The following is a 72089-nucleotide window of genomic DNA, read 5'->3' as shown; positions in this document are numbered from 1 at the left end:
TGGCCTCCTGAGTAGCTGAGATTACAGGCACATGCCACCGTGCCCAGTGAATTTTTGTATTTTTAGTAGAGATGTGTTTCACCATGTGGGCCAGGCTGGTCTCAAACATCTGACCTCGTGATCTGCCTACCTCGGCCTCCCAAAGTGCTGGAATTTCAAGTGTGAGCCACCACACCTGGACTGAAAGGTATTTCTTAAATAGTAAGACTTGAAAGTCAAAATCACTCCTTGATCCATGGGGATTAAGAATGAATGAAGAATGGATGTTGTGTTAGCGGGCATGAAAACATTACTCACCTTGTACATATGTATCAGAACCCTTGGGTGAACAGGTTCATTCTCAATGAGAAGTAATATTTTGAAAGGAATCTTTTTTTTTTTTTCCAAACAGTAGGTCTCAGCAGTGGACTTATACTACTTAATAAACTGTGCTATAAACAGATGTGCTGTCATCCAGGTTTTGTTGTTCTATTTATGGAGCACAGACAGTAGACTTAGCATAATTCTTAAGATCCCTAGGATTTTCTGAGCATTGGCTTCAATTTAAGGTCTCCAGCTACATTAGTTCCTAACAAGAGGGTCAGCCTGTCCTTAGAAGATTTGAAGCCAGTCATTGACTTCTCCTCTCTAACTATGAAAGTTCTAGATGGCGTCTTCTTCCAATAGAAGGCTTCTCATCTGCATTGAAAATCTGTTGTTTAGTGTAGCCCCCTTCATCAGTGATCTTAGCTAGGTCTTCTGGATAACTTGCTGCAGCTTCTCCATCAGCACTTGCTGCTTCATCTTGCACTTTTATGTTGTGGAAACAGCTTTTTTCTTTAAACCTCATGAACCAACCGGCCCAACGAACAAATAAAAAAAATTCACATGTACTCTCAAGGCATGTGCACAATGTAATAAATTTAAAAAAAAACAAAAAACAGATCACTAATCACAGAACATGTGAGAGATGGGAAAGTTCTTCAAAGTTTATATCTTAGACTACATTATAAGGAGAGGAGTTACAATCTCTTGCTCTATGGCCATTATCCGCTATTAGCATAAACAGATACCCATGTATATATATTCTCTAAATCAGCTATGTCTTAAATCAGCTACCTTGACTTGCTCCAGCATGTCTGAACAGAACTGGGCAAGCACCAAACCTTGGTGCATGCTGTTCCTTCTGACTAGCTTCCTCTCCTTCCTTGCCTTCTTCCTTGTCTTCTTTCCCCTTATCTATTCAGGAAATTTCCAAGTTTTTAGCCAATCGGGTCAAACATAGAATGTGAGGTCCCGTTCTGGCCAATGGAAACTGGACACAGCAGTAGGGCGATTGTGTCAGGTTATGAAAGTTACAAACTTTGTTCAGGGGTGCTCTTGTGGCAAGACTGCCAGCGAGTTGCATCCTTCCTGCAGGAAATAAACTAGCCTTGCTGAGTTATTCATTGTCTCAGTGTGAATTTTTCCTGATGTTATAAACCTGTTTCCAACAGATCACCATAACAGATATAAAAATAACGAAAAAAGTTTGAAATATTTTGAGAATTACCAAAATGTGACACAAAGACACAAAGTGAAACCGTGCTATTGGAAAAATGGCACTGATAGACTTTTCAAAGCAAAGTTGCTGCAAACCTTGAATTTGTAAAAAAACACAATGTCTGCACAGCACATTAAAGCTAAGTGCGATATAACAAGCTATGCTGGCATTGGCATAAAATGTGGAATCAATTTATCTGAATTTTGTTTTGTATTTGAGTTTTAATTTCATTTCTCCTTTGTATAGGAATGTAAATCTTTATCCTAATAAGACAAGCATTACTATTATCTTCTCAGGAGACAAATGCAGCATTCTTTTGTTTACAATCTGAAACTCACAGTGACAAAATGGATCTTCGTATTTTGTATGTTTATTACATCTGTTGACACTATGCAGCATAATACACAATGTCAGTTCTGATTTAAAATGCTATTGTTTTTCAACTTTTCTTCATGAGTATGTTAATATACTCCTTTTTATAGATGAGAGAAATAATTTTTTACTTATAAACATATGAAACACATCTTATGTAAATTGAATTAGACATAGAAATATAAAAAATATCATACCACATTATAAATTGTTAGAATATAGCTCCACTGCCAGAAAGGGAAACAAATATTTAATAAATTAATAATTCTTGACTAGCATGGTGGCTCACGACTGCAATCTCAGCACTTTGGGTAGCTGAGGTGGGCTGATCACTGGAGGTCACGGGTTTGAGGCCAGCCTGGCCAACATGGTGAACCCCCATCTCCACTAAAAATACAAAAATTAGGAGGTGTGATGGCATATTGGGGTCCGGCACATCTGCCGGGGGGCTACCGACCTGTGGGAGTCCCCAAGACTGCCAACGTAGATGTCTCATTCAACCTGAGGGAGAAAGTGCGTGGAAGTGAAAGAATAAAGGAAAGCGGAGTCTGGAGGGCTGGCTTAGGCTATGTCCAAGCAGCAATTTCATTTTTGCAATACGTTTCTTTATATACTTTTCTGAAGTCAAAGTTGTTTACACCAGATCAAAGTACTTAAGTTACAGTAAGCAAGTTACACCCACTAAGTTATGCCCAGGAAGTAAGTTAAGTCCAGTAAGTAGATTACGCCCAGTTAGTAGGTTACTTCCAGTAAGTAGGTTACACCCAATAGGTCAAGGTAAGTAAGTTACAGTCACGCCCAGTAAGTTATGGTAAGTAAGTTACAGTTACACCCAGTAAGTTACGATAAGTAAGTTACCAAGTGTAAATACTTAAGTTAATATTTTACAATGAAGGTGACAAGGGTCCAAAATGAACACAATCAGGCAATAAACCATAAGGAGCCGAAAGTGGACACATTGCTTCCCAAGTCCTCATATCCATAAAGTAATGTCTGTTAATTATTTAGAATAACATAGTCCCTCTCTTGGTTCCTGCTTTCCCTCAACTTGACTTCCCCAACTGGAGATCTGTGTCCGGGCTCAAGCTCACTGTATTGCGAGGCCCATTTCCTAAGGGCCTCACACGGGAGCGATCCCCACAATGGCAGATGCCTATAATCCCAGCTACTTGGGACACTGAGGGAGGAGAATCAGTTGAGCCCGAGGGGGAAATTGCAGGGAGTTGAGATCATGCCACTGCACTCCGGCCTGGGTGACAGAGCAAGACTCCATCTCAAAAAGAAAAACAAACAAATTCTCTGTTGAAGGAAGAAATCTGTTGTTGGACCAGTTACTAGTTTAAGTGGCTATCTACTTAATTCAGTACAGTATTTTCTATTGCAATTAAAGGAAGGCAAAAACTTGCTGGCTGCGGTGGCTCATGTCTGTAATCTCAGCAATTTGGGAGGCCAAGGCAGGCAGATCACTTGAGGTCAGGAGTTCAAGACCAGCCCAGCCAAGTAGGTGAAATCTCCCTCTCTACTAAAAATACAAAAATTAGCTGAGTGCAGAGGCCTGTGCCTGTCATCCCAGCTACTCCGGAGGCTGAGGCAGGAGAATCATTTGAACCCTGTAGACAGAAGTTTCGGTGAGCCGAGATCGTGCTACTGCATTCCAGCCTGGGCAACAGAGCAAGACTCCATCTTAAAACACACACACACACACACACACACACACACACACAAAGAAAAAGAAAAAAAAGAAGGAAGGCAAGAACCTATTGTATTCTCTCTTATAAGAAAGGCTGTTAACATTTGCTCACAATGTAAAGGGCTTTCACCACAGAAGCAACTGTAATGTTATGATCAAAGGCCTGTTTTACAAACATAACTTACACAAATATTGAAGGCTTGCACAATGGGAAACATAAATAAGAGTGACACACAACCTGCCGTAAAGAAGTTTATAATCTAGCATGGAGATGACACATGCAAGTAATGGCAACATAACAGCTGCAGGAGGGGCAGAAACAAGCAGAGGGCTGCAAAAGTTCAGAAGAGATGTAATGACACTCACCATGTATTATTATTTATGTGCCATGACAATGGTTATTACTAATACTAGTCTTCCAATACTATTTGAGTATTAACTCGAAGATATACATTAGATACTTTTTTTTTTTGAGACAGAACCTTGCTCTGTTGCCCAAGCTGGAGTGCACTGGCACCATCTTGGCCTACTGCAAACTCCCTTTCTCAGGTTCAAGCGATTTCCTGTCTCAGCCTCCCAAGTAGCTGGGATTACAGATGTGTGACACCATGCCCAACTAATTTTTTGTATTTTTAGTAGAGATGGGGTTTTGCCATGTTGTCCAAGCTGGTCTCGAACTCCTGACCTCAAGTGATCCACCCACCTTGGCCTCCCAAAATGCTGGGATTATAGGCATGAGCCATTGCATCTGGCCCAAATTGGGTATTTACTCTGTGCTGGGCACTGTTCTTAGCACAATGCATGTAAGCTGCTAAACTCTTTGGATCTGCATAACAATGCCATCAGGCTTGGAAAATTTCAGGAATTTGCCAAAGGTCATATAACTAGTAAGTTAAAGAACTAGGTTAAGACCAGGCACGGTGGCTCACGCCTCTAATTCCAGCACTTTGAGAGGCTGAGGCGGGTGGATCACGAGGTCGGGAGTTTGAGACCAGCCTGACCAACATGGAGAAACCCCATCTCTACTAAATATACAAAAATTTCCTGGGTGTGGTATCGCACGCCTGTAATCCTAACTATTTGGGAGGCTGAGGCATGACAATTGCCTGAACCGGGAAGTGGAGGTTGCAGTGAGCCATGACCATGCCGTTGCACTCCAGCCTAGGTGACAGTGTGAAACTCCATCTCAAAAAAAAAGAACTAGGTTGAACCCAAGTCTGAATTCAAAATTCATACACTGTGGCTGGGTGTGGTGGCTCACACCTGTAATCCCAGCACTGTGGGAGGCTGAGGCAGGAGGATCACTTGAGCCCCGGAGTTTGAGACTGGGAAACATAGTGAGACCCCTCCACTCCAATCTCTACTAAAAAGAAAACTAGTCGAGCATGGTGGCTCATGCCTGTGGTCCCAGCTACTTGGGAGGCTAAGGTAGGAGGATCACTTGAGCCTGACTCTTTGAGGCTGCAGTTGAGTGATTGCACCACTGCACTCCAGCCTGGGCAACAGAGCAAGACTCTGTGTGCAAAAAAAAAAAAGTCCATGCTCTCTGAAGCGGCTTCACTATGCCAGTAACTCACTGTTTTGGTTATCTATTTTTGGGAAGCAAATCTCCTGAAAACAGTATATTAAGACAACGATTTATTACTTCTCCTGTCAGTGGGTTTGCTGGCCAGTCCTTCTGCTGGTATGGTCTGGGTCACTCATGCTGCTGCAGTCGTCGGAACCTTCTATAATAGAAGATTTCTCCCTTTCACAGAAGCACAGTTCCCACCCCATTGCACTGCTTTTCTAATGTAGTTACATTGTCATTTTAGCTAGCTCAATTAAGTATCTGCACTACTATGGCTATGAAAATTGTGTTAAGCACCAAACCATGTCGTTTTATGCATTCCTGCTATATTTTGAAAAATGGCATTCTTTGTTTTACAATTCAAAAAGAAAAGAACTTACACTGGCCCTTTGGAAATGTAGGTATTCCATTTGCGGATTGTTTACTCAAAGACCAGGAATTAAAGAGAGCTTTTTTTTCTTCAGATAATCACAGGGATGAGAAATTCAAAATAAAAAGAGAGAGAGGTGTTTTCTTTTGTTTTTTGAGACCGAGTGTCAGTCAGTCTGTCACCCAGGCTGGAGTGCAGTGGTGTGATCTCAGCCCACTGCAACCTCTACATCTTGGGTCCAGGCGATTCTCCTGCCTCAGCCTCCTGGGTAGCTGGGACTACAGGCGCACCACCATGCCCAGCTAATTTTTTGTATTTTGAAGAGACGCGGTTTCACCATGTTGGCCAGGCTGGTCTCGAGCTTTTGACCTCAGGTGATCTGCCCACATTGGCTTCCCAAAGTACTGGGATTACAGGCAGGCGGAGTTTGCAGTAAGCGGAGATGGCACCACTGCACTCCAGCCTAGGGGCAGAGTAAGACTGTGTCAAAAAATAAAATACATGTTTTGATAGTTGTGTGAACCCAAAAGTATCTTAGATGGGTCTCAATCGATTTAGAAAGTTTATTTTGACAAGGTTAAGAACACACCCATGAAACAGCCTTAGCAGGACCCGATGACATGTGCGCAAGGTGGCCGGGGTACAGCTCACTTTCATACATTTTAGGGAGACATTGAAACTGCCATTTCAAAATGGTGACTGAGATGGTGAAAGAGACAATCTTGGTTCTAACCCTTCACCTGTCTTGTTCCTTCCTAGGCATAGCTGAATTAACTGTGGGAAGAACTTTGTTTATACTTTAAAACAAAGATGATCAAAGACCTTTCCCAAAACAAACCTTCTTGCCTGGGGACTAGGCTGCCTTTGTAGGACTAACAAATTAGCCACAAGATTAGAAATTCTGGTTTAGGAGTCAGGAAGCTGGAGGCTACAAGATTCTGATCCTCCCTAAACTGCTTCTAAGATCAGTGCTACATATATTTGTGTTATAGTGAGCCCCAAGTTTCTCTTCAAAGAATCAGTATGTCAGTATGTTCAGCTCTCTTATTCTTTAATTCTCTATTGTAAAACTTCCCTGCTATTCCAGTAAACAACCTTCCTCACCGGTTCTAATCAGTAGTTCACATCTGTTCCCCCAGCCCCCCCCCATCCTGACTCATCCTGGTCACCTGCTCCAGTCACCTTCTTTGACCTAGGTCACCCCTGGTTACTTGCTCTGACCTGCCTGTAACTATCCTTCCCACCAAAGCACCCACCCTGCCACTCCACCTGGGACCCCTCTCTCTTAAAATAGCCAATCAGGATTATTCTAGCTTGTGTGGTCTAACCCTAGCCAATAGAGGAACAACACAGCAGTAGGGACGACCCCATCAGGCTTAAGTACCCCTTCCCCCGCTTGTCCAAGCATGCGGTCATCATTGCTCCATCCTTACGCCGCATCCTTTACTTCTAGAAGTAAACTGCCTTGCTGAGAGAATTTATCTTTGAGTGCTACTTTTGTGGCATCAAAATTTTACTTATAACAATTTGCAGACCCTACAATTGATGCAGCAGCTGGCACCACCCAGGTCTATAAAATGGCTCATCTGATCTTGTGGCCCCCACCCAGGAACTGACTAAGCACAAGAGGACAGCTTCAACTTCCCAGGATTTCATCTCCTGTCTAACCAATCAGCACTCCTGACTCACTGGCTTTCCTCCCAACCTATCGAATTGTCCTTAAAACCTCTGCTCCCTGAATGCTCAGAGAGACTGATTTGAATAATAATAAAACTCCATTCGCCCACACAGCTGGCTCTGTGTGAATTACTCTTTCTCTACAATTCCCCTGTCTTGATAAATCTGCTCTAAGGTAGTGGGCAAGGTGAACCCTCTGGGGTGTTACAGCATGAGACATCAGTCAATACATGTAAAATGTACTTTGGCTCAATCTGGAAAGGTGGGACAACTTGAAGGTGGGGTGCTTCCAGCTCATAGGTAGATTTTTAAATTTTCTGATTGATAGTAGGTTAAGAGTTATCAGTAGACAGGAATGTCTGGGTTACCATAGGGAGTTTGAGGACCAAGGCTTTATCAGGCAGATGAAGCCTTCCAGTAGCAGGCTTCAGAGAGAAAAGATTGTAAATGTTTCTTTCTTTCTTTTTTTTTTTTTGAGATGGAGTCTTGCTCTGTTGCCCTGGCTGGAGTACAGTGGTGTAATCTCAGCTCACTGCAACCTCTTCCTCCCGAGTTCAAGTGATTCTCCTGCCCCAGCCACCCAAGTACCTGGGATTACAGGCATCCACCACCATACCCGGCTAATTTTTGTATTTTTAGTAGAGATGAGGTTTCACCATGTTGGCCAGGCTGGTCTTGAACTCTTGACCTTGTGTTCCACCCACCTCAGCCTCCCAAAGTGCTGGGATTACAGGCTGAGCCACTGCACCTGGTCTGATTATAAATGTTTCTTATCAGATTATAAATGTTTCTTATCAGACCTAAGGTCTGTGTTGATGTTAATGCTGGTTGGCTTTTCCTGAGTTCCAAAAGGGAGGAAAGATATAATGAGTAATATGTGACCTGCACTTTCATTATCATCTGAACTACTTTTTCAGGTTAACTTTGGCCCTGTCTGAGATGAGGGGTCCATTCAGATTGTCAGAGGTGTGTGAACCATAGCAACTCCATCTTGAATAGGAGCTGGGTAAAGTAAGGCTGAGACCTACTGGGCTGCATTCCCAGACAGTTAAGGCATTATAGGTTACAGGATGAGAGAGGAGGTCAGCACAAAATACAGGTCATAAAGACCTTGCTGGTAAAACAGGTTGCAATGAAGCTGGCCAAAACCCACCAAAACCAAAATGGCGATGACAGTGACCTCTGGTCGTTCTCACTGCTAAACTTCCACCAGTGCCGTGGCAGTTTACAAATGCCATGGCAACATCAGGAAGTTACCCTATATGGTCTATAAAGGGGAGGCATAAATAATCCACCCCTTGTTTAGTATATCATCAAGAAATAAGGCCAAGAGCAGTGGCTCACGCCTGTATTCCCAGTACTTTGGGAGGCAGGCAGATCACCTGAACTCAGGAGTTAGAGACCAGCTTGGCAACATGGTAAACGCTGTGTCTATTAAAAATACAACAACAACAACAAAAATTAGTTGATGTGGTGGCTGCGCCTGTAATCCCAGCTACTCAGGAGGCTGAGGTGGGAGAATAGATTAAAACCAGGAGGCAGAGGTTGTAGTGAGCTGAGATCACACCACTGCACTCCAGCCTGGGCAATACAGCGAGGCTCTGTCTCAAAGAAAATTAGCTAGGTGTGGTGGCATACACCTGTAATCCCAGCTACTTGGGAGGCCAAGGCACAAGACTCACTTGAACTCGGGAGGCAGAGGTTGCAGTGCGTGCCACTGCACTCCAGCCTCGGCGACAGAGCAAGACTTGGTCAAAAAAAAAAAAAGGAAAAGAAAATAATTAACCATAAAAATGGGCAAGCAGCAGCCCTTGGGCTGCTTTGTCTATGTAGTAGCCATTCTTTTATCCCTTCACTTTCTTAATAAAAAGAGTGCCCTGAATTCTTTCTTGTGTGAGATCCAAGAACCCTCCCTTGGGGTCTGGAACAAGACTCCTCTCCTGTAACAAGATGGTTTGGGGGCCTTATTTTTTTTTTAATTTTTTATGTTTTTTGAGACAGAGTCTTGCCCTGTTGCCCAGGCTGGAGTACAGTGGTGCGATCTCATCTCACTGTGACCTCTGCCTCCTGGGTTCAAGAGATTCTGCTGCCTCAGCCTCCTGAATACAGCTGGGATTACAGGCGTGTGCCATCACGCCTTGCTAAGTTTTGTATTTTTAGTAGAGACAGGATTTCACCATGTTGGTGAGGCTGGTCTCAAACTCCTGATCTCATGATCCACCCGCCTCGGCCTCCCAAAGTGCTGGGATTACAGGCGTAAGCCACTGCACCCGGCCTGTGGGCCTTATAATTTTATTTTTGGTTTATATTTGTTAATACTGTGATGAAAGACTGTTAAATGGAGTGGGAAAATCTGGATCTTAACGTGAGGGGGAGGCTGCCAAAAGATACCTTGTCATGTGCTCATTCTCCTCCTTCCCCTGCCAACCACTGGCATGGGGTCAGCTCACCTACACACACCCCGGCCCCCTTCCCCTAGCTCTGCCTTGCACTCATGTTCTAAACGTGTACATCTCTGGAAAAACACATTGTACAATTTAACCAGTTCCTTGCTGCTAACATCATCAAGTTAACAGTGTCGTTGGGCTGGCTAATATCTCACATTGTTTCCAAGCTACCGAGTACATTTGTTAAATTTGCGTTTTTTTCTGGTTATTGTGTTATATTGAATCCACAATTCACAGAAATGGGTCAATGACTCACAAGTGGTTTATTGAAAGGTAGTGATGAAAATCATGATGTACAGGCTCCAGCTTAAAATAATGGCATCGATATAGTCAACAGGGCTTCAGTCTGATTTATACTATGAGTCTGTAAATGCTCATACAAGAGAATCTGCTTTTGATGATTTCTGACAAGTAGCTGAAAAAGAAAAGTGTGAATTGGAAGAATAAGATCTAAAAATTAGATTTTTATTGGATCTCTGATCTACTTAAACCCCCATGCAGGGTTTAGTCTGTTATGTAAGTTTGTTAAATACTGGAATGAAGGCACTGAAACTTCTGCCATTTCAAATCAAACAGAGTGACCTTTCTGGTAAATGTATTGTGCTTACTCAAAACGAACATAAAATAACGCTTCCCATTATGCAAATTACTAATTTTATGACTAACAATAGAGAGGAGACCCACCTAATGAGGTGTGATTCAAAGTTGCCCTTCTTGCGGCAAACACAAATATAAATTATGCTACTTCTGAATGCTTGTAAAATCAAACTCAAAATTGATGATATACATTTTGCTCAAAGAAAAAGCAAAATTGGCTATTGGCAAAAATCATGTCATGCGCTAGGTTGATATTTTGCTTTACAGTGAGCTGAAACCAGTGAAGTGCCAAGTATGACTCAGCACTTAGCAAACATGTCGCACAGACACAAAGAGAAAGGGCTGGATGACAGCTTGTTCTGATTATAAGTGAGAAATGAAATTACAGGAGAAGAGATGTTTTCTTCACTAGTGGTTATTTTATGAGGCATGATGTAACCTGCTGAAATGAGAGGTGTACCTGGGGCAATATGTTGATTGGTCTTTAAGTACAAACTCCTTATTCATAGAGCAGGTTCAACTTGACGCCAATCTACACCCAGCTGTGTTCTGTTAAATACAGTGAGTTCCAATTTATCTTCAAAGAATCAGTATGTCAGTATGTTCAGTTTCCTTGTGTTTTTTTTTTGTCCTCCATTTTAAAGTTTAACTTCCTCGTTCTCTTCGTCTCTTTGCCCCTAGTTTCAGTAAACAACCTTCCCGCCAGCTCTAATCGGTAGTTCACATCTGTCCCTCTGGTTACCTGCATCTATTCCTCTCACTAAAACCGCATGTCCCCCTCATGTGTCCCCCTCCTAACCCACATATTTAGAGCCCTGACTCATCCTGGTCACCTGCTCCGTCCTGAGTCACCCCTGGTCACCTGCTCTGACCTGAGTCACCTTTAGTCACCTGTTCTGTAACTGTCTTTCCCACAAAAACTGCTCACCCTGCCACTCTGACTCATACCTCTGCTCTCTTTAAAATAGTCAATTGAAATTAGCTTGGACTGTGTGGTCCAATCCTAGCCAATAGGGGAACACCACAGCAGTAGGGGCTACCTGTGTCAGGGATAAGAACCCCTTCCCCTCCCTTTTTTAGGAGTGCCCTCGCCATTGCTCTATCAGTGAGGTGCAACCTTCTATAGAAGTAAATTGCCTTGCTGAGAAAATTTATATTCAAGCGCTATTTCTTTTTCAGCACCAAAAGTTTATTCCTAACCATTCCTAGAAAACAACCCACAGGAAACAAACCAACCTCCTGACTTTGAATGTTGCAAAAAAAGTAAAAACTGCAAATAATTAACTCGTGGTTTTTCAGCATCATGTGTGAAAAAAATGAGCATTATGTAGAAAGACAGAAGTGTGATTTTCCATACAGAAGAATGTGCCCTGGTAAGAAATAAAGTACCCAGAGTTTAGGAGATGTGGACTGAATTTTTTTTTTTTAATTCTTTGATACATTGGTAATGCCAGTAAAATGCCTTTATTTTTTTATTTTTTTTTTTATTTTGAGACAGGGTCTCTCTCTGTCGCCCAGCCTGGACTGCAGTGGTGTGATCTCAGTTCACTGCAACCTCTGCCTCCTGGGTTCAAGCGATTCTCATGCTTCAGCCTCCCGGGTAGCTAGGACAACAGGTGAACCACCATACCCAGCTAATTTTTTGTATTTTGTAGAGACAGGGTTTCACATGTTGGCCAGGCTGATCTGGAACTCCTGACCTCAGGTGATCCATCCACCTTGGCCTCCCAAAGTGTTGGGATTACAGGTGTGAGCCACTGCGCCCAGCCAGTAAGTTCCTATTTTACATTTTCCTTTCTTTTTTTTTTTAACTTATCATTCTTCGAGTAATCTTTTTTTTTTTTTTTTTTTTTTTTTAAGGCAATGTCTCACTCTGTTGCCCAGGCTGGAGTGCAGTGGTGTGAACTCAGCTCACTGCAACCTCTGCCTTCCAGGTTTAAGCAATTCTCGTGCCTCAGACTCCTGGGTAGGGGGAATTACAGGTGTGTGCCACCACTCCCAGCTAATTTTTGTATTTTTAGTAGAGATGGGATTTTGCAATATTGGCCAAGCTGGTCTTGAACTCTTGACCTCATGTGATCCACCTGCCTGGGCCTCCCAAAGTGCTGGGATTACTGGTGTGAGCCATGGCGCCTCGCCTGGATCCCCTTCTAAGTGAGACAAAGGCATTCAGATTACATAGGTCTTTAGGCAAATTTCCTGTCTAACGTTTATTCTTCCAAGTGGAGATGACAAGGGCTTCAATAGCAACAACAACAAGAAAACAATTTGCGGAAGGGTTCAAATCCAGAGGAAGTGAACTGGCTGCCAGTTCTGGGTAGGGCATTATCTAATTTAGCTCCTGGCCCTGCAGATACTTCCTGGGCCTGCAGGGAGCTGTCTTTGGAGCTTTTCCTTGGCTGGCTGCTGAGGTCATGTTTAGCAATTCCAAAGCTTTCTTAGCTCAGAAGAGCGAATTCAAAAATCCAAAAAACTCCTGTCTGGGAATCAGGTTAATGTAATTGAAAACCACCACTATTAAATGTTTTTCATTGTTTCTCATAAAAGCCAAGGTTGGCTGGGCGTGGTGGCTCACATCTGTAATACCAGCAATTTGGGAGGCCAAGGTACAAGGATCACTTGAGGCCAGGAGATTGCAACCAGCCTGGGCAAGATAGTGAGACACCCATCTCTTAAAAAAAAAAAAAAAAAGTCTATAGACACAATCAGGAGTGAATAATTTTTTTTTGAGAGGGAGTTTCGCTGTTGTTACCCAGGCTGGAGTGCAATGGCATGATCTCAGCTCACCACAACCTCCACCTTCTGGGTTCAAGCAATTCTCCTGCCTCACCCTCCCGAGTAGCTGGGACTACAGGCGTGCACCACCATGCCCAGCTAATTTTTGTATTTTTAGTAGAGACGGGGTTTCACCTTGTTGACCAGGATGGTCTCGACCTCTTGACCTCGTGATCCACCCACCTCGGCCTCCGAAAGTGCTGGGATTATAGGCATGAGTCACCGCGCCCAGCCTTTTTTTTTTTTTTTTTGAGACAGAGTCTCGCTCTGTCACCCAGGCTGGAGTACAGGGGCATGATCTCAGCTCACTGCAACCTCCACCTCCTGGCTTCTGGTGATTCTCCTGCCTTAGCTTCTAGAGTAGCTGCGATTACAGGTGCCAGCACCACCAGACCTGGCTAATTTTTGCATTTTTAGTAGATACAGAGTTTTGTCATGTTGGTCAGGCTGGTTTTGAACTCCTGACCTCAGGTGATCCACCTGCCTCGGCCTCCCCAGGTGCTGGAATTAAAGGTGTGAGTCACTGCACCCGGCCAAAAAATGATTAATTTGGGGATTCTAATGGATCATCCAATGGTGATTAGGGCAGAGCAAATTGCTGTAAAGACTGGTCTTCTTTACTTGCTTGTTTTTAATGGCCTATGTTCTGGATGTTTTCTCATTAAATGTAGTAGGGTCTCAAAACTTCTGCAAGGGGTCAGGCACGGTGGCTCATGCCTGTAATCCCAGCACTTTGGGAGGCCGAGGCGAGCGGATCACCTGAGGTCGGGAGTTCAAGACCAGCCTGACCAACATGGAGAAACTCCATCTCTAATAAAAATACAAAATTAGCCAGGCATAGTGGCGCATGCCTATAATCCTAGCTACTCAGGGGGTAAGGCAGGAGAATTGCTCGAACCTGGGAGGCAGAGGTTGCGGTGAGCCGAAATTGCACCATTGCGCTCCAGCCTGGGCAATAAGAGAGAAACTTCGTCTCAAACAAAAGAAAACAAAACTTCTGCAAGAGAGATACTCTCAAAGTACCCTCAAGGAACAGATAGATCCACTTCCACTCATCCAAGAACTGTCAGAATGCGGTAGATATTTTGGAGTGAGAAATGTTATTTTGAAATCTGCTTAAGGGCAGGAAGAGTTACATCAGGGAATGGGGCTGTTGGCAGCCTTCCCGTCTCCTGACATACTCAGGGCTGACTGCTCTGGCCACATGTCTACTTTTTAGTCCCCTGAGGAAGTGTGTTGAGTTATATAAAAATCAGCCAGAAAACATAAAGCCACAGAAAGAGTTTTCCTGGAACCCACCGATGACCTTTGGAAAGCCTGTGATCAGACAGGTGCTGGGACCAATATTGCCTATAACTTTAAGGATTTGTATCTGAGTGAGGGTTATTTCCACCATCTCTGACTCATGTAAACATTTTTCGCCTCTGTGTACTCGTTAACAGTAGCCTGTTTACCGATCTGAGCACAGATTCCTTTTGTTAAATAATTGGATGACATTATTATTAACCCCGTCTTCTGCCTTCTGTGCTTCTCTTTGAAAAATGAATTCTCTCTCATGCTCTGGTGTTTTCTGGTTACAATAACACACAATGGCTTTTGGTCTTTTTTTTTTTTTTTGGTCTTGGGTCATTTAGAATCCTCCTTTTTTGGAAGGAAGGATGAGGCAGTGTGAGTTTAATTTCTCTGCCAGTACTATCTACTCCTGAGAACCAGGACAATTCGGCTTTGTGTTTTGTTGCATTTATTTCCTCGGGCGCCTGTCTTCTTCAACCACCATTCTCCAGTGCAGGTTATTCTCTTTTCTATCCTAGAATATTGTAACTTGAAAAATAGTTAGATAATATTATTAGCAATGCTATGTGTGTGGTTCACAAGAATCATTATGTTAACATTAACATTAGAGATATAAATGATCAGTATAATTTGACATTCCTGTCTTTTGCATATAGGAAAACGTAATAAATATTGTTGAGTAAGTTAATTCAGTAGCTAAATTATTCTTTATTCAATTGGAACTTGTAGAAATAGTTCATTGACTGGAGAGTGGAGTACTTGCTATTCATGTCTACTTTGCTCCTCCACCCTTCCCAGACTTCTGCCCTTGCTGACAGTAACTCAAAATGTGACACAATTTGGATTTTTTTTGCTTAGGCAATACTTTTTTTTTTTGAGATGGAGTATCGCTCTTGTCACTCAGGCTGGAGTGCAATGGCATGGTCTTGGCTCACTGCAACTTCCACCTCCCGGGTTCAAACAATTGTCCTGCCTCTGCCTCTCAAGCAGCTGGGACTACAAGCCTGCACCACCACTCCTGGATAATTTTTGCATTTTTAGTAGAGATGGGGTTTCACCATGTTGGTCAGTCTGGTCTTGAACTCCTGACCTCAGGTAATGCATCTGCCTTGGCCTCCCAAAGTGCTGGGATTATAGGCGTAAGCCACCTCGCCTGGCTGGCACTGATTTTTCTCTATAATTTTTTTTTTTTTTTTGAGAGACAAGGTCTTGCTGTGTTTCCCAGGCTGGTCTCAAATGCTTGGGCTCAAGTGATCCTCCTGCCTCTACCTCCCAACGTACTAGGATTATAAGCATGAGTCGCTGTGCCCAGTGTTGGCATTGATTTTTAAGTGAGATTATTGAGGCAAGAGACACAGGCATCTTTAAGACTGTATATTCATGTTACTAAAATTTGTACCTGTTTACACTCTAGTGTACTAGTATATACAGTGTGAATTTTACCACACTTTCCTCAATAGCAACTGATTATCTCAGTCCTTTATTAATTAATTAATTAATTAATTTACTTGAGATGGAGTTTCACTCTGTTGCCCAGGCTGGAGTGCAGTAGCACGATCTCGGCTCACTGCAACCTCCGCCTCCCAGGTTCAAACAATTCTCCCTGCTTTCACCTCGAGAGTGGCTGGGATTACAGACACCTACTACCACGCCAGGTAATTTTTGAATTTTTTTTAGGGGAAACTGGGTTTCACCATGTTGGTCAGGCCGGTCTCGAACTCCTCACCTCATGTGATCCACCCACCTTCGCCTCCCAAAGTGCTAGGATTACAGGCGTGAGCCACTGTGCCAGGCCTAATTATCTCAGTCTTTTGAAGGGTCACTTGGGACATTTAAAATCAGGTAAACGTGGGGTGAGTGGGCCGCACTGTTTTGGATTAGGGTGGAACAAGTTCATTTACAAAATAAGTTTTGCACAAGCTTTCTCCCTCCTGGAATGCTGATATGGTTTGGGGGGAGTCAATTTATTTACGTGGTGGCCAAGGTGTCTTCTGGGAATTAATAATTACTAGTCCTCCTTACCCCTTCAAGAAACACTTGTGGAGGCAGGGCACAGTGGCTCATGCCGGTAATCCCAACACTTCTTGAGGCCAAGGTGGGTGGATCACCTGAGGTCAGGAGTTTGAGACCAGCCTGGCCAACATGGTGAAACCCCAGTCTCTGCTAAAAGTATAAAAATTAGCTGGGCATGGTGGCACACACCTGTAATCCCAGCTACTCGGGAGGCTGAGGCAGGAGAACTGCTTGAACCTGGGAGGCAAACTGCAGTGAGCTGAGACTGCGCCACTGAATTCCAGCCTGGGCAACAGAGTGAGACTCCATCTCAAAAACAAACAAACAAACAACAGTTGTGGAGATTTGAATTATGAATATTTATAGTGGTAGATGAGGGTGACACTGATGAAAGCCCATTTGGAGTCTTGAAATGAGGTTATCAGAAAAGTTAGGAGAAATGCAAGTAATGGGTAAGCCTTGACACCGAATAAGAAGAAGTGTTAAAAGCCCTCAATTCCAGAGACAGAGAAAGCTTGGGGAGAGAGAGAGAGAGCTGCAAAGTTCTTTCAATTTAGTCCAGCACAGGAAGACTACTTACAAATAGCATTTTGTTTGATTTTTTTTTTTTTGAGATGTAATCTCTTTCTGTCACCCAGGCTGGAGTGCAGTGGCACGATCTCGGCTCGCTGCAACCTTGGCCTCCTGAGTTCAAGTGATTCTCCTGTTTCAGCCTCCCGAGTAACCAGGACTACAGGCACGCACCACCACGCCTGGTTAATTTTTGTATTTTTAGTAGAGATGGGGTTTCACTATGTTGGCCAGGCTTGTCTCGAACTCCTGACCTCAGGTGATCCGCCCACCTCGGCCTCCCAAAGTGTTGGGATTACAGGCATGAGCCACCACACCTGGCTAATTTTTATATTTTTAGTTGAGACGGGGTTTCTCCATGTTGGCCAGGCTGGTCTCAAACTCCTGACCTCAGGTGATCCACCCACCTTGGCCTCCCAAAGTGCTCAGATTACAGGCATGAGCCACTGAGCCTGGCCCCTTGTTTGATTTTCCTAGCAGTTCTATGGGTTGAGGTTCTTGCTTCTGTATGTGTGACCTTCTCCAACCCTTCGCTTGAACTTCTGGTTAGTACCTGGGAAATCCCTAAACACAGAGAGAACAGAAAGGAGCTGAGGCACTGTGTTAGTCTGTTTGTGCTGCCATAAAAAAAATATTATAGGCAGTTGGCTTAAACAACAGACATTTGGCCAGGTGTGGTGGCTCATGCCTATAATCCTAGCACTTTGGGAGGCCGAGGCAGGTGGATCACCTGAGGTCAGGAGTTCGAGACCAGCCTGGCCAACATGGTAAAACCCTGTCTCTGAAAAGATACAAAAATTAGCTGGGTATGGTTACATGCTCCTGTAGTCCCAGCTACTGGAAAGGTTGAGGTAGGAGAATTGCTTGAACTACATGGAGAAAGGGAGAGCTCTCTGGTAGATGAGGGTGGCACTGATGAGGTGGCACTTACTCTCCTTGTAAGGGCACCAGTCCTATTGGATTAGGATCCCACCTTTATGATCTCATTTAACATTAATTACGTCCTAAAGGGCCCCATCTCTATTGGTGGGTAGGGCTTCACATATACATTTTGAGGGGACACAATTTAGTACATAACAGAAACCTTAGGAGAGTAGCTTGGATCTCTAGAGTTCTTGCTAATACTAGTGCTTTGAGCAGGGAGGTAGAGAATACCAGAACTGACTGTGGAATATTATATACACAATTGGGAGTTGGAGGCCGGGTGCGGTGGCTCACACCTGTAATCCCAGCACTCTGGGAGGCCGAGGTGGGCAGATCAGCTGAGGTCGGGAGTTCGAGAACAGCCTGACCAACATGGAGAAACCTTGTCTCTACTAAAAATACAAAATTAGCTGGACATGGTGGTGCATGCTTGTAATCTCAGCTACTTGGGAGGCTGAGGCAAGAGAATTTCTTGAACCTGGGAGGTGGAGGTTGCAGTGAGCCGAGATTGCACCACTGCACTCCAGCCTGGGCAAAAGAGTGAGACTCTGTTTCAAAAAGAAAAGAAAAAAGAAAAAAGAATTGGGAGTTGGAGCTGGGCACAGTGGCTCATGCCTGTAATCCTAGCACTTTGGGAGGCTGAGATGGGCGGATTGCCTGAGCTCAGGAGTTCGAGATCAGCCTGAGCAACATGGTGAAACATTGTCTCTACTAAAAACACAAAAAATTAGCTGAGCATGGTGGTAGGTGCCTGTAATCCCAGCTACTTGGGAGGCTGAGCCAGAAGAATCACTTGAACCCAGGAGGCAGGTTGCAATGAGCTGAGATTGTGCCATTGCACTCCAGCCTGGGTGACAGAGTGAGAGACTCTGTCTCAAAAACAGCAACAGCAACAAAAAAAGAGAATTGGGAGTTGGAAGTGAGTTTAGACATCTAATCCTTATTTTGTAATTAAGGGAGGCCAAAAGAGCTCAAAAGAGTTGTCTTAATTAAATTTGAGACTTCATTCATTTTACTGCCAATAGATTATTGATTATGTATGTCAGCCCTTATGCCCTTTACATTTCTTTTCCAACACTAATTACAACCTATATTTATCTGTTTACTTTGTTGCTGTATGCGATGGCTTATATTAGGTACCAGTTTGATTGGATTGAAGAATGCCTAGATAGTTGATAAAGTAGTGCTTCTGAGTATATCTGTGAGGGTGCTGCCAGAGGAGATTGACATTTGAAGTCTGTGGGCTGGAAGAGGAAGACCCACCCTCAATCTGGGTGGGCACCATCCAATGGGCTGCCAGCATGACTAGAGGTCAGGAGATTGAGACCATCCTGGCCAACATAGTGAAACCTGTAATCCCAGCACTTTGGGAGGCCGAGGCGAGTGGATCACTTGAGGCCAGGAATTCAAGACCAGCCTGGCCAACATGGTGAAACCGTGTCTCTAATAAAAATACAAAATTAGCTGGCGTGGTAGCGGGTGCCTGTAATTCCAGCTACTCAAGAGGCTGAGGCAGGAGAATCGCTTGAACCTGGGAGGCGGAGGTTGCAGTGAGCCAAGACCATGCCATTGTACTCCAGCCTGGGGGACAGGGCAAGACTCTATCTCAAAAAAAAAAAAAAAAAAAAAAAAAAAGGAAATGCACAATAAACATTTGGTGAATGAATAAATGACTGAATAATAAAAGCTGACCTTTAATGAATATTGGTTATCAGCCATGTTAAAAACTCTACATACTTGCTTTTATTATCTTATCTTCATTTCATCTTTTTAAGTTTTGAGAGGAGGAACTTGAAACTCAGAAAGACTAACACCTGTCAACTGAAAATGATGATATTTACAAATTTGGAAAGGAGAGTTTTATTTTTCATAAAGAGTTGCAGCTTGTGGGGTAGCCATTCTGATAGATTGGGAAGCATAGTCTCCAGCCAGGAGCCAGAAACAGACACTTTGAGGGAGGGGCAAAAGGAACAGGAATTTATTCTGAATGGGGTGGTCAAATATACATATTTAATAAACTATAGGATGGGTATTGAATATGTATGAGAGAAACCTGTGCATGCGCAATTGATCTTTAACCCTCCCTGTGGGACCCATGTACAAAAAATGGAGGTGTTAGCATTATCTGAGGTAGGAGTTTTTGGCCCTTACCTTAAAAGGTGAAGCGGAACACAGGAAAACCCTTACTGTGCATTGTCCATAGACTGGCCAGAGCCACTCCATGGTAAGTGATATATTTTTTTTGAGATGGAGTTTCAGTCTTATCACCCAGGCTGGTGTGCAACGGCGCAATCTCAGCTCACTGCAACCTCTGCCTACCGGGTTCAAGCAATTCTTCTGCCTCAGCCTCCTGAGCAGCTGGGACTACAGGCACCTACCACCACGCCTGGTTAATTTTTGTATTTTTAGGAGAGATGGGGTTTCACCATGTTGGCCAGGCTTGTCTCAAACTCCTGACCTCAGGCGATCTGCTCACCTTGGCCTGCTCACCATGCCCAGCCCATGGTAAGTGATCTCTTATCAGGTGAAAAAGGAGGAGCAGCAGCAGGTGGTTGGTTGATATCAGTCAATAGTGGAGTCCTTTGAAAGGGCTGATTTCTGTTCAGCCTTTAGGGAAGAACGCCTAACTGTGGTTACCCAGGGTGGGGGTATAATGAGTGATAGCTGATCTCTTATCCCATTATGGCTAAGAACTCAGCTTTCAAGTTTACCCTGCAGTCCCCTTGGCCGAAGGATGGTCAGTTCAGTCAGTTGTGGTGCTTGGAATTTTATTTTTAGTTTACACACCTTTTCTAAAGACAAAGCTAGGAAGGACAGAACTGGAATTCTGTTTTTTGGTTTTTTTTTTTTCAGATGGAGTCTCACTCTGTTGCAGGCTGGAGTGCAGTGGCACAATCTCGGCTTATTGCAACCTCCGCTTCCTGGGTTCAAGCGATTCTCCTGCCTCAGCCTCTGGAGTAGCTTGGACTACCAGTATGTGCCACCACGCCCGGCTGATTTTGTATTTTTAGTAGAGATGGGGCTTCACCATGTTGTTCAGGCTGGTCTCGAACACCTGACTTTGTGACTGACCTGCCTCGCCCTCCCAAAGTGCTGGGATTACAGGCGTGAACCACCATGCCTGGCCTAGAGCTAGAATTTGAACTTCCCAAAGTTCATTCAAATGCTTAGTTAAAATGCTGAACTACCCACTTGAAATTCAACACAATGTAGGTAGGGAGGTCTTTGGGTGAAATAGAGAAAAACTGTGTAGAATTTACTTTTTAAGATGCATCTTAAAACATGTCTGGGCTGGGTGTGGTGGATCATGCCTGTAATCCCTGCACTTTGGGAGGCTGAGGAGGGCAGACTGCTTGAGCTCACGAGTTCAAGCCCAGCCTGGGAAACATAGCAAATTCCCATCTCTACAAAAAATACAAATTATTATCCAGGTGTGGTGGCATGCAACTGTAGTCACAGCTACCTGGGGAGGCTTGAGGCAGGAGAATCCCTTGAGCCCAGGAAGTTGAGGCCACAGTGAGCCTTCTTCTTCATGCCACTACACTCCAGCCTGGGTGATAAACACCTTGTCTCAAAAAAGAAATAAAAGAGGCATGTCTGGGTGTTGCCAGGAAGATAGGAGCCACTGTTTTCAGATAGAGGAAAGAGCATGAGCCAAGCTATGGAGGTTGGAAAAAACAATGTGCATTCAGAAAACTTAGTAATTTCAGTAGGCCTAGAAGACAAGGAATCTTAAAGCAAGCTGTAGCAGTAGACCAGATGGCTAATTTGGGTCCAAAATATGAAGAGGTCTTTTTTTTTAACTTTTATTTATTTTTATTTTTTTTATTTTATACATCAAAACCACAATCAGAAGAAATTATGAAGAGTTCTATATGCCAAGTGTAAAACAAAAATAAAATTCTAAATCCCTAGCCAACTAAATGGACCACTCCTCTTGGCCAAGGGCATTCCAAAGTTAACCTGAAAAAACAGTTCAGGACATGCCTTGTGATACACTCCTCCCTCTGGAACTCAGGGACAACTGACCAGCATTAACATTAAAACAGATCTTAAGACTAACCAAACAGACTCTCTGTAGCAATAAGACACCAAATTCCAACCTGACTCTAGTATAGCATCACATGACTGATAGGAGGCCCTAAAAGAATTGAAGCATTTAGGCCAGGCATGGTGGCTCACGCCTGTGATCCCAGCACTTTGGGAGGCCGTGGCAGGTGGATCATGAGGTCAGGAGTTTGAAACTCTGACCAACATGGTGAAACCCCATCTCTAATAAAAATACAAAAAGTAGCCAGGCGCAGAAGTGCATGCCTGTAGTCCCAGCTACTCAGGAGGCTGAGGCGGAAGAATCGCTTGAACCCAGGAGGTGGAGGTTGCAGTGAGCCAAGATCATGTCACTGCACTCCAGCCTGGGTGACAGAGTGAGACTCCGTCTCAAACAAACAAACAAAAAACAAGAAACTGGGCTGGGAATAGTGGCTCACACCTGTAATCCAAGCACTTTGGAGGCCAAGGCAGGCGGATCACCTGAGGTTGGGAGTTCAGGACCAGCCTGACCAACATGGTGAAACCTGGTTTTTAAAAAAAAAAAAACACAAGAAACTGAAGTATTTTATCCTAAAATATATCTTTGACATATTTTGAAATAGTCCTATAAAGCTGTCTCTTGTGAGGAAAGTCTACATTCTAGAGCATCCCCTTCCCTTTCCAGGTCTTTTCTCTGATCCGGGAGAGATTATCTAAGAGTCTGGCACTTTTAAAAGTCTGATAAGGGGCTGGGCACAGTGGCTAATGCCTGTAATCCCAGCATTTTGGAAGGCTGAGGTGAGCAGATCACAAGGTCAGGAGTTTGAGACCAGTCTGGCCAACATAATGAAACCCTGTTGTAGAGAAAATACAAAAATTTTTTTTAAAAAATACAAAAAATTAGCCGGTATGGTGGTGTGTGCCTGTAATCCCAGCTACTCGGGAGGCTGAGGCAGGAGAATTGCATGAACCCAAGAGGCGGAGGTTGCAGTGAGCCAAGATTTTGCCATTGCACTCCAGCCTGGGTGACAGTGTGAGACGCCATCTCAAAAAAAATAAAAGTCTGATAAGAAACATTTACAATCTGTTCTCTCTGAAGCCTGCTACCTGGAAGCTTCATCTGCGTAATAAGGACCTTGGTCTCAGCAACCGCTTATCAACCTAGACATTCCCTTCTATTGATTCCAGGTTTTTAAGATAATAACTTTTTCAACCAATTGCCAATTAGAACATCTTTGAATCCCCCTATGACCTGGAAGCTCCCTCCCTCCTCACCCTTCGAGCTGACCCTCCTTTCCAGATCAAACCAATGTACATAGAGAAAGGAAAATATCTTGGGCCCCCCAAATCACTAAGAAAAACTCAAGGTGGAAACTGCTTAGGGCTTTGGCTTGGAATAAACCTCTTCAAATATTTTACAGAGTTTGACTCTTTTCCTCAACACAGGGATCAGCAAACCAAGGCTTGTAGGCCAAATTTGCCCCACTCCCATTTTTGTGGAGTCTTGGTAGAGAATTGTTTTTACATCTTTAGGGAATTGTTGGGGAAAAAAAGAATATGCGACAAACACCATAGGTGGCTAGCAAACCCTTAGTATCTGGCGCTTTACAACAAAGTTTTCCACCCACTGCAGTGTGCCAGGAGTTTAGGCTTTATTTTGTAAATGCTTTATCTTGTAAGGGGCTATTGTTTCCAGGTATTCAGTTAGGGAAAGGATGTCTACCTGTGAGAGAAAAGGAAAGGGAAAGGATATGGCAAGCCTGAATTTTGTCTTGTTCCTTTGGGTAACTTCAAAGAAGTGGGAGTTGTTTTGGAGTGGGTGAATGTGTAGATGATTCTGGTGTAGACATCTAGTAGGCTATGACAGGTGTAGCCAAGGTGGGGAGGTAAGATGGTTCAGGGTGTGGGAAATATTCTGGTCGTTCTGTCCGCTTTTTGTTTTTCTCAATTCTCACTAAATTGTTTTCAACAATTGAGGTTTCCACAGATGAAACCTTGAGGAAAGCTAGAGATCAGGAAGGGATGATCGGGCATCATGATAGCCTGATTATGGATTAAAGAGAACATACCCTCTCTTTCAAATAAATTACTCATAAACGTTTGGAATTATGTTGTGGTGTAGTCATAGAGAAGATGCCAGTGTTCACAAAGTATTTATTAGGCCAGGTGCGGTGGCTCATGCCTGTAATCCCAGCACTTAAGGAGGCCGAGGCAGGTGGATCACCTGAGATTGGGAGTTGGAGACCAGCCTGATCAACATGGTGAAACCCCATCTCTACTAAAAATACAAAAATTAGCCAGGTGTGGTGGCAGTCGCCTGTAATCTCAGCTGCTCGGGAAGCTGAGGCAGGAGAATTGCTTGACCCCGGGAGGTGGACGTGGTGTCTCACACCTGAAATCCCAGCACTTAAGGAGGCCGAGGCAGGCGGATCATCTGAGGTTGGGAGTTTGAGACCAGCCTGGTCAACATGGCGAAACCCCATCTCCACCAAAAAATACAAAAATTAGCTGGGCATGGTGGTGCACACCTGTAGTTCCAGCTACTCGGGAGGCTGAGGCAAGAGAATTGCTTGAACCCAGGAGGTGGAGGTTGCAGAGAGCCAAGATCATGCCTCTGCACTCCAGCCTGGGTGACAGAGCAAGATTCTGTCTTAAAAAAAAAAAAAAGTATTAATGCTGACTGAAAAAAAATTACACTATTTAAAGTGGGAAATTTTTTTAAAAACACTCTTTTGAACACATCCTGAGGGTTATAGTGCTTTGTAAAGTTTGTGTATACAATTAACACATTAAACCACTCATCACTGAGCCAACAAAATGACAGCTTTTTCACTAAAGGGAAAGAAAAACTCCACACTAGAAAAATATGTTATACAGGCCGGGCGCGGTGGCTCATGCTTATAATCCCAGAACTATGGGAGGCTGAGGCAGGTGGATCACCTGAGGTCAGGAGTTTGAGACCAGCTTGACCAACATGGCAAAACCTCGTCTCTACTAAAAATACAAAAATTAGACAGGCATAGTGGTGGGTGCCTATAAACCCAGCTACTTGGGAGGCTGAGGCAGGAGAATCACTTGAACCCAGGAGGCAGAGGTGGCATTGAGATCACGCCACTGCACTCCAGCCTGGGCCACAGAGCAAGACTCTGTCTCAAAAAAAAAAAAGAAAGAAAGAAAGAAAGAAAAATACATTATACAGCCAACTTCCTTAAGGTAATGACAAGGACATATTACCCCAAGATAGAAGGGAAAATCACTAAAAACTTCTTTCTCAGCCCTCTAAGACTTTACAGAAATGATTGCCTTTTAATTCATTTGTGGATACGTTCTGGAAACATTTTAGATAAAAAGGTCTATTCTTTGGTGTGGTCAAAAAAACAAAATTACAACAAATTTAAAGATCATAATTGGCTTTAATTTGTGATTCTACAATCACTTTTCATTATATAAAGTGAAATTAGTGTTCTGATGGGCTGAGCAGAGGAGGTTGGCTTTATAAACAGAACCTGGCTGAGGAAAGCAGATACAGAGAACAAAATACAGATCTGTAGTTTGAAAGTTACTTTCCTCGTAAACATTAAAGCAGAGGGGACTTCCTTATGCTGGTTAAAACTGGCCTGTTTGGGGATTTGGCTATTATCTCTCTCTCTCTCCTGATTTCTTGGAAGGTCAGATAAACAACTTAGTTTTGGCTTGGTGGTATGGAACTTCCACATGAGTGACTTTATTTTGGTTTGGTCTGTTGGTCCAAGTGCAGGAGTTCAGTTCAAACCAAAGGCCTCATATAAACTTTATTCTATTTTCATTTATATTTATTTATTTATTTTAAGACAAGGTGTCTCGGTGTCACCCAGGCTAAAGTACAGTGGCACAATCAGAGATCACTGCAGCCTCAACCTCCTGGGCTCAAGTGATCCTCTACCTCAGCCTCCTAGTGCAGCTGGGACTACAGGCACCTGCCACCATGCCTGGACAATATTTTTATTTTTTGTAGAAATGGGGTCTCACTGTGTTGCCCAGGCTGGTTTCAAATTCCTTGACTCAAGCAATTGTTTTACGTCAGCCTCCCAAAGTGCTAGGATTGCAGGCGTGAGCCACTGCACTGGCATATACATTTTATTTAACAGCATTTTAAGAGTAATGTTTCTTAAAAAATTTTTCTTCCTCATTTCTCCTTAGCCATTTGATTCTAAATACCATTTACTTGATAGGTAAGTGGCTTCTTTCTGTAGTTGGCAGATATTGCTAGAAATATTGTAACCACCCAAGGGGTTCACCTTGTGTGCTGCCTACACAGAGCCAATTCATCAAGACAGGGGAATTGCAATAGAGAAAGAGTAATTCACACAGAGCTGGCCGTGTGGGAGACCAGAGTTTTATTATTACTCAAATCAGTCTCCCAGAGCAGTCAGGGAGCAGAGTTTTTAAGGATAATTTGGTGGGTAGGGGGAAGCAAGTGAGCCAGGAGTGCTGATCGGTCAGAGATGAAATCATAAGAAGTTGAAGTTGTCTTTTCGCACTCATAAGGAGTCGAAGTTGTCTTCTCGCACTGAGTCAATCAGGGTGGGGGCCACAAGATCAGTTGAGCCAGTGTATCAATCTGGGTGGTGTTAGCTGCTCCATCAAGTGCAGGGTCTGCAAAATATTTCCAGCACTGACCTTGGGAGTAGTTTAGGGAGGGTCAGAATCTTGTAGCCTCAGCTGCACGACTCCTAAACCATAATTTCTAATCTTGTGGCTAATGTTAGTCCTACAAAGGCAATCCAGTCCCCAGGCAAAAAGGACATCTGCTTTGGGAAAGGGCTGCTGTCATCTTTTTTATTTTTATTTTTTGAGGTAGAGTCTCACTCTGTCACTCAGGCTGGACTGCAGTGGTGCGATCTTGGCTGACTGCAACCTCTGCCTCCCACGTTCAGGCGAGTCTCCTGCCTCAGCCTCCCAAGCAGCTGGGATTACAGGCGCACACCACTATGTCTGGCTAATTTTTTTATTTTTAGTCCAGACAGGATTTCTCCATGTTGGCCAGGCTGGTCTTGAACTGCTGACCTCAAATAACCTGCCTGCCTCGGCCTCCCAATGTGCTGGGATTACAGACGTGAGCCACTGAGCCTGGCCGAGATTCTTTACAGATGAAAATTTGTCACTTGAAATTGGGAGTTCAAGACCAGCCTGACCAACATGGAGAAACCCTGTCTCTATTAAAAACAAAATTAGCAGGGCATGGCGGCGCATGCCTGTAATCCTGGCTACTCAGGAGGCTGAGGATAGAGAATTGCTTGGACCTGGGCGGGGGAGGTGCGGTGAGCTATTATGCCACTGCACGCCAGTCGGGGCAACAAGAGCAAAACTCCATCTCAAAATAAAAAATATATATCTATTAACATAGCTAGATATTTTTCTTCCAAACCCTCCTAATTAACTGAATAGGAAATTTGTGTCATCTATTGTCTCTAAGGGCAGCCACTACTATAAGACTTCAAAAGAAATTTGGTCTCCGTAGTCTTTATCTTAACCTGAACATTCCCTTTCTATGAATTCCAGGTCTTTAGATAAACTCAACTAATTGTCAACCAGAAAATCATTTATAGCCTGGAAGCCCCTGCTTTAAGTTGTCCCACCTTTCTGGACCAAACCAATGTATTTATTTATTTCTGTTTTTTTTGGTTTTTTGTTTTTTTTTTGAGACAGAGTCTCTGTCACCCAGGCTGGAGTGCAATGGGGTGATCTCGGCTTGCTGCCACCTCCGCCTCCGGATTCAAGCAATTCTCTGGCCTCAGCCTCCCAAGTAGCTGGGACCACAGTCATGCGCCACCATGCTTGGCTAATTTTTGTATTTTTAGAAGAGAAGAGGTTTCGCCATGTTGTCCAGCCTCGTCTTGAACTCCTGACCTCAGGTGAGCTGCCTATCTTAGCCTCCTAAAGTGCTGAGATTATAGACGTGAGCCACCATGCCCTGCCTCCAATGTATTTCTTAAATGTATTTGATTGATGTCTCATGTTTCTCTAAAATGTATAAAACTAAGCTGGGGCCCATGTTTTCAGGACCTCTTGAGGGCTCTGTCATGGGTCATGGTCACGCATATTTGGCTAAGAATAAAACTCTTCAAATATTTTACAGAGTCTGACTCTTTTTGTTGACACACATAAACATACAGTAAGTCCTCACTTAACTTTCACAATAAACCTATCATTTCTATTTAGTGAATTGAGAGTAAATTTTTTTTTTTTTTTGAGACGGAGTTTCCCTCTTGTTACCCAGGCTGGAGTGCAATGGCGCGATCTCAGCTCACTGCAACCTCTGCCTCCTGGGATCAGGCAATTCTCCTGCCTCAGCCTCCCGAGTAGCTGGGATTACAGGCACGAGCCACCATGCCCAGCTAAGTTTTTGTATTTTTAGTAGAGATGGGGTTTCACCATGTTGACCAGGATGGTCTTGATGTCTTGACTTCGTGATCCACCTGCCTCGGCCTCCCAATGTGCTGGGATTACAGGCGTGAGCCACCATGCTTGGCTAATTTTTGTATTTTTAGTAGAAACGGGGTTTCTCCACATTGGTTAGGCTGGTCTCGAACTCCCAACATCTGGTGATCCACCCACCTCAACCTCCCAAAGTGCTGGGATTACAGGCATGAGCCACTGCACCTGTCGAGAGTAAATCATAGACCTATGCAATCAATTCAAAAAGTTTTCACCAACGCTCTGAAATAATCACTTCAATCACTTTTGGGGTCTGATTTAAAATCTTGAAGGAGGCATATTTCTTGGTCCCATTCTCAATTTAGGTGTGCATTTGAGGAGGTATAGGGTGAGTGTAGGTTTGGTTACACTAAGGTTTTAAAATTTTTGTATAGTCATTAGCCATTATGTCTGGATAAAATGTTGTTTCTTGGGATCGGGAACACAATGAACTTAATTGCCTTAGAACGGACACATTATTTCAATGTGTCTGTATTCATCGGACCACCCTGTTTTATATTGTCTAAATTTTCTAATATCCTCACCCTGAGATACTTCAGTCTCCTATTTGTTATTATTATTATTATTATTTTTCTTTGAGAGAGAGTCTCGCTCTGTTGCCCAGGATGGAGTGCAGTGGGCATGATCTTGGCTCACTGCAACGTGTGCCTCCCAGGTTCAAGGCATTCTCCTGCCTCAGCCTCCTGAGTAATCGAGATTACAGACACCCGCCACCATGCCCGGCTAATTTTTGTGTTAGAGACAGGGTTTCACCATGTTGGTCAGGGTGCTCTTGAACTGACCTCAAGTGATTCCCCCGCCTTGGCCTCCCAAAGTGCTGGGACTATAGGCTGACCCACCATGCCTGGCTCTCATTTATTATTATTATTATTAATTTCGAGATGGAGTTTTGCTCTTGGCACCCAGGCTGGAGTACAATGGCACTATCTTGGCTCACTGCAACCTCTGCCTCCCGAGTTCCAGCGATTCTCCTGCCTCAGTGTCCCGATTAGCTGGGATTACAGGTGCCCGCCACCACACCCAGCTAATTTTCTGTATTTTTAGTAGAGACGGGGTTTTACCATGTTGGCCAGGCTGGTCTCCAACTCCTGAGGTCAGGTGTACCACCGGCCTCAGCCTACCAAAGTGCTGGGATTACAGGCATGAGCCACAATGCCCAGTCTCTCTCTCTCTCTCTCTCTTTTTTTTTTTGACACAAGTCTTGCTCTGCGGCTCAGGCTGGAGTGCAGTGGTGTGATCTCAGCTCACTGCAACCTCTGCCTCCTGGGTTCAAGTGCTTCTCCGGCCTCAGCCTCCTGAGTATGTGGGACTACAGGCATGTGCCACCAGGCCTTGCTAATATTTTGTATTTTTAGTAGAGACGGGGTTTCATCATGTTAGTCAGGATGGTCTCAATCTCCTGAACTTGTGATCAGTCTGCCTTGGCCTCCCAAAGTGCTGGGATTACTGGTGTGAGCCACCGCGCCCCGCCCAGTCCCTCATTTTAATTGTGTTTTTTTTCGGCTATGTGTTTAGACAGTTCGTCGTCTTCTCCTCCATCCTCTTCCCTCAACCTTGCGAACCACCTCCATGAACATTAATTTAAATAAAATGATTGCCAGAATTGTCCTCATGCTCTTGCTAGTCTCTACATAGTGAAATTATATTGGGTCGTAGCAAAAGACAATTTGATTTTCCAATCAGTTTTAAATTAAAAGAAAACATAATTCAATCTAACAGGCTAATTATTTGCAGAGATATGGTAAGAAATAAAGGAAGATGAGTAATACAAATGATAATGAAGGTAAGCCATTCAGTTTATAGGGATTTTACGTGCTTAGGAAAATTCCTCTCCCAGTCAACAAATGACAAAACATAAACTCACAAGCCATGTATTAGGTTGGTGGAAAAGTAATTAATAAATGATATTAATAAATGGGCATATTGTTAAAAAATAATAAGAAAATGCCAGGATTTGAACAGCCAAGTGTAATTATGCAAGCAAATTTTTTTAAGTAGTGCAATTTATACCAGAATTCCTCGTTTTTCTATTAAAATGATTACTGAGAGGACTTTCGTTTAATTGTACAGCAGATGTGGGTGCAATGCAAGTTCAAGACAAGTTTCTCGGTTGGTTTGTGTGGACTTGGGTTAGCTGCTTGGTGGTCAATATGGCTTTGTATTCATATAATCCCACGGGGTTTCTCAGTGAAGACCTTGACCTTGTTCCTCTGTCGGATTTGAATAATAAGAATGATGCTGGTCGCGTACAGTGGCTCACCCCTGTAATCCCAGCACTTTGGGAGGCCCAGGTGGGTGGATCACTGAGGTCAGGAGTTCGAGACCAGCCTGGACAACATGGTGAAACCCAATCTCTATTAAAAATACAAAAATTAACTGGGCGTGGTGGTATGTGCCTGTAATCCCAGCTCCTTGGGAGGTTGGGAGGCTGAGGCAGGAGAATCACTTAAACTCGGGAGGTGGAAGTTGCAGTGAGCTGAGACCGTGCAACTGAACTCCAGCCTGGGCGACAGAACGAGATTCTGTCTCAAAACAAACCAGATGATGCTAAAAAATTATGTCCTCGGCCGGGCACGGTGGCTCATGCCTGTAATCCCAGCACTTTGGGAGGCCGAGATGGGCAGATTGCCTGAGCTCAGGAGTTCCAGACTAGCCTGGGCAACACAGTGAAACCAGGTCTCTACTAAAAATATTAAAAAATAGCTAGGCGTGGTGGTGTGGGCCTGTAGTCCCAGCTACTAGGGAGGCTGAGCCAGGAGAATCGCTTGAACCCGGGAGACGGAGGTTGCAGTGAGCCAAGATTATGAAACTGTACTCCAGCCTGGGTGACAGAGAGAGACTCTGTCTTGAAAAAAGAAAAAAAAATTATGTCCTTTTGCCAGGTTAGGAATTACAAGGCCCTTCTTTACCTCCTTTGGATTCCTGGCAGGAACTCAAGAGAGAGAGCTGGTAAACAGATTCCAATCTCAAGCAGCAGGGCATTAGAAAAATATTGGTCCCCTAGTGAGCCCTTGCGCCCTTAGAAAAGTATGGCTTGAAACAGGGTTTCTCTTATCTTTTACAAGCCTGTTTCCTCAAGCATGTGAATTCTGGTAGAGTGTTCAAAATACTCTTAAAAAATTATTCTGACAGTGTGCAAGTGATGGGCCTAAATTTAAAAACAATTATGAGACACTTCTTAAAAGGGTAAGGAAGACTTTGTTCATGACTATTGCAATAGGTGTCAAGACTATTGCAATATAGTCTGGCATGGTGGCTCATGTCTGTAATCCCAGCACTTTGGGAGGCAGAGGCAGGAAGACTGCTTGAGCCCAGAGGTTCAAGACCAGCCTGGGCAACACAGGGAGACCTAGTCTCCACAAAAAATAAAATTAGCCAGGAGTGGTGATGCATGGCATGGAGACCCAGCTACTCTGGAGGCTGAGGTGGGCGGATCTCTTGGGCCCAGGAGTTTGAGGGGCAGTGAGCCATGACTGCGCCACTGCACTTCAGCCTGGTGACAGAGCGATACCCTTTCTTGAAAAACAAAGTTATCACAATAGGGGTGAGTGATGGTTCTCAACTCTGAACACAGCAGGGAATTTATAGTAAATGATCAGAGTGAATGGATCAGTGGGGGGAAGATTACCACCAAGAGCGGACATGAAATGTAGGGGTATTCTTTTTTTTTTTTTTTTGAGATGGAGTTTCCCTCTTGTTGCCCAGGCTGGAGTGCAATGGTGTGATCTTGGCTAACTGCCTCCCAGGTTCAAGTGATTCTCCTGTCTCAGCCTCCCGAGTAGCTGGAATTACAGGCACGCTCCACCACACTTGGCTAAGTTTTGGTATTTTTAGTAGAGACAGGGTTTCACCATGTTGGCCAGGCTGCTCTAGAACTCCTCAAGTGATCCACCAACTTCGGCCTCCCAAAGTGCTGGGATTACAGGCGTGAGCCACCGCGCCAGGCCTTTTTTTTTTTAGGTGGAGTCTTGCTCTGTTGCCCAGGCTGGAGAGCAATGGTGTGATCTCAGCTCACTGCAACCTCTGTCTCCCGGGTTCAAGCGATTCTCCTGCCTCAGCTTCCTGAGTAGCTGGGATTACAGGCATGCGCCTCCACGCCTGGCTAATTTTGTATTTTTAGTAGAGATGGGGTTTCTTCATGTAGGTCAGGCTGGTTTCTAACTCCCGACCTCAGGTTTTCCGCTCGCCGGGGCCTCCCAAAGTGCTAGGATTACAGACGTGAGCCACCGATTTAACATAATTTTTGCTGGTGGCAAAGTGATCAGATATCAAGGGTGGGGTTGAAGAATTTGATCGGATATTGAAGATGATTCGATATTAAGGGTGTGGGAGTTCTCATTAAATTGACTTAACTGGATTCTCGCCACAAATGGACTAAGCAGGTCAAAGACGACCCAAGGAGGAGACCTAGTCAAAAAGAGCTCAGAGGAGCTTCCTCACTAAAGTTTGGTCGAGAGAGTCTTTGTCAATACCCAGCTGGCTTTCCCTTTGTACCACCATGTGGCGTCCTCCCTTCCCCCCATTCCTTCAGTCATAGGCTCTTTAAAACAAAATATTGAAATTCAAGTTATGGAAATTCTAGGAGGGGCGATCCCTCCCATTTCCCCTTTCCCCCTCCCTAGTTGCGGAAGACAACGGACTACAAATCCCCTACGCTCTCGCGGGGCTACGATCCGACTAGCCCTCCCCCGCATTCCGGAGTCTCGCGCCTGCGCAGAAGGCAGAAGGTCCTGCGCTGAGGGAAGGGGGCGGAGACGGGACTACGCGCCAGGAGTAGGAAGGGGAGGAAAAAAGAGACCATAGACTCCCATCCTGGCCTAGAGCGGCCCTTAAAGTGCCAGGGAGAGGAGGGCGGGCGGGGACCACTACAGAATTGGCCGCCGGCGGTATCATGGCGACCCGGAACCCCCCTCCCCAAGGTGAGCGGCCAGGGCCTGAAGTGGTATCTGGGACGTGGCTCACAGCTCTCGACCTTGCTCCCATGGCACCTCTTCCTTCCCCTGCCCTAGGATTCTTCGAGCTCTATTGTTTATTTTTAAGGCAGCCCCTTTGAGCACCACCTTCGAGTTAGACTTTTTCCTCCCCTCTCTGCGGAACTCAAGCGGAGAGCCACCACCCCCACCCCCAGCACAGCCCTACCTGCCTCCTGCCTTACCTTCACCGCTGGCCCATCATCTCCATCTTCAAATGTATTATTTTTCTTTTTTTAAACGTCTAGACTCTGAAGTGATTTCGCTGGGCTCCAGACTAGTTCTCAGAGGAGGACCCCTCCCCACCCCCACTCCTCCCACTGATGAAAATGGACCCTGCACTGACCTTGACCTTACTAAGGTTTGGAGTGGGGGTGACCCCTCACTACTGTGTGATTCTGAGTTGGCCCTGGCTTCGTGACCCCAGGCCAGTCCCTGGGCCTTTGGGAAAGCAGATGGGGGTCATTGTTGCAGGGCCCTTTACTCTTGAGGCGGTGGTCTCAGGAATTAAGTAAAGTCAGTAGTTTCCATCTGGGCATTTTTAGCTGTAGGCCAAAAGGAATGAGTTGTAACATATTTTTGAAAAGATTTCTGACTTTTGATTGACTCTACATTTATTTTTTCCATTTTGCTATTTTAAAGAATATGAAAGCGATGACGACTCTTACGAAGTGTTGGATTTAACTGAGTATGCAAGAAGACACCAGTGGTGGAATCGAGTGTTTGGCCACAGTTCGGGACCTATGGTAGAAAAATACTCAGTAGCTACCCAGATTGTAATGGGTGGCGTGACTGGCTGGTGAGAACAACGTCTTTTTCATTAAATTTCATTTGGGGGCCTGACACTGCTGTCCTTTCAAACATGGGTGAGAGTCACTGCACATTCAGTGGGTCTACACTGTTAATTCCAGAAGAGGCTTTTCTCTGAGTTAAAATTGATGCAGTCTACATTCCCAGACTCCCCGTTGGGTTTTGGTGATCCCCTCCCCCATGCCCACCACTGTTCTCTCCTCCCTCCTCACCCTTCTTTTGATTCTTTATATGCTTTCCCCATTCTCATGTTCAGCAAATGCCGTGGATCTGATTCAGTGATAGTAGATAGGAAGAAATATATGAGTTAATTAAATGTAAATTTTTACATTTCATTCAGTGCTAACTACTGAAAAAAACCTAAGAAACTCCCACGGTAGAACTGGCCTCTAGTATTGTCAGCGTTGTAGAGAGCAGTGTAAAAATGCTCTGCGCAAATTATTGGTGATGATACAGATAATTCTGGGTTTTTCTTTTGTGGGCTCGGTCAGATTATGATAACTCTTTGGAAAAGAGCTGTAGAACATTAGTTCTGTGTTGAAATTAAAGATCTGATTGCTTACTTTGTAATATTGTGGGGTCCATTAAGAAGTGGTTAATAAGCATCAGCCTGACCAGTTAACATTTCAGACCATGTGATAACACAATGGCTACTGTGACTCTAATTCTGTTCTTATGAAAAGACTAGCTAGATAACAAGGGGCAGAAACAAATTTCACCGTTTTGAAAATGTTCTTGACTGTAGAGAAATTTTGAAGTTAGTGAGGGTGCTTAACTTGGGCATAAGCATTTTTTCTTAGATTCGCATTTAAGTTCATCTTACATTGATTTAATGGAAATATTTACGTTTCCACTTGATAAGTATAACAACGAGTTTTTTGATTTGTGTTTTACATGCATTTTGGAATAATGACACGCTCCTCTATGCCTTTTTGCAAATGCCATTTTATGATAGAAATACTGATTGTGAAGATTCTGTGGTGCAGAGGTGCGGTATTTATTCATGATATGTGCTTATTAATGGTGCTACGGGAAAAAAGCCCGCAATAAAAAGAGATGCCTGTCAGGGCCTGGTCATTGAGATAATTCTCCATAGGCTGATTAGTTCCTCTAGCCCTGTAATTCAGGTTATGGCTCTCTGCTTAAATAAGCTCACAATTTGGTGCCAGAGGTGATTGGTTAATGTCAGTCAGTGCCTAAAGCCTAGTCTTAAAACAGACTAAAAAATAATTGAGAAATAGAATTACCAAGTCATTTCATGGTTTCTCCTTGGAGAGCAAACTCCTTGTAGAACAAGCCCCATCATTTGCAGAAGTTTGCTCAGAAAGGCTAGAGACAGAGCAGCAGGAAATAGGTTCATTTTAGTGACTGATGCCATCAAGCAATGGATGCACATGCTTGTGGAGCACAGTCCAAGGGGTATTGTGCCTGCTGCCTGCTTTTTCTGTTCCCTTTTCTGAGCCTTTGTTGCTGACTCCCCTATTGAGGGGCACATTCTTTATAGTAATACAATTGTCCCTCAGCGTAGGTTACCAAAATCTGCGGATTCTCAAGTCCCTGATATAAAATGGCATAGTATTTGCTTATAACCTACACACACTCTCGTATACTTTAAATCATCTCTTAATTACTTATAACACCTAATGCAATGTAAATAATGTAAATGCTATGCAAATAGTTATGTGGAATTTTTTTAATTTGTGTGATTTTTTTATTTTTGTTTTTTTGTCTTTTTTTAAGTTTTGTATCCCGATTGATTAAATTGTGGATGTAAAACCTAGCGAGGACACAGACACACACACACACACACACACACACACACACACACACACAGTGTTGGTCCAGGAGCTGTATAATAGAACTCTAATAATACAAGTGATTTGTTGCAATGACCTTATTCAGTGTAGTAAATTTTTGCAATTTTCTTAGGATGTAAAATTGATGTGATATTGTGGTGTCTATTAAGGAGGAACAGTTAATAGGCATTAACTTGACCAGGTAGCAATTTAGACCAATTCAAGACGTGAATAGGAGGCTGAGGAGATTTTATTTAGCTGCGGATAGCTGTAGGCTTTTGACCATGACAAAAAAATTAAAACTATTATCAGGATGGATGGTTGCTAGGAGAAATGGGAGGTGTCAAGACCAGTTAGAGGGCCCTTAGAATGGTCTGGAAGCAAGGTAATGATGACCTTGAGAATGGAAAGAAGACAGTCAAATCACATTTTGGAGATAAAGTATATAGAGCTGTGGAGGCCAGGAGTGGTGGCTCATGTCTGTAATCCTGGCACTTTGGGAGGCTAAGGCAAATCTTAGACATTTAGGGTAGATTACCTGAGGTCAGGAGTTCAAGACCAGCCTGGGCAACATTGTAAAACCCTGTCTCTACCAAAAATACAACAATTAGCCCGGTGTGGTGGCAGTTGCCTGTAATCCCAGCTACTCGGGAGGCTGGGGCAGGAGAATTGTTTGAACCCGGGAGGCAGAGGTTGTGGTAAGCCAAGATCGCACTCCAGCCTGGGCAACAGCGAACTCCATCTCAAAATAAATAAATAAAATAACAGAAATTCTCTCACTGTTCTGGAGGCTAGAAGTCTGAACTCAGGATGTCAATAGTGTTTGTTTTTCTTGGAGGCTCAGAGGGAGAAGTCTTTTTTTTTTTGAGACAGAGTCTCACTCTTGTTGCCCAGGCTGGCCTGCAGTGGTATGATCTCGGCTCACCGCAACTTCCACCTTGCAGGTTCAAGCGATTCTCCTGCCTCAGCCTCCTGCATAGCTGGGGTTATAGGCATATGCCACCATGCCCAGCCAATTTTTGCATTTTTAGTAGAGATGGGGTTTCTCCATGTTGGTCAGGTTGGTCTGGAACTCTCCACCTCAGGTGATCTTCCCACCTCGGCCTCCAAAAGTGCTGGGATTATAGGTGTGAGCCACTGCGCCTGGGCAGAAATCTGTTTTATGTTTCTCTTTTAGGTTCTGGTGGTTGCCAGCAATCCTTGTCATTCCTTGGCTTGTAGACATATTACTCCAGTCTGCTTCTGTTGTCCTGACAGGTGTCTTCCCTCTGTGTGTGTCTTTATTGGATTAAAGGCCCACCCTGTTCCAGTATGATCTCATCTGAACTCATTACATCTGCAGTGACTCTGTTTTCTTTTCTTTTCTTTTTTTTTTTTTAAGACAGGGTTTCACTCTGTTGGTCAGGCTGGTCTAGAACTCCTGACCTCAGGTGATCCACCCACCTTGGCCTCCAAAGTGCTTGGATTACAGGCGTGAGCCACCACGCCTGGCTAACACTGTTTTCAAATAAGGTCCCATTTAAGAGGTTTGGGGAAGGATGTGAATTTTGGGGGTGGGGACCATTCAACCCATTGCAGAAAGCTGGAGTTAGAAATACAGGATTCATTTGCACAGTATGGATCTAGAATGCTGAAGGGAATGTCAGCTCACTCACTGAAGGAGTGAATTAATCACAAAAGAAGTAGGGGGGCTGACACTCTTACAGGGTAGATGAGACACAAAAAAGGTTTAATGTAAAGATAGGTAGATGTAGATAAGGAGGCCTTTAGAAATGTGGGCTCAAGTATAGTCATTGAGGTGGAACAACAGCTGGACCTGAAAGGGTAGGAAAGCTTTAGATAGGCAGAGCTAGGCAGAAACCCTAGAAGCAGGGAGATTAATAGCTTGAGCAAAGGTGTGACCTATTTGGAAGATAATGGGGTTGGAGCAGAAGGTTAAGGTAGAGGTGGGGGTCAACCACTTTATGGACCATCTTGACTGTGTTAAGCAAAACAAATTACTTTTTATTATGGGAGGTTTCAGCTTATACAAACATAGGGGCTGGGCGTGGTGGCTCACACCTGTAATCCCAACACTTTGGGAGGCCAAGGTGGGTGGATCACGTGAGGCCAGGGGTTCCAGACCAGCATGCCCAACACTGTGAAACTCCACCTCTACTAAAAATAGGAAACTTAGCTGGGCGTGGTGGTGCACTCCTGTGATCCCAGCTACTCCGGAGGCTGAGACTGGAGAATTGCTTGAACCCAGGAGGTGGAGGTTGTGGTGAGCCGAGATTGCACCACTGGAATTTAGCCTGGGCAACAGAGTGAGACTCTGTCTCAAAAAAAAACAAACAACAAATGTAGGCGAAGTGTAATGAACCCCAGAGTACTCGTCATTATTTTAGTAGCTGGTCCTTTTTCCTATAAATTCCCCTTCTCTTCTCTCCATCCCTTATTTTAAAGCAAATCGCAGACACTTTAAATTGTGCATTTTTGACTAGCCTGTGTAACTAAGGGGGAACATTGAGGTTTCTAAGCAGGTAACAGATGTGATCAAAAGAAGTGTGAAGTCGTAAGATTTTATTAGGAAAGCAATGAAAAGTAGAAGAGAAAGAGGGTTTAGTACATAATTGATTGTTTTCATCTTTTGTTATTTCTTTGATTAAAGGTGTGCAGGATTTCTGTTCCAGAAAGTTGGAAAACTTGCAGCAACTGCAGTAGGTGGTGGCTTTCTTCTCCTTCAGGTATGTCAGAGTCTTAAGCACTTGCCTTTGCTTACAATAGAAGGTGGAATTTTTCATTTAGGCATCAGTTTATGGAAGAGCTACAATGAGTTTTGAAAGCTAACTTTTGTCTTGAAAGATAACAATTTAAATATTTCTGCGTTATTAAGCATAGTTTGATCCTAGCTATTGAAAAGACAGCCATGGCCAGACACATAGTCTCACAGCTGTAATCCCAGCACTTTGGGAAGCCGAGGCGAGCAGATCCCTTGAGGTCAGGAGTTCAAGACCAGCCTGGCCAACATGGTGAAACCCCAATCTCTACTGAAAATACAGAAATTAGCCGACATGGTGGTGCGTGCCTGTAATCCCAGCTACTCCGGGAGACTGAGGCAGGAGAATCACTTGAACCTGGGAGGCGGAGGTTGCAGTGAGCCGAGATTGTGCCATTGCACTACAGCCTGAGTAACAAGCGAAATTCTGTCTCAAAAAAAAAATTAGTTATAATCTTATTTCTGAGAGGCGGGTGGATTTGAAGTTTTGGTTTTGTTCATATTTGCCATTAGAGGATGTTTATCAGGGCATTATCTGGCATTCAGGTCTGTTTGGCATATATTTTTTCAAAAATATCATTCTTTGAAGATCAAATATAGTAAATCCAAAAGTTGAAAACCTCTAGGAATGATTGTGAGCAGCACTTTTAAAGATACAGAGAACTGTCAGTTGTACTAGATTTTAAAAATGATTGATGTTCACAGCAACCAAAATCTGAATTCAGCACCTAAGCTTTTGATCATGTAACAACCAGTGTAATCACTTTAAGTACAAAGGGACTGGATCTGTATGTCTGAAGCACAGATTTTGAGTTGTTCACTAAATAGCCTTTTTAAAAATATATATATTTTCTTTCTCTTGGTGACATTATTAGGAATAATTGCTTATTACTTATGGTAGAGATAAAAAAGAAAATGATAAATAACTAAATTTGGTTCTTTGGATGAATATGCCAGCATTAGTACAGATAATTTTATGTAAGCTGATTTTGACTTGGGTTTATATGGAATCAAGAGCATATTTTATTCTATATCTATTTTGAAGACTCAGTTGTCGTTTCTGTTAGCGTAAAAGGGTACTGGACTGAAGCACAGTTTCCTAAAATGTTCACAGAATGGAGAGAAGTGTATATTTTAATCCACTCTGCATGTCAGTTTTTCAGAAGTCCATTTCAGTTCACTCAGTATGCACCATTCAAATCCATATTTTGCCATTGCCACCTCCCACTTTTCTGCATTTAGTGCACATATTCTTTGAAGTTTTTAAGGCAGAACAACAGAGGACCTATCTGCTTCAAACCAGTTTTTGCCACAAATATAACTAACCTTGAAAACTCAGTAGAAGGAAAGTGAAAGAGGAAATAAAGTAGCAAATGGCTTTTAGGCTAATTGCCTAATATTCTTTAGGCCCACTTTCATATTTTTGTGACCTTTCTTATATTTAAAGATAAATATTAGTTTATTTAAAACTTAAAGCTTTTCTGGTAACAGTATTGTTTTCCAATAGATGTTTATTACACTGCCATCTTAAAATACACAGTCTCTTTTTAAAAAATTTTTTGGAGTTATTCATGCATGTAATTCAAAGGGCCAAATACTTGTGCAAGGCTTGTTACAGATTAGAGTAATCCTCTGCCTCTCTCACTACCCCCATTTTTCCATCCCTTGAGACATCTACTTTGAACTGTTAACTGATTCTTAAGGTAGTTATCTCCTTTTCTCTAAACAAGTTAATTGACATTTCTTGACCTTTCAGTTTTTAGGTGTTAACTGTTGGCTTCCCATTATGGAATAGGACCATTTTAGCTATCATTTATTGACCTGTTTTGTTTTCCCTACACCTCTCCTTCCAATCTCACATACTTGAATGCTTTCTTCCCTCTCCCTCAATCGTCTGAGTGTTGTTACTCATAATTGTGTTAGATCATTCATTACATGGAGTTCACTGAGCTTCTTGAACCTGTGAATTTATGTCTTGTTTGGGAAGATTTCGGCCTTCCCAAAGTGCTGGATGCTGGGGGCTTTTGGCTTCCCGCTCTCTTCCGCCTTGTCCCTTCTATTTGGCCATTATTTCTATTAGGAAGTTTGGGATCCTTTCCTTTCCTCTTTCCGCTTTCCTCTTTCTTTTCTTTCTTTTTTTTTTTTGACGGAGTTTCGCTCTTGTTGCCCAGGCTGGAGTGCAATGGTGCAATCTTGGCTCACTGCGACCTCCACCTCCCAGGTTCAAGCAATTCTCCTGCCTCAGCCTCCTGAGTAACTGGGATTACAGGTGCCCACCACCACACCCAGATTATTTTGTATTTTTTTAGTAGGGACATGGTTTCACCATGTTGGCCAGGCTGGTGTCAAAATCCTGACCTCAGGTGATCCATCTGCCTCGGCCTCCCAAAGTGTTGGGATTATAGGTGTGAGCCACCGCACCCGGCCAGTTATTTCTTTAGGCAACTACTGGTTGTACAAATCATTTTTCATTGTTGTCATATGCATCAAATAGTTCATCAGTTTGACCTCTGGGCAAACTTGGTCCCAGAGTCATCTCCTATTTGCGTTCTAGGCCTGGTATACAGCTCTTATCCTGGGATCTCTCTTTGTTACCTTCTGGGTATTCCCTTTGGTTTTTGTCTTGGGTTGTTTCCTATATGTTATATCGTTTTTTTTTTTTTTTTTTTTTTTTTGAGACAGTCTTGCTCTGTTGCCCAGGCTAGAGTGCAGTCGTGCAATCTCACTCACTACACACTCCACCTTCTGGGCCGAATGGATCCTCCTGCCTCAGCCTAGCTGAGATTACAGGCGTGTGCCACCATACCCAGTTGATTTTGATATAATAGGGAGGTCTTGCTATGTTGCCCAGTCTAGTCTCGAACTCCTGGGCTCAAGCAGTCCACCCACCTTGGCCTCCCAAAGTGCTGGGATTGCAGGCACAAGCCACTGCCCCTGGCCTATCCTATGTCTTGGTATATTCTCTTGGTGGACACATCCTCCAATAGCATTCATAGAAAATGAGGATGGGAAATGTAGTTTTTGAGATTTTGCATGTCTGAAAATTTCTTCATTTTATCCTCCCATTTGTTTGATAATTTATTAATAGCTGCTGGGCTTAGATATTACTCCATTGTTTTCTGACTTCCAGTGTTGCTGTTAAAAGTCTAAAGTAATTCTACTTTCTGAAGCTTTACATGTGTGGGTTTTTTTTTTCCTCTCAGTAAATGCTTATAGGATTTTCTGTTTGTCCTCAGTATTCTGATTTTTCCCAGTGATGTGCCTTACTGTGGGCCTATTTTCATCCACTGTGCTGGAAACTCAAGGGGCCCTTTCAGTTTGGGGAAATTTTCTGTATATTTATTTAGTTAATGATTTCCTGCTCTTTAATTTTTCCATCTTTTTTTCCTGTAGTTCCATTTATATGGATCTCCTGTACTAGTTGTCTAATTTTCTTTATTTTTGTTTGTTTATTTTTCGGTTTTAAACTTTTTTTTATGTTTTAAAAATAAGGCTGAGGTCTTGCTATCTTGCCTAGGCTGGTCTCGAACTCCTGGTCTCAAGCAATCCTCCTGCCTTGGCCTACCAAAATGTTGGGATTATAGGCATGAGCCAGTGTACTTGGGCTAATAATCTTTTCTTTTTTCTTAGGTTTGACAGACCACTAATAATAATCTTTTCAATTTTTTACTTCTGTCTTTTTGGTCTGTTTTCTGGGAGATTTCTTCAACTTTATCTTCTAATCATTTTACTGAGGTTTTTGTTTTGTTTTGTTTTGAGACAGGATCTCACTCTGTTCGCTCAGGCTGGAGTGCAGTGGTGCAGTCTTGGCTCACTGCAGTCTCGATCTCATGGGCTCAGGTGATTTCTCCACCCCAGCCTTCCAAGTAACTGGGACAACAGGCATGGTGCGCCACCATGCCTGGCTAATTGTTTGTATTTTTAGTAGAGATGGGGTTTTGCTGTGTTGCCCAGGCTGGTCTTTTTTTTTTTTTTTGAGACGGAGTTTCACTCTTGTTACCCAGGCTGGAGTGCAATGGCACGATCTCGGCTCACCCCAACCTCCACCTCCTGGGTTCAAGCAATTCTCCTGCCTCAGCCTCCCGAGTAGCTGGGACTACAGGCGCACGCCACTATGCCCAGCTAATTTTTGTATTTTTAGTAGAGACGGGTTTCACCATGTTGACCAGGATGGTCTCGATCTCTTGACCTCGCGATCCACCCACCTCGGCCTCCCAAAGTGCTGGGATTATAGGTGTGAGCTACCACGCCCGGCCCAGGCTCGTCTTAAACTCCTGAGCTCAAGTGATCTGCCCACCTCGGCCTCTCAAAGTGCTGGGAGCCACCATGCCCAGCTGTTGTTTTTTTAATGTGACTTTAGCATTCTGTTTCTTGCTTTTCCTTTATGGATGGAGTGAGCAGTATCTTTTTAAAAAATGTTTTAATGGCTAATACTTGGATACTTTTTTTTTAAGAGATTGGTTGAATGTATTTATTATGTGAGACTTGTCCTCCTCCAACCCGTTGTTTCAACCAATGTGATGGTTAGAAGACAGTCCCTTCAATAAGACTTTTAAAAACACATCATATTACTGAAGCACTAACATTCTTGGAAACCATTTTAATTGCATGTCTATAGACCAAGGTTTGTGAGAGATGGTGTAGTTGAAAGCCTTCTCTAATTCGAAGATAGAAGGTTCTTAGAGAGTGGCAGAGACTGAGTTTTCCTTAAATCACCAGATGCTAGTTTGAAGTGACTGCCTTAATAGACTGCAGGTTCAGAGTGTTGATCCAAATAGTCTGTCCCACATGCAATTCTTAGCATCTACACAGAATGTTCATCTAGCAGTTTATTTTTTCAGCTTTACAAACAACTCTACAGTGACTAGCCATTTATATATATCTTTGCACACTTGTTTAAGACAAAGCAAAAATATACATATTTAGGCCAGGCGTGGTGGCACACGCCTGTAATCCCAGCTCTTTGGAAGGCTAAGGCTGGCGGATCACCTGAGGTCAGGAGTTCGAGACCAGCCTGATCCACATGGTGAAACCCCGTCTCTACTGAAAGTACAAAGTTAGCTGGGTATGGTGGCACGCACCTATAGTCCTAGCTACTTGGGAGGCTGAGGCAGGACCATCACTTGAATCCGGGAGGCAGAGGTTGCAGTGAGCCAAGATTGCGCCATTGCACACTAGCCTGGGTGACAAGAGTGAAAATCTGTCTCAAAAAAAATATATAGATATGTATATATACACACATACATATATACATATACATATACACATTTAAGCCTGTTTATTGTCAAGTAGCTTTCCAGAAAGTATTCCCACTATCCCCATATGAGAGGATCCACCAGCTTTCCCCACTTTTCATACTGTACTGTCTTTTTTTTTTTTTTTTTTTTTTTTTTAAGACAGAGTTTCACTCTTTCACCCAGGTTGGAGTGCAGGTGGCACCATCTTGGCTTACCACAGCCTCTGCCTCCCAGGTTCAAGCAATTCTCGTGCCTTAGCCTCCTGAGTAGCTGCAACTATAGGCACACGCCACCATCTGGCCAATTTTTATATTTTTAGTAGAGGCAGGGTTTCACCTTGTTGGCCAGGCTGGTCCTGAACTCTTGGCCTCATGTGATCCACCCTCCTCAGCCCACTGAAGTGCTGGGATTACAGGAGTGAACCACCACACCCGGGCTCTTACTGTACTCTTTGGAAGGGAGTCATTGTATATAGCCCACATTTCAGGTATGTAATTATGCTCCACCTTTCTGAGGGCAGAGTAACTACATAAATTATTTAGAAATAGTGTTTTGGAAGGTTTGTCTCTTCTTTCATTTATTCAGTCATTTATTTATGTCAATATGGACTCATGGATATTTATATTTTGGGTTATAATATAATGCTCTTGTATTGCTCAAATTTTGCCAGCTTTGGCCATTAAGAGCTCTTTCAGTTGTGCATCATCTTTTTTAATATCTCTGAAGACATAAATGATTAAGCTTCTTTGTGTGTGTTTTTTTAAGATTCTTCCTACCAAGTCCCTGTTTGTCTAAGTTTTTTCTTTCCCCTCCTCTTTCCTGCTTGTTTATTTTGGTCTCTAGTTTTCAAGTTAAAGGCCTTCCTCCGTGTTTGATGATCCTTGGTTGTCTGCTCATATTTAAGAATTGAGCACTAGGCTGGGTGCGGTGGCTCACACCTGTAATACCAGCATTTTGGGAGGCCGGTGTGGGCGGATCACCTGAGGTCGGAGTACGAGACCAGCCTGACCAACATGGAGAAACCCTGTCTCTACTAAAAATGCAAAATTAGCCGGGCATAGTGGTGCATCCCTGTAATCCCAGCTACTTGGGAAGCTGAGGTAGGAGAATCGCTTGAACCCGGAGGCAGAGGTTGCAGTGAGCCAAGATCGCACCATTGCACTTCAGCCTGGGCAACAAGAGCTGAAGTTTGTCTCCAAAAAAAAACAAAAAGAAAAGAAAGAAAGGATTGAGCACTAAAAGTGCTTAATAAACTCTAAACATGTGGACGTGTGGATGGGGCTTTCTCTTTTCTGGGAAATCTGACCAGTCCAAGAAAAATGATCTAAAGATAAGGAGTTGGTGGGGGTAGAATTTTCTGCAGTGAAATAGTCCAGTTAGATCAGCAATTAGCATATGGTGAAGTTCACAAGCGAAAAGCCCCGTCTACCTGTTTGGAGCTTTCTGGCTGACATGAATCTTTATCCAAAAGCCTGGTGTGTGTGGTTTTGTTTTTTGTTTTGTTTTGGAGACAGAGTCTCACTCTCTGGCCCAGGCTGGAGTGCAGTGGCGTGACCATGGCTCACTGCAGCCTTGACCTCCTGAGGCTCAAGTGATCTTCCCATCTTAGCCTCACAAGTAGCTGGTACTACAGGTGCACACTACCATGCCTGACTAATTTTTGTATTTTTTTGTAGAGACAGAATTTTGCCACATAGCCCAGGCTGGTCTCAAACTCCTGGGCTAAAGCAGTTCACCTGCTTCACCGTCCCAAAGTGTTGGGATTATAGGTGTGAGCAATCGCACCTAGCCTCTGGCATTATTATTTCTTTCTTTCTTTTTTTGTTTTTTTTTAATCTCTTTATTTTTTAAGATGGGGTTTCACCATGTTGATTAGGCTGGTCTTGAACTCCCGACCTCAGGTGATCCACCCGCCTCGGCCTCCCAGAGTGCTAGGATTACAGGTGTGAGCCACCGCACCCAGCCTATTTATTTATTTCTAAGACCGTCTCGCTCTGTCACCCAGACTAGAATGCAGTGGAGGGATCTCGGCTCACTGCAACCTCTGCCTCAAGTTCAAGTGCCTTCGCCTCCCCATAGCTGGGATTACAGCTAGTTTTTTGTATTTTTAGTTTCACTACCATCGTTTCACATGTTGGCCCAGCTGATCTCAAACTCCTGGCCTCAAATGATCTGCCTGCCTTGGCCTCCCAAAGTGCTGGGAGTACAGGGGTGAGCCACCATGCCCATTCCCTCTGGCATTATTATTATTATTATTTGAGATGAAACCTCACTCTGTTGACCAGGCTGGAGTGCAGTGGCGATATCTCAGCTCACTGTAGTCTCTGCCTCCCTGGGTCCAGCAATTCTCCTGCCTCAGCCTCCCAAATAGCTGGGATTATAGGCATGTGCCACCACACCTGGCTAATTTTTGTATTTTTAGTAGAGACGGGGTTTCACCATGTTGGTCAGGCTGCTCTTAAACTCCTGACATCAGGTGATCCACCTGCCTCTGCCTCCCAAAGTGCTACAATTATCGGCATGAGCCACAGCACCCACCCTGGCATTTTTTTTTTTAACTCGGAAGCTTTTATTCTAATGAAAGTACTTTACCTAATCCTGTTAAATATTTTAGTGTTGTAGGGAGTCAGATGTTCAAAACGCAGGCATCACTGCCCCATTCCCTCCCCAGTCTGTTGGCTTGCATTTCCCTGTAGTTGCAGATGAATTTTGTGTGAACAAGACCGAGTAGGGTCCTGTATGTATTTGTTGATTAGGTTGGTTATACCTGAACCCCACTGGGGGCAGATTGCTTGTCCTTGGTCATCTCTGTACTGGAGCAGGGTGCTCAGTTTGGACTGGTATTCTTCGGTTTGATCAGAAGTGCACTTCTCAGCTGGGTGCTGTGGCTCAAGTCTGTAATCCCAGCACTTTGGGAGACCAAGGCAGGAGGATGGCTTGAGGCCAAGAGTCCGAGACCAGCCTGGGCAACATAATGAGATCTCATCTCTCTCCCTCTTTTTTTTTTTAAGGCATTAATATCTTTAGCATCTCAATATTTTTTATGTTCCCTGCAAGGGAACAGATTCTCAAGGGAATTTGTTCAGTTATGGTAGATTACTTCAGCATCAAAGATCATTCTCTTTAGTAGACATGGTAGGTCAGGCCCTTTGGGGTAATCTAGCCCATCCACTTTGTTGCTGAGAGTCATTATTTGAGCCAGGTTGGTTAATATAGCTTTTGAGATTTAGTCTTTATTCACTGTCTTTATTATCATTCATTTACTATGTCTCATTCATCTGGCATTAGTTGGGACTCCAGGGATATAGAGATTCACAGCCCATATGGTCAGTGCTGAGCTGGAAGGGTGTGTTTAGTGCTGAGAGCGCAGAGTGAAAATGCTCTGACTGCTTGGAGGTGTTGGAGAAGTTTTCTCCCGAAGAGGCATTAGTGTTTTAGCATCTCAGGTTTTTCATTTTCCTGCAAGTATTTGAGATTTTTCCCCAAAACATAGAGGATTCTTTAAACTATACAAAATCTTTATCTCAGATAATGCTGGGTTTACTTATTATCAGTGACAAATGGCTATGTAAAAATAGTTTGTGTATAGAATGCTATTTGTGAGAATTTGTTTAATCTGTGTCATTAAATGGTTTCCTTTATTCATTTGCTGGGGATGGGTGGTGGATAAGGGGTCTCACCCAGGGAATATAGTTAAGGTTATTTTTTTGTTGTTATTTTATTACCAATTTAACTCATGGCATGAAGATAAACTTTTATTATTATTTTTATTTGAGACAGAGTTTTGTTCTTGTTGTCCAGGCTGGAGTGCAGTGGCGTGATCTTGGCTCACTGCAACCTCCACCTCCCGGGTTCAAACGATTCTCCTTCCTCAGCCCCCTGAGTAGCTGGGATTACAGGCGTGAGCCATTGTGCCTGGCCGAAGATTAACTTTTAATAAAAAAATGTTTGTAACTTAAAATGTTAAGACTTTAAAATGACAGTTGAATTGGGAGTTGCTGATGAGTGGTGGCATAGATAATATTTTTGTCCTAAACAAAAAATAAAGCCATATACATACATGAAAATTTTGTACAAAAATTTCATACATGAAAATTTTGTACAAGCTTTAGATTGAGTAAGAAGAAATGTTAAGATTCAGCAAAACGTAAAATTCTGCAAAAGCTTCAAAGTAATCAACTATTTTGATTACTTAGTGTAAGCTGGTAAAAAGTCTTTTCAATTTATATGTAGAAAAGGCTCCTTTTCCTAAGGTTCATCATCACCTCCATGCCTGTGACTCAAATTGCTATATCAAATAATACCAGAAAAAGCTTTCACTTGCCATTTGATTTGATCACCACTGTTTTGCTGAGGCTGGAGTTTGAAGTGATAGTGGATGAATAAATACAAGAAGAAATGCAGATAAATTCTTCTATGGAGTCCTTCACAGACAAAATAGAACCTAAGATTTCTAGTCAACCTGTTTATGCAAAATCAGATATTTTTATTATTTAAAGTATTTTCTGTGTGGCTAAAAGTCAGTGTGTTTATTCAGGGTGCAGATGGCAAAAAAAAAAGTTGCACTAAAAAATTACAAAGAAAGCATAAGCTTGACAGAAGTGATTTATGATGGTATATATGGCTGTTTTATTATTTGGAGGCACTGACTTACTGAACTGGCTTGCACATACACTGTTTATCCTGTTCAGATATTGCAATCTCTCAGTAGCATCATATGATAATTTTTCTTATGTTAGGCATTTAGCTATAGTTTTATTAAAAGGATTTATAGCATGAAACTTGTGTAGAGCACAGCTTGTTTTACATTCTATTTTCTTTTTTATTTTATTTTTTGAGACGGCGTTTCGCTCTTGTTACTCAGGCTGGAGTGTAGTGGCACGATCTCGGCTCACTGCAACCTCCGCCTCCTGGGTTCAAGCGATTCTCCTGCCTCAGCCTCCTGAGTAGGTGGGATTACAGGCGTGCGCCACCATGCCTGGCTAATTTTTGTATATTTAATAGAGACGGGGTTTCACCATGTTGACCAGGATGGTTTTGATCTTGTGACCTTGCGATCTACCCGCCTTGGCCTCCCAAAGTGCTGGGATTATAGGCATGAGCCACCGCGCCCGGCTTACATTCTACTTTCAAAAGCAATTGTCAGAAAGTATTCTTAATTTAAATAAAGAGTCAAAGCTATTTAAATACTTATCAGGCTACTTAAATTTCTTTAGTGATCTAATAACTGATTGGCTTATGGTCCCTTATAATTAAATATCTATTTAATTAAAAGGTATTTTTAAATTAGCCATATAGTCTAGATACTCTCTGTATCTTTTTAACTAATTCCCTATTCCAGAAAGTATGAAAGATGATAGTATAGTTAAAAAACAATTTTTGGAATTATTTTCTCGTCATTTACTAAACACCGTTCATAACATCTAAATCATTAGTTACCTATGCTTTTCCCTAACAGACCTGAAGCTCTTTGAGGGTCAGGGCTTATGTCTCCCTTAGCATAGGGTAGGCACTAGTGTCTGTTAAATGAACAAACTAGTGGATAAAAAGCGATTTCTTAGCTACAAGTTTTGTAGGTTTCTTGAAATCTGTGTGGTTATATATTCTTGGTTATTAGATTAGTCAGCAACCTAGTTGGTTTGGTATTAATCATTTTTATGTTTTTTGCAGATTGCTAGTCATAGTGGCTATGTGCAGATTGACTGGAAGAGGGTTGAAAAGGATGTAAACAAAGCAAAAAGACAGATTAAGAAACGAGCGAACAAAGCAGCACCTGAAATCAACAATTTAATTGAAGAAGTAAGATGATATATAATTTTGACTCTTGTTTTTGGTTAATGGGTATCCATTAACAGAAAATGTGATGGGGGTGGGGGGTGGGGGGTATTACTATCATTTTTAAAAATGCTGTTTTTGGTTATATATCTAGAGTGTTAAGTAAAATTTGAAATCATACCACTACTTAAATCAGTCATTATTTTCTTTTTTTGGTGGTTAATATAGATTCTCCTGCCCATCTCTAGCTCGATTTCATCTTGTAAAAACTCAGAACATTCTTTTCAACATTTTTCCTCTGCCTTTATACATGGACATGTACAGCCATAGTAAAACTTAAAAGATCACATTTTTTTTTCTTGAGGTAGGACAGTTTTAAAACATATATGTTTTATTAATATAACTAATATATTTTATTAATGTTTTCATGTATAATTTGACCCTTTTCTTTTGTACTCTGTTTAACATGGAATTGAATATTTCCTTGCCTTTGTTTTTGTTTTATCCTTTTAACTCTCTCAGCTTTTTAGTTTGAAAAATTTCAAACCAGTTAAAAAGTTGAAAGACAAATATAGTGAATATCTAAATACCCTTTATGTATTCACCAAACTGTTCATGATTTGCCATGTTTACTTTATCTGTGTGTGGGTGATACACACAGATAAATTTTTTTTCCAAACTAAGATGTCATAACTTTTTATCCATAAATACTTGAATATGTATCTTCTAAGAGTACAGATGTTCTCGTAAACACTTTAAGTACCCCCCTCCTTTCTTTTTAACTATGTGAGACCTGCCACTTTAGAAACTTTTTTTTTTGTTTTTGAGACAGGTCTCATTCTGTCTCACTGTGTTGCTTCGGCTGGCGTGCAGTGGTATTATCATGGCTCACTACTGCCTTGACGCCTGTGGCTCAAATGCTCCTCCCATCTCAGCCTCCCAAGTAGCTGGGACTACAGGTGTGCATGACCATGCCCAGCTAATTTTTAAAGTTTTAGTAGAGACAGGGTCTTGCTATGTTGCACAGGTCTCGAACTCATGGGCTCAAGCGTTCCTCCTGCCTCAGCCTCCCCAAGTGCTAGGATCACAGGTGTGAGCCCCCATGCCTGGCCAAATGCCAATAATTTAAAAAAATGTAACATGAGATAATAATATTTCCTTTGTTTGTTTGTTTTTTTGAGACAGGGTCTTGATCTGCTTCCCAGGCTAGAGTGTAATGGTGTGATCATGGCTCACTGCAGCCTCAGCCAGTTGGGCTCAAGTGATCCTCCCACCCTAGCCTCTCAAGTAGCTGGGACTGCAGATGCACGCCCAGCTAATTTTTACATTTTTGTAGAGACGAGGTTTGGCCATGTTGCCAGGCTGGTCTCAGACTCCTGGGCTCTAGCAGTCTGCCTGTGTCAGTCTCCCAACGTGCTGTCATTACAGGTGTGCGCCACCGCACCCGGCCAGTATTTTCTAATGTACAGTTCATATTAATATTTTCTACAAAATACCTTTTATTGCTTTTTTCCCCCAATTAAGAATTATATGCCAGGTACAGTAGCTCACACCTGTAATCCCAGCGCTTTGGGAGGCTTAGGCAGGAGGATCACTTGAGCCCAGGAGTTTGAGATCAACCTGGCAACATGGCAAAACCTCATCTCTACAAAAATATGCAATTTTTTTTTTCAGAGACAAGGTAACAGAGACCTTGTCTCTACAGAAAATACAAAAATTAGAGTGTGGTGGCGTGCACCTGTAGTCCCAGCTCCTTGGGAAACTGAGGTAGGAAGATTGTTTGGGGGTGGGAGAAGATTGAGGCTGTGAGACATGATTGCGCCACTGCATTCCAGCCTAGGTGACAGAATGAGACCCTGTTCCCACCTTCATCCCCCATCCCAAAGAATTATATATTGGTTTTGGTTATGTTTATAATGTCTCATTTAGTCTTAAACAGCTCTTTCATCTGTTAATTTTATTCCCCCATCTTTCATGGCACTGATGTTTTTTGAAGCCTCTAGGCAGAATATCCCACAGTCTGGCTTTGTCTAATGGCTTCCTTGTGATTTTATTCTGGTTAAGCATTTTACCAAAGGGATTTGTTTTGGTTTTGATCCTGTACATTTTTTTTCTGTTGGCTAAATAGACTATTAATAAATACCATTGTGCCTGCCGGGCAGTTTATTAAATAATCTGTGTTAATAACTTGATGACGGGCCATTTATATCTACCTTACAGGTAGGTAGATTTCTTTTTACTTGTGAGATTATTGCTGCCCATATACTTATTGTCTGAATAGTCAAGGAGCTTACTGGGCATGACTCTGTGCTCTAGGCTCCTTCAGTTAGTAAGGATCTTGCATGCTATTTGGCACCTGCAGTAGTAGGCGCACAGGAATTTTGGCTGAATATTTATTGAATTAAGGAAAATAACTGAAACTGCTACTTGGCTCTAGATTCAGCAATTTTTTTTTTTAAATGTGCATCTCTTTATTATAGTAAAATACATATAACCAAAAATTCGCCGGTTTGACCATTTTTAAGTGTACAATTCAGGGGCATTAAGCATATTCACATTTTTCTGCAATCATTACCACTGTCTATTTCCATAATTTTTTCATCATCCCAAACTCTGTGCCCATTAAACACTAATCCCGAACTCTGTGCCCATTAAACCCTCCCCAGCTCTTAATGATCTGTATTCTGCTTTCTGGCTAATCATATGAGCAGAATCATGTGATACTTGTCCTTTTTTTGTCCACCTTATTTCACTTTACATAATATTTTCAAGGTTCATCCATGTTGTAGCACAATTAAGAGTTTTTATTGAAACTTTGTTTCAGGCAACAGAATTTATCAAGCAGAACATTGTGATATCCAGTGGATTTGTGGGAGGCTTTTTGCTCGGACTTGCATCTTAAGGACATGAATATTGTCCCCACAGTGGATTCAACTATGAGAAGAGAAGTGGCAGCAGTAAGGCGGTCTCTCAACAGTACATGCTGCCAGAGTCTCTAGGGCAAGGAGAAACAACTAGCTGGACAATACTGAATTCACAACTTAGCATTTTGCCATCTGAAGCTTGGCAAACTAGAATCTGCTGTAAAACAACCTATATGGTATGTGAGCCATAGTATTCCTGAGCAAAACACGGATTTCATCGCTTTGTAAAAATTGGCGTCTGTTTAGAAACTAGCCTATAAAATATCAGCATTGGATGTAGATACGGAGAGAAAAGAAATTTGTTGGATTTATCGCCTAGTGAAATATTATTTTCTTTTTATTTAAATAAAATGTTCTTCATTGAGTTTTATGAAATATGTCAATAATTTAAAATTTGTATTATAGCTTCACTATTAAGGCTGACTTTTTTTTTTTAAGATATGTTTGCAATACGTTAAAAAACTGTAATCCCCTTTTGTGGAAAGCTTTAGAAATGATATAATTATTAAAGATATTAAACAGACTCTGCTGATGTCATATGATTCCAATTTTTATGTTGTTTTTTTCCTGGAGTTACTACTTTGCTATAAGTGTAATAATTGTACATTTCTTTCTTTTTTTTTTTTTTTTGAGACAGAGTCTCGCTCTGTCACCTAGGCTGGAGTGCAGTGACACAATCTTGGCTCACTGCAACCTCCGCCTCCCTGGTTCAAGTCATTCCCGAGCCTCAGCATCTCGAATAGCTGGAACTACAGGTGTGTGCCACCGCACTTGGCTAATTTTTTTATTTTTTGGTAGAGACAGGGTTTCACCATGTTGGCCAGTCTGGTCTCAAACTCCTGACCTCAGGTGATCCACCAGCCTCAGCCTCCAAAACCGTTGGGATTACAGGCGTGAGCCACCACGCCCAGCCATAACTGTACACTTCAAAAAAGGCTCTTCTAGGGAAATACTACAACATGTCTAAAGCTCTTTTTTCTTTTTTGATGTCTGTAGTTTTAAACATATCTTCTTAAATGTAAACCTCTAATTTTTTTGTTTGTTTATCCTGGCAGTCTGGGCAGAATTATTTTGGGGTTACATATAGTTAGATCACTGATTGGTTTAATTAACCTTGAATGCATCTGCTTTTGATTCCTAAAAATCATTATTTTGGTCCCTTCATTACCAAGAGGCCAAAGTCACTTTAAAATACTTAGTAGTATAGTATAAATTTACTCTCTGATGAACAGTGATTTCTAAGAAAATATAATTGTGAAATTGTAGCTTGAAGAGAATTGTCTTCTTGATTTAATCTAGTGTTAGATGTAAATACCAAGATTTCAGGCTTTTGGTAGCATTATATTGGTTAAACACTAGGCCAGTTCAGTTTTTTCTCAGGGCCGGTGTCACACTCCCTCAGAGGCTCCTTTGCCCAAAAAAGCTTTCTGTGTTGTTAGTTTTACCCATAGAGTTCTAGGTTGGAATTGGAAAAAGCAACAGAACAATATGTATTAGAGTCTTCATATTAGAAAGTCTTTCCAGATACTCAGACCATCTCCTTTTGATAAGAAGTAGCTATAGCGTATTTGTATTGTAAATATATGACATTTCATATCTTTAAGTTTGGTTACAGGCTGCATGCTTTCATTATGAGACTCCTTAAAATTTAATGTGGGCTCTATCTTTGGTTTCTTCCTTATTCTCATTAGTGCCTCAGATATAATGCTAAATAAAACTTAGACTTCTTAATAGGAAGTGATTCTACTCATGAATACTCGTTTTTTCTTTGAGCTCTTATTTGTTTCTGCCTTGCCAAGCTTTTTGTTGCTGTGGAATTAAAAAGGACAAATCTTCATGAGTATGATCAGGTCACATTCTGTGTGCCACACTTGCATGATGCTCTTATGATACAGTGAGGCAGGCTGCTGTGGAGAGCTCTAGTCACTGGATCATTTTGTTCATTTCTGAAAATACAGTGCTCTGTGCATGATAAACTAAGAATGTGGGGAGCACAGAAATCTCTGCCATTGAGCTTTCAATGGAATAGACATAAATATTCCTGCATGAAAAGTTACATAATATAGGAGAACTTGGCATATGACTTAGTGGTAAATGAGTAGTAGGGATAACTACTTTGAGAGTTTGAACATAGATTGAAAACTGAAAAAGGTAGCATTTCACTTTTACCTATACATTTCTAAGTATGTCATATTTGAAAATATTTGTGTGCAAGTACAGAATATTAACAGTACTCTCCACACCGTCCCCTCTCTGTTAATGGTCCTTGTTCTGTCTCTTATCCATGCTGTTTTCTCCCACAAGGTTGGAGTCTACTTGGAACAGTTGTATGTGTTAATCAATTTCTCACTTGTAAAGCATGTAGCTTTGCTCACAGTAGGTATTCAGTTAGTATTGTGATGTGTGATCAAGTATGTGAAAAGCATATTACTGTGTCAGATTTACTGTCAGCCTGTAGAAAACTCTTCCCTCTCTGTAGCAGTCCAGTGAATCGGAGGCTCCATCAAAAATGACTGTGGGATTTGGTTGCAATGAAAAGCGTATGTAGCCTGCCTTTGACAAAATGGAGATGTTTATATTTGAGGGCATAAAGGCTATTTGCAAGATTTATTAAAACTTGAGTATATAGAGGCTGGGCATGGTGGCTCATGCCTGTAATCCCAGCACTTTCGGAGGCCGAGGCAGGCGGATCACCTGAAGTCAGGAATTTGAAACCAGCCTGGCCAACATGGCAAAAACCCATCTCTACTAAAGATACCAAAATTAGCTGGGCGTGGTGGCAGGTGCCTATAATTCCAGCTACTTGGGAGGCTGAGGCACAGGAATTCCTTGAACCCGGGAAGCGGAGGTTGCAGTGAGCCAAGATTATACCACTGCACTCCAGCCCGGGCAACAGAGCGAGACTGTTGTTTCAAAAAACAAAAACAAAAACAACGTTGGGTATATGGAGTATATTTATTTTGAGGCAGAGGCTTTGAAAGATATGTAGGAACATTTTGATTGATTTTTAATTTTATGATAATCTTCCCATTACCCCTTACAAAAATAGATTATTTTTGTTTTCTTATTTCAAATATAATATGAATGAAATATGTTTGTTATAGAAAAATCAATATAAAGAATACATAGGAACTTTCTGATATATTTAGGGATACTTATTGTTCAGATCCTGGAGTCTTTTTATTCCTGTGTATGATCATGTATGTGTATATTTTGTAAAAATTGAGTCATAGTTTATATCCTATTTAGTAAGTAACTACTTTCAGTTATGCATTATGAATATCTTTTTATAATAGTAGGTACATTTGTGATAACAGAAAGGTATAAAATTAATGCCCATCCTCGTTCCCTTTTATGGAACAACCAATACTAAGAAACAAATTTTTTTTTTTGAGGCCAGGCATGGTGGCTCACACCTGCAATCTTAGCACTTCGGGAGGTTGAGGCAGGAGGATTGTTTGAAGCCAGGAATTCATGACCAGCTTGGGCAACAAAGTGAGACTTCTCCACCCCGACCCCATCTGTATTTAGAAAAAAAAAATAGTGGGGCACAGTGGCTCATGCCTGTAATCCCAGCACTTTGGGAGGCCAGTGCGAGTAGATCATGAGGTCAGGAGTTCAAGACCAGCCTGACCGACATGATGAAACCCTGTCTCTATTAAAAATACAAAAATTAGCTGGGCATGGTGGTGCATGCCTGTAATCACAGCTACTCAGGAGGCTGAGGCAGGAGAATTGCTTGAACCTGGGAGGCGGAGGTTGCAGTGAGCTGAGATTGTGCCACTGTACTCCAGCCTGGGTGACAGTGAGACTCCGTCTCAAAGTAAATAAAAATAATTTTAAAAGTATTTTAAAATATATATTTAATATACTTATTTTTATTATCTAAGTTTGGATAGTATATACTGAATGTCCACTCTGGAAGGAGAGGAATGTTGTGTATATTCATTTTTTTCCCTTTCGATTACTAACAGATTTTTAGTTTTTCTAGTGGTTGCCTTTATTTTAAATATACTTTAATTTTTCAGTCTTTATTTATCAACTTTAGGTATCTGCTAGTTCCCTACAATGAAAGATGAAGACAATAGAGCCTGTTTTCTCTCCTTGTTTTTGTTATTATTACTGCATTATGTCATATTCAAATGATAGAATTCGATGCAATTTTTTTTAAAGAGACAGGGTCTTGTTACATTGCCCAGGCTGGAATGCAGTGGCTTTTCACAGGTGTGATCATTGAACACTACAGCCTTGAATTCCTGGGCTCAAGCAAACCTCCCACCTCAGCCTTCTGAGTAGCTGGGACTACAGATGTGTGCCACTGTGCCCAGCTCTATACAATTATTACTATTTTTTTTGAGATGGAGTCTTGCTGTATCGGCAGGCTAGAGTGCAGTGGTACGATCTTGGCTCACTGCAACCTCCGCCTCCTGGGTTCAAGCAATTCTTCTGCCTTAGCTTCCCGAGTAGCTGGGATTACAGGCATGCACCACCACACCCAGTTAATTTTTGTATTTTAGTAGAGACAGGGTTTCACCATGTTAGTCAGGATGGTCTTGATCTCCTGAGCTCAGGCAATCTGCCCGCCTCGGCCTCCCAAAGTGCTGGGATTACAGGCATGAACCACCATGCCTGGCCACTCTATACAATTATTAAGAGCAATGTAGAGCTGTATAAATTGGTCTAGAAAGATATCCGCATGTTAGTGATAAATCAGGTTACCAACAATGTGATTCCATTTTTTGGAAGAAATACCCGGGTGAGCATAATTATACACACAAATATTCATAGTGATTATCTTTGAGAGATTGTTTTGCAAGATTTTCACTTTTTTCCCAACATTTTTGTATTGTCCAAAGTCTTTACAGTGAGTACATATTAATTTATGGTTAGAAAAAGGAGTTTAAAATTAGTAAGTTACTGATATTTTAAAGGGCTTTTTATTTTTAACTTTTCTGAATTTTTTATGTTGCTTTTAACAAAGCAGATACATGCTTTAGAAGCTGAAAGAAAAGGAGCATTTCAGCCAGGTGTGGTGGCTCATTCTGTAGTCCCAACACTTTGGGAGGCTGAGGCGAGAGGATCACCTGAGGTCAGGAGTTCAAGACCAGCCTGGCCAACATGATGAAACCCTGTCTCTACTAAAAACACAAAAATTAGCTTGGCGTGATGGCGTATGCTTGTAGTCCTAGCTACTCAGGAGGGTGAGACAGGAGAATTGCTTGAATCCTGGAAGCAGAGGTTGCAATGAGCCGAGATTCTACCACTGCACTCCATCCTGGGCAACAAGAGCAAAACTCTGTCTCAAAAAAGAAAAAAAGAAAAGAAAAGGAGCATTTCTCTGTTTCACCTCTCTCCAGTTTAGTGGCTTTTTCCCTAGAGAAGTTTCAACTACATTTTAATAGTTGTTTCTGTTGGCATTTACTACAACCATATTTTTTAGAGTTCCTATTATGATAAGTGAATTGAACTTCCTATTATGGTAGATGTGGAGTTAGCTCTATAACACCATTTTTCACATTCTTGTCTACCAATTTATTAAATTTCTATGAAGTTCTACACATTATTATGACAAACACTCTACTGTTGAATAAGGATGCAACTTTTTTTTTTGAGATGGAGTCTCTCTTTGTCACCCAGGCTGGAGTGTGGAGTGTAGTGGCACGATCTTGGCTCACTGCAGTTTCTGCCGCCTGGGTTCAAGCGATTCTGCTGCCTCAGCCTCCCAAGTAGCTGGGACTACAGGCACGCGCCACCATGCCTGGCTAATTTTTATATATATTTTTAGTAGAGACGGGGTTTTGCCATGTTGGACAGGCTGGTCTTGAACTCCTGACTTCAGGTAATCTGCCCACCTCAGCCTCCCAAAACGCTGGGATTGCAGGTGTGAGCCATTGCGCCTGGCGGATGCAACTTTCTTACAGTTCCGTTTATGTGAGTTCAGCTAGACTGTAGCCTTAGCCTGAACCTGCCAATAGCTCTGAAGCATGAAAGGCACTGTGATCAATGGCCCTGAAGGATGTTCACATCTCAATCCCCGGAATCCGTGCAAATGCAGCCGTTTTGTGTTTCCTATTCCCTGTCCCTGGAATAGTGCCAGTTTTACTCATTTTGACACCCTCCTTGGAGCCAGTTTCTTTAGAGAAACATTCTTAGATTTTACCGCCAGCAGTTCTGTTCAGGTGAGGGAGAAAAGGGCATGGTGGAGAGAAAGGAATCTAATTGTGTCTATTCATGCCGATAAGTTTTGAAAATACAGAACATTAGGCAACCATATGACCCCTTCCCCCTTTCTCCAAGGCTTCTTTGACAGGAAACCTTCTGATGACTGATCTGTGGGTTTATGTCCTCCTATTTCTCTTCTAATCTGTTTTTTCAGATGTCCTAAATGTCACATTTTTTTTTTTTTTTGAGATGGAGTCTTGCTCTGTTGCCCAGGCTGGCATGCAGTGGCACTATCTCTGCTTACTGTAACCTCCACCTCCCGGGTTCAAGTGATTCTCCTGCCTCAGCCTCCTGAGTAGCTGGGACTACAAGTGTACACCATCACACCCAGCTAATTTTTGTGTTTTTAGTAGAGATGGGTTTCCCCATGTTGGCCAGGCTGGTCTTGATCCCCTGGCCTCAGGTGATTTGCCTGCCTCGGTTTCCCAAAGTGCTGGGATTACAGGAGTGAGCCACCGTGACCAGCCTTCACAAAATTTTTCATCCGCGAATGGTACCTGTTTTCTAGCACTGTTACAGTTTTTAAAGACCTTTTATTTTATTTAATTTTTATTTATTTATTTTCCGAGATGGAGTCTCACTCTGTCACCAGGCTGGAGTGCAGTGGCGTGATCTCAGCTTACTGCAACCTCTGCCCCTTGGGTTCAGGTGATTCTCCTGCCTCAGCCTCCCAAGTAGCTGGGACTACAGGCACACGCTATCATGCCCAGCTAATTTTTGTATTTTTAGAAGTGGAGACGGGGTTTCAACATGTTGGCCAGGATGGTCTCGATCTCTTGACCTCAAGATCCACCCACCTCAGCCTCCCAAAGTGCTGGGATTACAGGCATGAGCCATCATGCCTGGCTGGAATGAATAATTTATAAACATGAGTTTTTTAGGAAAAAACATTTCTTCATCACCTGTTTGGTTACTTTAGATGCAGTTAGAACAGGAAGGGCAGGATATAAAAATTTGCATGAATTGTATAAATTTTTCAAAAAACAATTTACTGACCAGGCGCGGTGGCTCACGCCTGTAATTCCAGCACTTTGGGTGGCCGAGGCGGACAGATCACTTGAGGTCAGGAGTTTGAGACCAGCCTGGCCAACATGGTGAAACCCCATCTCTACTAAAAATACAAAAATTAGCGAGGCGTGGTGGCAGGCACCTGTAGTTGTAGCTACTCAGGAGGCTGAGGCAGGAGAATCGCTTGAACCTGGGAGGTGGAGGGTGCAGTGAGCCAAAATGGTGCCACTGCACTCCAGCCTGGGTGACACAGCCAGACTTTGACTCAAAAAAAAAAAAAAAAAAAAAGAAAGTCAGTGTTGTGGAGAAATGGTACACTGTTGGTAGAAATGTAGATTGGTTCAGCTATTATGGAAGGCAGTATGGAGGTTTGTAAAGAAATTAAAAATAGAACTATCATATGACCCAGCAATTCCTCTTCTGGATGTAAATCCAAAGGAAATGAAATTATTACGCTGTAAATATGTCAGAATTCCTACAGTCATTGCAGCGTTATTCACAATGGCCATTATTCACTTAGGTTATGAAAAAACCCAGGTGTCAGTTGATAGACAAATTAATAAAAAAGCTGATAATATATGTATATATTTTCATATACAATGAACTATTATGTAGCCCTAAAAAAAAAGAGGTCTTGCAATTTGCTACAACATGGATAAGCCTGGAGGACATTATGCAAAGTGAAATAAGCCAGACACAGAAAAATACTGTGTGATCTCACTAATATGGGGAATCTAAAAGACTCCAACATGTAAATATAGAGAGATAAAGAACAAAACCGTGATTACAGTGAAGGGATTGGGGGTGGGAAAGGAAATGGGGAGATACAGGTCAGAGGATACAAAGTAGCATATATAAGGACTATAGGTAATATTAATAAAACTGTGCTGTATTTATGATTCCTGGTAGATGAGTAGATTTTAGCTGCTCTTGAAACAAGAAGAAAAAAGGATAACTGCAAAATGATGGATATGTTAATTTGCTTCACTATAGTAACCTTTTTACTATGTGTATTTATCCCATAACATCATGTTGTATGCCTTAAATACACAACATAAAGAAACTCATCAATGTATTTCGCCTCATTAACAGAATAAAGGAAAAGGCCATATTATCATTTAGTAGATGCAGAAAAAGCATTTAATTAAACAATTACTTATGATAAAAAATATGGAAACTTAGAAGGAAACTTCTGCAATCTGATAAAAGGTATCTACAAAAAGCCTAGAGCTAGGATCACATTAATAATGAAATAGTGTGCACATTTGGAATGAAACCAGGAAGTCTATTTTAACTGCTTCTATTCAACATTGTACTGGAGGCTTTAGCCAGTGTGTTATTAAACTTGAATTTTGCCAATCTGATAGGTGAGAAATGGTATCTTAGTGTAACTTTAATTTGCATCTCTTTTATTACCAGTGAGAATGAACATCTTTTCATAAGCTTAAGAATAATTTGCATTCTTTTTCTTGAAATGTGTGTTCATTTCTCTTTCCCATTTTTTTTTTCTGTGAGGGTAGGTGGCCTTTTTGTTTTCTATTAAAAAAAAATACTTAAAGGAAATTAAACCTTTATCTGTGATGCAGTTTCCAAATATATTTTCCCAATTTGCCATTTGTCTTTTTTTTTTGGACTTACGATGTATTTTAGCATGCAGTTTTCTTTTTCACTTCCATGTGGTCCAATTTGGTAATGTTTTCCCTTCTTGCTTGTGGATTTTGAGTCCTAGTTAGGATGATTTTTTGCACTCCCGAGTTATAAAAGAATTTACCTATGATTTCTTCTAGACTTGTATGGTTTAATTTTTTTACTTTTAAATCTCTGCTCTATTTGGAATTTATCAGATCCCTTTTTATCTTTTTCTAGCTAGCTAAGAAGTTATGTAATTATAATTTACTAAAAAGTCCATCGTTCCTCCATTGTATTGTGATTTTACCTTTATTATATGCCAAATTTCCATGTGCCAGTGGATTCATTTCTAGATGTTATGCGCATGTGCCAGTACTCCACTTTAAATTGAGGCTTTATGTTTTTTAAAAAACAAACTCTTATTTATCTTTTCAGATGGAAATACAGGAGAATGGTTTATTATTTTAACAGGATGGATTTCTCAAAGGAGCAACATACCATTGCTAGAAGGTAGCTAGTCAGACAAGAGCAGGGCAGGGGAGGGCCTCACCCCCAGGAATGTCCGGCGACCATCAGGTGATGGTCAAGTGGTTGTTAACTGTCTCTCTAAAATGACAATTGGTCACAGCTGGTGCCTGGGAAAGGCAGTCTCCCAATTCACAGAAAACACCTGGAGCTGGTGATCAGTGGCCTCCTGATAAGATTTTAGAAGTTGGCAAAGTGGATTCAAGATGCAAAATGTGGAGTTTAACCAGTACATGACTTTTCTCTGGGACTGCTCCACTGGTAAGGGAAAAATGCCTCAAGTGAGCACGCGCACAACTCCAGTAAACACACTGCGCATGCAGCCCCTCCCAAGTGCTGGCAGGCCACTATGCCCTTGGACAGCCCACCCCAAGGGAAGGATCAAGGGAGAAGAAACACAAACCCCAGAACCATGCCAACGTATAAAACTATGCCATGTCAAGGGCCAAATAGGGCACTTGAATCTCTCAAGTTGCCCACTTGGCCGTCTTCCGAGTATAGTTTGCTTCCTTTCACTCCCAATCTAAAACTTTATTTAATAAACACTCCTGTTCTAAAATTTGCCTTGTTCTCTCCTTCTACTTTGAACCGACTTCTGCCCCTTGGTCAAATTCTTTCCTCCAAGGAGGTTAGGATTGAATCTGCTGTAAACCCATACAGATTTGCATCTGGTAACACCATAAAGAAACAAACAATAATAATTTTGACTGTATCAATATTTAAAAGTTTAATATCATAAAAGACACCATAAACAAGGTTTAAAATCAAGGATATAAGGAGATATTTGACACACGTGTATACAAATACTCTAAAATATATAACAACTTCTACAAATCAAAATGAAGGCGACAGTAGATTGCCCACTAAATAGGAACATGGAAACACAGATGAGGAAGCCCTAATGGTTAGTAAATGATGAAGGATTAATGGCTTTACTAGAAGTCACAGAAGTGCAACTTAAAATAACTGTTCATGTCATGTTTTTACCTAGCAGATTTACAAACAAATTGAAAGTCTGAAAATAGTAAAAATCAATGAGGATGCATGTGTTATTGGGGAAGTGGAGTGAAATTGCATTTCTTGTACACTGATGGTGGGGATGAAATTTGGTACTATTTTAAGATCAATGTGACAGTATCTAGCAAGGTCATTGTATGACCTAGCAATTCCACACTTCTAGGTCTATTCCCCAGTTAACCTCTAGCACAGGCCACAAGGTGACAACTACAAAAATGTTCCAAATAGTATTTTTCTCAAAAGACTTATTTTTTAGAACAGTTTTAGCATTACCAAAGGAAAAAAGGAGTGCGCATACACTCCACACCTAGTTTCCCCTGTTATTAACATCCTACATTTAGTATGGTACATTTGTTACAAGGAATGAGCCAATACTGATGCATTATTATTAACTAGAGTGCATGCTTCATTCAGATCTCCGTAGTTTTTGCCTTGTATCCCTTTTGCATTCCAGAATCCCATCCAGGATACTGTACATATGACATATAATAATGTCTCCCTAGGCTCCTCTTGACTGTGACAGTTTCCTGAGCTTACCTTGTTTTTTTGTTTGTTTTTTTGAGATGGAGTTTTGCTCTTGTTGCCCAGCTGGAGTGCAATGGTATGATCTCGGCTCACTGCAACCTCTGCCTCCCAGGTTCAAGCGATTCTCCTGCCTCAGCCTCTTGAGTAGCTGGAATTACAGGTGACTGCCACCACGCCTGGCTAATTTTTGTATTTTTAGTAGAAATGGGGTTTCACCATGTTGGCCGGGCTGGTCTTGAACTCCTGACATCAGGTGATCCACATGCCTTAGCCTCCCAACGTGCTGGGATTACAGGCATGAGCCACCACGCCCAGCCAAATTTACCTTGTTTTTGATGATCTTGGCAGTTTTGAGGAGTACTGGTCAGGTATATTGCAGAATGTCCCTTTACTGGAATTTGTCTGATATTCATGATTGGAGTGGGCTTATGAATTTGGGGTAGGAGCCCACAGTGGTACATCACTTCATATCAAGATTGTATATTACCAATATGATTTAATCATTGCTGATGTTGACCTTGAGCTCTTGGCTGAGATGGTGTTTGTCAGGTCTCTTCACTGTAAAGTTACTCTTTTTTCCTCTGCGTATTCTACTCTTTGGAAGAAAGTCACTATGCAAGGCCCACACTTAAAGAGTGGGGAATTATGCTCTAATTCCTTGAAGGTAGAATATCCACATAAATTAAATGAAATAACTGCATGTGAGATGTGTCTTTTATACCCTATTTATTTATTTATTGTGAGATGTGTCTTTTATACCCTATTTATTTATTCAATCAATTATTTATATCAGTATGGACTCATAGATACTTATTTTCTACTTTGGGTTAATAATGTGTTTTAATATCTGATAGGGCTAGCTGCCATCTTTATCTTTTTTTTTTTTTTTTTTTTTGAGACAGTGTTTCCCTCTTGTTGCCCAGGCTGGAGTACAATGGCGCAATCTCAGCTCACCGCAACCTCCACCTCCCGGGTTCAAGCGATTCTCCTACCTCAGCCTCCCGAGTAACTGGGATTACAGGCACGCGCCACCGTGCCTGGCTAATTTCTAGTATTTTTAGTAGAGACAGGGTTTCACTATGTTGGTCACACTTGTTTTGATCTCCTGACCCGGTGATCCGCCCACCTTGGCCTCCCAAAGTAGTGAGATTACAGGCGTGAGCCACTGCGCCCGGCCCCATCTTTATCTTTTTCAGGTGTTTCCATTCTTGCTTACTTGTTCTCCCTAAACCACCAACTCCAGGAAACAACACTCTGTTGCTATTTTTACTGGAATTGCATTAAATGTATACACTACCTTGGAACTAATTGACATCCTTCATGATGTCAGGTCTGCCTATTCCATAATATGGTATGTCCTTCCATTATTTCAAGTGTACTTCTGATCTTTTAGAAGAACTTTGTCATTTTCCTCATATAGTTTTGAACTTTCCTTACTAAGTTCATGCCTAGCATTATTTATTCTTTTTTTAAAAAGGTATAATTTCTCTCATATGAATGGAGTGTTATGTATGTGCTCTTCTCACTGGACCAGAAGCCCTGATTCATTTTTTTGTCTGTATTCTTTTTTCCCCTGAGATGGAGTCTCTATATCCAGGCTGGAGTACAGTGGCACGATCTCGGCTCACTGCAACCGCCACCTCCTGGGTTCAAGCGAATTCTTCTGCCTCAGCCTCCCAAGTAGCTGGGACTGCAGGTGAACGCCACCACACCAGCTCATTTTTTGTATTTTAGTAGAGACAGGGTTTCACCATGTTGGCCAGAATGGTCTCGATTTCCTGACTTCATGATCCACCCGCCTCGGCCTCCCAAAGTGCTGGGATTACAGGCATGAGCCACCGCTCCGGGCCATAACCTACTTTTTAAAAGTTAAACTAATGTAAGCTTTAGAGCGAAAATATAGCCTCACATTTACTGTTCAAATTGAGGAAAGGAAAATAATTTCTGCTTCAGAAGTACAATAATTTATTACAGCCAGCATCTGAAACATTTAAATATTTATCCTTTTGAATGCATATCTTTATTTATTTATTTATGAATACAGAGTTTCGCTCTGTCACCCAGGCTGGAGTGCAGTGACGTGATCTCTGCTCAAGTGATACAGGAGATAGAAATTATTTAGGCAGGTAGTGAGGGCAAAAGAGTCCCTGGCAAGGCTTCCCTTCCAATAAAAAGAAGCCCAAGAAATAATTTTTTTCTAACAGAGCAGCCTGAAAAATAGAGCTGCAAACATAGATAGGCAAGTTGGGAGCTTGCATGGGGAATGCCAGCAGCTGTGCCAATAGGAAAGTGATACCAGGCATGTCTAACATGGAGGCTCCATCCTCCCTTTCTTTGTTACCATGTGTACAGTAATAAAGAAATGAGCAACATGACACAGCTCAGGCAGAGAACTCACCAGCATAATAAAAGTTTAGGGTGGGCAAGGCCAGAGATTTGCACCCTATGCAAATGGCACACCTGGTCTAACCAGTCTTTTGCACCCTATGTAACTCAGACACTGACTTCTCACCAGCTCATCTATAATTTCACCACGGATTTGGCAACCCGTTTTTCCAGGACCTATCTCTGCAGCAGAGAGCTGTTCTCTTTCTTTTGCCTATTAAACTTCTGCTGTCAACCTCACTGTGTGTCTGCGTCCTCGTTCTCCGTGGTCCGGAGACAACAAACTTCTGGTGTTACTCCAGACCAATGAGGTCGTTCCACAACCTCTGCCTTCTGGGTTCAAGCAATTGCTGTGCCTCATCTTCCTGAGTAGCTGAGATTATAGGTGCGTGCCATCATGCCCAGCTAATTTTTTGTGTGTATTTTTAGCAGAGATGCAGTTTCACCATGTTGGTCAGACTGGTCTCAACCTCCTGACCTCAAATAATCCACCTGCCTCGGTCTCTCAAAGTACTTGGATTATAGGTGTTAGCCACTGCGCCTGGTCAAAATGTCAATTTAAAACAAAGACTGAAGAGTTTATGGTTTATGGTAATCTGAGGAACAAAATTATTAACTGTTCAGTTGACAGGAGTAGACGTAATTTAGTTTTCTGGAAAGCAAGAGTTGATTAGGAATTTAGATGACACGGAGAGAGACTCTCTCTGGTAATAATGGGCTTTAATAGTCCGCTGTTAAAAAGAGTTTCTCTTTTTAAGAGAAACTGACAGGGAGGGAAGGGAGCTAGGAAAAAAAAAAGAGAAACTGACAAAATATGAACAAATAGGGATCAGCTGGCTAGTAAGTCAGTGTTTGGCTGCTTAGGGTAGTAATTTAATTTGTAATACTCTTCCCTCAGTCAGGGTTGCTTGAAAACATATTTTATGTGACAATATTATGGAGATATTCAGTAAAACTAAAAGAAAATGGCACATGAGTAGCATTAGTCATTAGAGTAATGAGTAAAATAATTTTTTTTGCTCATTTAGAATAATTACTCATTTAGAATTTGGAAGAATTCTTTTACTCATTAATGACTAATGCTACTCATGTGCCATTTTCTGAAAAGATTTAGAAGAACCAAGGCATATAAAACTGTAGAAACAGACCGGGCATGGTGGCTCACACCAATCATCTCAGCACTATCATCTGAGGCCAGGAGTTCTACACCAGCCTGACCAACATGGTAAAACCCCGTCTCTGCTAAAAATACAAAAATTAGCCAGGCATGGTGGTGCACGCTTGTAATCCCAGCTACTCAGGAGGCTGAGGCAGGAGAATTGCTTGAACCTGGGAGGGAGAGGTTGCAGTGAGCTGAGATTGCACCACTGCACTCCAGCCTGGGTGACAGAGAGAGACTCCATCTCCAAAAGAAACTCAAAAACAAAAAACTGTAGAAACAGAATTTTTATATCTAGAAACACAAAACAAAACAACAAAAACCAACCAACCAAATAAACAAAAACCAACCAACCAAATAAACAAAAACCCAGCCGGCCCTGGTGCCACGTGCCTGTAGTCCGGGCTACTCAGCTGAGGCAGGAGTGAGAGAAGGTGTTCTCTTTCCGGGTCCACAAGGGGGCGTAGTTTTAAGGGCAAGAACTTCCTAGCGCCATGTCCCCCTCCCATCTCTTTCCATCTGGGAGATTTAACAGTTTATGTTTGTATTTCAAGGGCGCGGGAAGAAACTAAGAGTCAATCACTCCAGCGGAAGTTCTAAGGAACTCCTTTCATTGGCCTGGGGTCTTAGAGAGGGTGGGGGTTCCTCCCAGTTTAAAAGTCCCCTTCTTTCACACCCCTTCGGACTCCATGTTTGGGTTCCCTTTCATGAACACTCCCTTCCTGGAAGCTGTTTTTCTCTCTCCTGGATTTTCCCTCTGGAGTCCCCTTCCACACTCTCTTGTGGAAGCCTGTCTTCCCCTCCTAAACTCCATCTCTCTCTATTACCTTCCACTCAGTGTGGAAGCTGCTTTCCTCTCCTGAATTCCATCTTTCTGGATTCTCTCACTCAGGGTGAGAGTTAGCTGTTTCTTTCTCCTTCTCCTGTTTCTCTCTCTCTTTAAATAAATCACTTTCTACAAACACTTTTGAGTCTGGCATTTACTGCGCACTGTGCCGTGATCCCCTCTCTCAGTCTTGAGAGGAACCTGGAGAAATGTCCTCTCAGGGGAGCTGAGGGACCCTGAACCCCAATATTACAGGAGGATCACTGGAGCCCGGGAGATTGAGACTGCAGTTCATGCCACTGCACTCCAACCTGAATGACAGAGCAGGACTCTGTCTCTAAAATTTAAGAAAGAAAAATAAGACACATAAGCAAAAACTCTGTGTTGGTCATTTATTGACTGAGAAATGGCAAAAAATTGAGTAAAGAAGTGCTCTTAATTTAAAAATAAAGTGACCAGAGCAGAGATCCTTAACATTCTAGAGAAACAAAGGTAAATGATAGGAAAGGAGGGAAGAGGAGGTCTGAGGAGGGCAGGGGCTAGAAATGGGAAGCAGCAGATTTAGAAATAAGAAGAAATCAAAAATATCCAGGTCATGCGTGGTGGCTCACACCTGTAATCCCAGCACTTTGTAAGGCTGAGGTGGGCAGATCACCTGAGGTCAGGAGTTCGAGACCTGCCTGGTCAACATGGTGAATCCTCGTCTCTACTAAAAATACAAAAAATTTACCCAGGTGTGGCAGCATGCGACGGTAGTCCCAGCTACTCTGGAGGCTGAGGCACAAGAATTGTTGAACCTGGATGGTGGAGGTTGCAGTGAGCAGAGATTGTACCACTGCACTCCATCCTGGGCGACAGAGTGAGACTGGGTCTCAAAAAAAAAAAAAAAAAAAAAAAAAAAATCCCGACTCAAAAATCTGCTGTCTACATGGGTGATGTTGTAAAGTGAAAACTGGTGTTTCAGATAAAGACCTGGAAGAATAGTAAGATCCCAAATTAATGAAAATTCTGTTTTTCAGCATTCCGGGTTTAATACGACAAAAAGCAGAATTGGTACAGTTTAAGCAGGTGTTTTTTTCTTTTTTAACTGGGGTTGGGAAGTTGTGGTAGATGATCTCAAAATTCCCTTATAGTTCTGAAATGGATTCTACAGTTGTAGTGCTTACAGATTTACTTCTTAGACCACGTGCCCATGGTAAAATGGGCTGTCACTTCTTGCATCAGTGGGAAAATATATCACAAAGACTGAGTGGCTATGTGAGATTGAACGATTTGTTTCTGAGATGGGTCAATGTTCGTGTATTTGTAGCTTGTTCCTTTTTGTTGCTGAGAGGTACATCATTGTATGACATACCCACAGGTTTACCTATTCGTCTGTTAATAGATAAGGAATACTGCTGGGTTTTGTCTCCTTTGCTGAAGCTACTCTGAACATTTGCAGACAGTTCTTTGTTTAGACCTGTTTCCTTTTTTCTTTTTCTTTTTTCTTTTTTTTTTTTCTGAGATGGAGTCTCGATCTGTCGCCCAGGCTGGAGTGCAGTGGCGAGATCTCAGCTCACTGCAACCTCTGCCTTCTGGGTTCAAGCAATTCTCCCACCTCAGCCTTCCGAGTACCTGGGGGTTACAGGCATCTGCCATTATTCCCAGCTAAGTTTTGTATTTTTGTAGAGATGGGGTTCCACCATGTTGGCCAGGCTGGTCTTGAGCTCCTGACCTCAGGTGATTTCCCTGCCTTGGCTTCCCAAAGTGCTGGGATTATAGGCGTGAGCCATCGCACCTGGCCAGTTTAGGCATGTTTTCACTGATCTTGGGTAAATGTCCAGGAATGGAACTTCTAGGCAGGTGATTTTAACTGACAAACTGTTTCCAAAGTGGTTGTGCCATTTTCCATTCCTATCAGCAATGCATGAGAGTTCCTTGCCAACAACTAGAATGATCAGGTGTTTATATTTTAGACATTCTAGGGGGATACAGTAGTATCTCACTGTGGATTTCATTTGCACTCCTAGGGTGACTAAGAATTTTCTGTACCTACTTTTGAAAAATTTGCAAAATACTAAACTCAAAGATCCTAACCTGTACCCATGGAGTCATTTGATTCTAAAGATCTTAGGATCAGCCAGGCGTGGTGGCTCACACCTGTAATCCAAGCACTTTGGAGGCCAAGGCGGGTGGATCACCTGAGGTCGGGAGTTCAAGACCAGCCTAACCAACATGGTGAAACCCTGTCTTTAAAAAAAAAAAGAAAGAAAAATCTTAGGATGACATCAGCATAGCCATTTCACATGGTATAAATCTCTACAGTTTATAGCGCCCTTAAGGGTGGATACTGTACACACAGTTCTTGACATATGGTAGTTTCAATAAACATGGGCTGAATTATGGTCTAGTGAAATGCTTAAAGGCAACAGTCACTATTATTAAGGGCAGGAAGGGTTTTACAGAATGTGATGTATCTGATTTAACTTGGATATTTCAATATCTCTGATTTCATCAGGCAATGAAGCTCCTAAGGGGGAAATCATTTTCAAGATTATTTTTAATTAATAAAATGTCAAAAATAATAGCAGAATCCTTGAAATTTAAGACTGGAAAAGATTCCTGTGTAAAGCAGTTCTTTGAAAATACGGAGTATGGCTGGGCATGGTGCCTCATACCTAAAATCCTAGCATTTTGGGAGGCTGAGGGAAGAGGATCGCTTGAGGCCAGGAATTTGAGACCAGCCTGGGCCAGATAGTGAGACCCAGTCTCTACAAAAATATAATAATGATAAATTAGCCAGGTGTAGTGGCACATGCCTGTAGTCCTAGCTACTCAGGAGGCTGAGGTGGGAGGATTACTTGAGCCCAGGTGATCAAGGTAACAGCAAACTATGATTATGCCACTGCACTCCAGCCTGGGTAACAGAGCAAGGCCATTTCTCTAAAAAAATTAAAAAATAAGTAATAAATAAAAATACAGGGCATGATTTCCACAGTACTTAGTTTCTCCATCTACAAAATAGAACGATCAGTGAATCTGAGCCCTTTCTTGAGATGGAGTTTCACTCTCGTTGCCCAGGCTGGAGTGCAGTGGTGAGATCTCCGCTCAGTGTAACCTCCACCTCCTGGGTTCAAGCAATTCTCCTGCCTTCAGCCTCCTGAGTAGCTGGGATTACAGGTGCCCATCACCATGCCTGGCTAATTTTTGTATTTTTAGTAGAGACAGGGCTTCACTATGTTGGCCAGGCTGGTCTCGAACTCTTGACGTCAGGTGATCCACATGCCTCGGCCTCCCAAAGTGCTGGGATTACAGGGGTGAGCTACCATGCCCAGCCTGAGCCCTTTCTTAACTCTAGTCAACCTCAATATATAACTGCCTCATGACTATCAGGTAGTTTTATCATGTTATTAGATTACTGAGTTGTTTGTTTGTTTTTGAGATGGAGTCTCGCTCTGTCGCCCAGGCTGGAGTGCAGTGGTACTACAATCTCGGCTCACTGCAACCTCTGCCTCCTGGGTTCAAGCAATTCTCCTGCCTCAGCCTTCCGAGTAGCTGGGACTACAGGCACATGCCCCCACACCCAGCTAATTATTGTGCTTTTAGTAGAGACAGGGTTTCACCATGTTGTCCAGCATGGTCTCGATCTCTTGACCTTGTGATGATCCATTCACCTTGGCCTCCCAAAGTGCTGGGATTACAGGCATGAGCCACCTCGCCCAGCCTTAGATTACTAAGATTTAACAGCAAAATTTTGGAGGAAAAAGAATATCCCTGGCAGTAATGACAAAGATCTTTTTTTCCTTTATTTTTAAAATTATTTATTTATTCATTTACTTATTTCTGAGACAAGGTCTTACTCTGTCACCTAGGCTGGGGTGCAGTAGTGCGATCTCAACTCACTACAACCTCTGCCTCTTAGGTTCAAGTGAGCTTCTCTCCTCAGCCTCCTGAGTAGCTGGGGACACAGGTGCCACCATACCCAGCGAATTTTTTGTATTTTTAGTAGAGACAGGGTTTTACCGTGTTGCCCAGGCTGGTCTCAAACTTCTGACCTCAAGTGATCCGCCTGCCTTGGGCTCTCAAAGTACTGGGATTACAGGCGTGAACCACCTCTCCTGGTGTTTGACAAAGATCTTTTTCTGCGTTTTTTTTTTTTTTTCCTGTAAGATAAGAGAATTGAACATCTTGATTTTCTAGCTATGATAATATCCATAA

General features: G+C 42.4%; 1 protein-coding gene across 2 annotated transcripts; it reads left to right on the top strand.

Annotated features, from left to right (window-relative positions):
- The first annotated feature begins 33145 nt into the window (after positions 1-33145).
- Positions 33146-53120, top strand: FUNDC1 (FUN14 domain containing 1). 2 transcript variants are annotated; one of them, XM_035288645.3, is made up of 6 exons: positions 33146-33245; positions 33939-34095; positions 38553-38628; positions 49568-49696; positions 49901-50036; positions 52497-53120. In XM_035288645.3, the coding sequence occupies exons 1-5, from the start codon at positions 33218-33220 to the stop codon at positions 50000-50002; spliced, it is 492 nt and encodes a 163-aa protein (XP_035144536.1). In that variant the 5' UTR covers positions 33146-33217; the 3' UTR covers positions 50003-50036; positions 52497-53120. The 2 variants fall into 2 exon arrangements, with proteins under 2 accessions (XP_035144536.1, XP_002762855.1); XM_002762809.6 differs by lacking the exon at positions 49901-50036.
- The last annotated feature ends 18969 nt before the right edge of the window (positions 53121-72089 follow it).

Source organism: Callithrix jacchus, chromosome X, assembly GCF_049354715.1.
Source record: "Callithrix jacchus isolate 240 chromosome X, calJac240_pri, whole genome shotgun sequence".
NCBI classification, from domain to species: Eukaryota; Metazoa; Chordata; class Mammalia; order Primates; family Cebidae; genus Callithrix; species Callithrix jacchus.
This window is presented reverse-complemented; position numbering and strand designations above follow the sequence as displayed.

Excerpts from the sequence above, each read along its gene's own strand:
- FUNDC1 (XM_035288645.3), top strand. The coding sequence starts at position 33,218 with ATGGCGACCCGGAACCCCCCTCCCCAAG. Across the intron at positions 33,246-33,938 it reads CCGGAACCCCCCTCCCCAAG|AATATGAAAGCGATGACGAC; the intron begins GTGAGCGGCCAG and ends GCTATTTTAAAG. Across the intron at positions 49,697-49,900 it reads TCAACAATTTAATTGAAGAA|ATTCTCCTGCCCATCTCTAG; the intron begins GTAAGATGATAT and ends TGGTTAATATAG.